The sequence below is a fragment of the Heterodontus francisci genome, chromosome 1, assembly GCF_036365525.1.
Source record: "Heterodontus francisci isolate sHetFra1 chromosome 1, sHetFra1.hap1, whole genome shotgun sequence".
Taxonomy (NCBI): domain Eukaryota; kingdom Metazoa; phylum Chordata; class Chondrichthyes; order Heterodontiformes; family Heterodontidae; genus Heterodontus; species Heterodontus francisci.
In genome coordinates this window covers 78,538,068-78,610,156 of record NC_090371.1, presented here as the reverse complement: position 1 = coordinate 78,610,156, position 72,089 = coordinate 78,538,068, and the positions used below count along the sequence as shown (strand labels likewise).

Below are 72,089 nucleotides of genomic sequence, written 5' to 3'. Positions count from 1 at the left end.
GCCTGGACAACGTATGTCAGCCAAGAGCGACGTCTCAATTCATTCCATCTGCGCTGCCTCCGGAGAATACTTGGCATCAGGTGGCAGGACCGTATCTCCAAAACAGAAGTCCTCGAGACGGCCAACATCCCCAGCTTATACACACTACTGAGTCAGCGGCGCTTGAGATGCCTTGGCCATGTGAGCCGCATGGAAGATGGCAGGATCCCCAAAGACACATTGTACAGCGAGCTCGCCACTGGTATCAGACCCACCGGCCGTCCATGTCTCCGCTTTAAAGACGTCTGCAAACGCGACATGAAGTCCTGTGACATTGATCACAAGTCGTGGGAGTCAGTTGCCAGCGTTCGCCAGAGCTGGCAGGCAGCCATAAAGGCGGGGCTAAAATGTGGCGAGTCGAAAAGACTTAGCAGTTGGCAGGAAAAAAGACAGAAGCGCAAGGGGAGAGCCAACTGTGTAACAGCCCCGACAAACAAATTTTTCTGCAGCACCTGTGGAAGAGCCTGTTACTCTAGAATTGGCCTTTATAGCCACTCCAGGTGCTGCTTCACACATCACTGACCACCTCCAGGCGCTTACCCATTGATAAGGAGGCCAAAGAAGAAGAAGAACTCCATCTGCCAAATTTTTGCCCACTCACTTAATCTATCTATATCCAATTGTAGACTTTTATTTCCTCTTGACAACTTACTTTCCTACCTGTCTTGGTGTCATTGGCAAATTTAATGACCACATTTATCCAAGTGAACCCTTCATCCATGTCATTGATATAAATTGTAAATATTGAGGCCCGAGCATTGATCCCTGTGGCACTCCACTAGTTACAGCTTGTCAACCTGAAAAAGACCAATTTATCCCTGCTCTCTGCTTCCTGTTAGCTAACCAGTCCTTTATCCATGCTAATATTTTACCTCCTACACCATGTCCTCTTATCTCGTGTCATAACCTTTGATGTGTCACCTTATCAAATGCCTTTTAGAAATCCAAGGACACCAAATCTACAGGTTCTCCTTATCCGCCTTGCTTGTTACTTCCTCTAAGAACTCTAATAAATTAGTTAACAAAATGTTCCTATGTTTGGTAGAGCCATGAGCCATTAAAGCAAAGGGTATGCATTGCCTCCCAGAAGCCATCCTGTCACTCCATTATCTTCCCTCATAAAGCTGGAAGGCTGGAGTTCTCCAGTATAAATGCATTGTAACAACTCAATTTACATTTGATATCAGCATACAGGATTCATTATAACTATACACAGTGTCACGACCAGGTGAGAAAAGTGCCTAGGGGTCTTTTGCTGTCTTCACCTGGACTTATTGTAACAGGGTTTAATTTTTAAACACACTGTGTTTTGAGTTCCCCCTTTGTGAACCCTTGTTCACAGCTTTCCAATTATAAGGCAAAAAAATGAGCATAAACAGTCTTCCTTAGGTTTAAAGAAAGCAAGTGAAATTTATTAAACCTTAAACTTAAACTCTAATACAGTTAACACCTACAGATATACGATGCGCCCGCGCTAGCATGCACAAGAAATACACACATGCAAATAGAGACAGAAAAGAGCAGAAGAAAAATAAAATGGAGAAGTTTGAGGCAGTCTCTAAAAGGGGGTTTCTTGTTACTGCTTCTGTGTTTCCAGCTCGCCGTAGAGTCCTTGATTGCAGACAGCTCTTACTTTTCATTGGGGCCCAGTATTCTTCTTAAACCTTGTTCACTGTCGGAGACTTTTCTCTCTTGGGGTTCATGTGTCTTCAATGGTTTCTGAAGCTGGTGAGAGTGAGATGAGAGCAGACAGGAGAGAGATGTTCTCAGTCCAGGAGAAAAGTGCTTTTTGATTTCTTTCCCTGTTGGAAGTTCAAATTCAAAAAAACTCCAACAGTCAAGTCATGTGACTAAAACTGGTCTGACCACTTCTTCTGTCTATTGGGGAAGCAATGACTGGGTCCCCTTGTTCCACCACTGTCTGTTACTTTGCAAATGTCTTTCCAGTCAGGGGCTTGCAATTTTTAGTTTTAATGATCATGTAACAAAATATGTGTGCCTCTGCCTTGCTGAGGGAGGCTTGCCTGACAACGGAAAATTTGAACCTTAATGAAGTGAAATCATCTTCTATTCAAGAAACTTAGGGACTCCATAGTAGGATCCCAAAGTGTAACGCAGGTGTCCCGAAGATGATATTAGTGACCAGGCATATGCGGGCTTGGACAACTCCTTGCATTAAAGAGCTTTATGGACAGAGTTATTCTATTACTTGCTTGGAGCTGCAGTTCATCATGCAGAATGCATCATAGCTCATCCAGGGCTTCTTTACCAAAGCAAAATTGCCAAAGGCAAAGCTCCTCACAATCCCTCATGAGATCTTTGGGGACGATATTCCTATGGTTCAGGGGTAATATTGGTATGGCCTCATGTTTCTGTGATGTTGTGTCACATTCTGCTCCCTTTTGTTTTCCTCCTCCTTAAACAGGGGATAGCAAAACGGTGAATTCCCATTGAAAATACATGCTGCACAATAGTTTCTGACCTTCTATCAGGTTAAAGTGCACTTCATCAGTTCTCCCCAAAAATTAAGTACCCTACATGTGCAGAAGAAATGGGCAGGAGTCCCAATGTCAAGCCCAAAAGCTGGGGGCGACCCCGCCTTGGTCATTTGCGGGACCTGGAGCCTCATTTTACAGGGCTCAGACAACTAATTGGTTGTCATTGGGGCTTCCGTCCCTATTAAGGACAGCCGCCCACCCCCAGGAGCTGCTGGCCAATCGCACGGTCAGTAGATCAGCGGTCTCACCAGCGCCATGGGGAGTGGTGGCTACTGCTGGGTCTGCACCTCGAAGAAAAGGATGCCATGGAAGGATGCCATCCTCCCAATCAGGTAAGTGGGGTCTGGCGGTTCCAGGGTCAGTAAGGCAGGTCCTGGCAGTGCGGTGGGGGGGGGGGGGTTGGTGAGGGAAGGGGGCGCCATTGCCGCAGGGGCAGCCATTGCCACCAGAGGGCCCTCCCATGGGCCACAGTGCCCAAATACGAGGGCCCCCACCAAGCCCAATGGGAGACCGCCAGGGTTTACCTTGCAGTATCCTCATGTGGCAGAGAGCTCCCACAAGTGCTGGTAAAATACCAGCGGAGGCGTCAGGAGGCCCTTAATTGTCCACTTAAGTAGCTGAATTGACCTCTGGGCAGTAGGGCCATCCACCATCCTCCCCACCACTGACAAGATGGCATGGTGGCAGGAAGATAACGGTACTCCAACCCAATCACCACCCCCCCCCCCCACGCCCCCCCTTTCCCTCACTATTTTACAGGTCCCCCAGCACTGGCTCTCAGCCCATCCCCAAAGGGCTGGTAAAATTCAGCCCATTCTGTGTAACAGGGGCTAGAACTAATGAGAATTCAGATAGCTATTCCCATACATTTGCATGTGTGCACTGGAGAAGGAGCAGGCAGAGAAATAGGCTGCCTCCACAACTAACATTCACGTCACACAAGTGCCAGGCAATGACCATCTCCAACAAGAAAGAATCTAACCATCTCACCTTGACATTCAACAGCATTACCATCGCTGAATCCCCCCCTATCAATATCCTAGGGGTTACCATTCACCAGAAACTGAACTGGAGTAGCCATATAAATACCGTGGCTACAAAAGCAGGTCAGAGGTTAGGAATCCTGAGGCGAGTAACTCAACTCCTGATTCCCCAAAGCCTGTCCACCATCTACAAGGCACAAGTCAGGAGTGTGATGGAATACTCTCCACTTGCCTGGATGGGTGCAGCTCCAACAACACTCAAGAAGCTCGACACCATCTCGGACAAAGCAGCCTGCTTGATTGGCACCCCATCTACAAACATTCACTCCCTCCACCACCGATGCACAGTGGCAGCTGTGTGTACCATCTACAAGATGCACTGCAGCAATGCACCAAGGCTCCTTAGACAGCACCTTCCAAACCCGCGACCTCTACCAACTAGAAGGACAAGGGCAGCAAATGCATGGGAATGCCACCACCTGCAAATTCCCCTCCAAGTCACACACCATCCTGACTTGGAACTATATTGCCGTTCCTTCACTGTCGCTGGGTCAAAATCCTGGAACTCCCTTCCTAACAGCACTGTGGGTATACCTACCCCACATGGACTGCAACACTTCAAGAAGGCAGCTCACCACCACCTTCTCAAGGGCAATTAGGGATGGGCAATAAATGGCCAGCGTCGCCCACATCCCATGAATGATTTTTTTAAAAACTAACGCAAGTTTCTGTAGAATTTTTAGAAATGGCATAATATCAGCAGAAAATGCTCCCACTCAAAAAGCCAACTCTCAAAATCTGGCTACACCAGCTTTATGCCAAGAACAGTGCAAATTTTCTGCCCCCATTTCATCTGTTGGTGCACCTATAGTTACCACTTAGCCAATTTTTGAAGTCATTTTGAGTGGGGTGGCTGAAAGTTTCAAAAATGGTAAGCAGGATGTCATGAAGACCCTACCTGCCAAGAATGTGGCATATTAATTTTGTCATATGAACATCAATTTTAAACCATTGCTGGAGTGCAGTGATGACTTGTTTAAAGAGATCATCAGTGGCTGGAAACACATTTACATACTAAGAGACAGTGCTTGGAGAGACAAAAGAATTGCTGACTGATTCAATTAACAGAGATTGGTCTGGGCAATGGTGATCCACACCTTGTCAGTGTAAGAGACAGCACTACACGCCACCCCACACTGAGAGCTTTGGACTCCACAAGCGCAGGAGTTGGTTTTTAAAAAAGCGAGTCACATGACTAACCTGCTGGCCCAGGTCTGGTTTTCAACTGCTCACAGGACAGCTTGGGTCAGACTGCAGGTTGCAACTGAACTTGGAACAAGAGCCTCTCTCCAATCTGGCTCTCTCTCTTTCACTAATCTCCGGATCCACTGAAGTCACTTAAACCTCAAGAGAGAAAAGACTCCTACATCGAAACAGATTTTAAAACGTGCACCAGGCCCTAACAAAATGGCAAGACTTACCAGCAACCAAAGACTCTACATCGAACTCTAAGGACCGTACATAGAAACCCAGATATTGCCAAAACCTTTTCCCCTTTATTCTTTCGACTTTTTCTGTCTCTATCTGTGCGTGGGTTTATCGCATATGCATGCTAGCGTGATCACGTCACGTATTCGTAGTCGTTAACCAAATTAGAGTTTAAGGTTAATAAACTTCCACCTTTCTTGTTTAAATCTAAGAAAACCTGTCTGATTGATTTCTTTGCCTTACAATTGGAAAGTAGTGAACAAGGATTCACTGAGGGGGAGCTAAAAACACGGTGTTTTTTAAAAAATTAAACCCTGTTACGATTAAACCTGGCAAAGGCTGAGAGGGAACCCCTGGACCCCTTTCTCACCTGGTCATAACAAAGGTGCCAAAAATCCAATTTTAAAAATAGAAGTCCTTTTACTTCTTCCAATTAATTCTTTGCCTTGTGGTCACATGGCTGAGATTATTAAGGTTGGAAGAGAAGAAGAAAAAAATAGATTTATATAACACCTTTCAGACATATCCTAAACACTGCACAAGAATTACTTTGAAGTGCAATCACTATTGTTATGTGGGCAAACATGGTAACCATTTTACCTGCAACAAAATCCTACAAAGGGCAATAAGATCAGGAACTAGTTAATCTCTATTTTCAGTGATGTTAGTTGAACAGGACATTCAGGGAACTCATAGCTTTTTTCAAAATAGCACAATGGGAACTTTACCCATCCACTTGAAAGGTTAGTTGTGGCTGTAATGGAAACAGGTTTTGCTCTTAACTAAATAAGATAAACAAATTAAAACCACATTTTAAAAAGCATGAGATTTGTGATTTTTTTTAAATGCTACTACGGTTGGAGATGAATTACAACCAGATAGCTTTGTTCTTGCTGAAGTTATTACTTTGGGGTGATGGGACAGACATAGACAAAATTGGAATTATAGGTTTATGGTATTGTAGCCCTATTTCCCGTCTAGCTAGGCTCCATTCCAGCAGTACTATCTTGCTGAATTTGCTGTATAATCTCATCTTTTGCTAGTTGTTAAGAGCCAAGAAATTCATTAAGTTTCCCATCATCTTTTACTTGGATTATGGAACAAAAATACTGATGCCAATAAAAATCCAAGTTTGGCTCATGTAGTCCCATAGATTCTGACTTCATATGGGATTTATGAAGCACCAGGTAGAATGTATTTTTAAAATAGATGAAAGCACTATGAATGCTTCCAAAGCTATTATGTTTTCTGATCTTATATAGGGCTAATCTGCTCCACACATTCTTCATGAGAGTAAAATTCCACTGTTGCTTTCTGGTTATTCTTGATTATGTTAGCAGGTATAATGGCCCTACTTTGACAAACAGTGGGAAACTTCCCAGTGCCCGACACTGCTATACTGAGCGATTTTAACTGTTGAAAACCCAACAGCATATCTGTGCACACTTGGGAGTCCTTAGCCCTTGGCTCTTGGCAATGATTGGCAAAGTTCTTTGGGTCAGATAATTGGATACGTCCCTTTACGAACAGTGGGTGAACTTCATAGCAGGCAAATTGAAGCTCCACCTGTGTAGATTTCTTAATGGTTTAGTTCAGAGAGTCGTTAAGCAAATTCATACATATCAGATGCATAGCTGACCAAAGAAAACAGTAAATACAAGATCGTAGAAGAACCAATTTAGTTTACTAACCATACTTGGCATTCTCCCTTATGTCATTCTGAAATTGTGACAAAGGAACCTTCACGCTGACAAACATGGTGTGCTGAGCAGGGGATAACGATGTTACCTCTGCAGAATGTAGGAAGAGTCCAACATTTTCACTAGCTTACATCATCCCTACAATAATAACCCACACTAAATACTGAAATGGAAAATATTGAGTTCTTCGAAAATGTTGTTCCTCTTCTTAATTAGCAGGAAATAATTGCAGTCTTCAATTACAAAATCGTGTAGTCTCACCAGAGTTATTTATGTAAATGTGGACCAGAATAAATGAACATTCTGATTCACGCACAGTGCTCAGGAGACATTCTCAATTACCTTTCACATCAAGGCAAAACAATAACAAGAAGTACATTGCTGGAGAATGTAATTATTTCGACTCATTTTCAATCAAAGAAATCTTCATTATTTTAAGATTTTTACACTTTCTATTATTTATAAAGAAAAATAAATGTTGAGGATGATGTGAGCCCTTAAAATGAATAAAATGTCTACAATTGTGCTTTACATCAGCAAGAAAAGAAATCAAAATCAGTTCAAAATCAAAATATTCGGCTGTTTCTGCATCTCTGGGTGAGATGCAAGGAATGAGTTCACCATGCGCTCTCATATTTTATTCAGAGGTAGCAAGCAGTTGTCTATAAAATCCAACACAGGAGTTGCAATCTTTCAACACCCTTTCCAAGAATTGAGGAAAAAATCGTCAATTTAGCAGAAGGCGAAATTCAGACATCAAGTCAATAAAATCCATTCTTAATTAGTGAGGACTGCACTATAGAAAATGTCAAAGCTGTTTTAAAAAAAACATAAATCAATATTAAATTTGGCACCTTTGAAGAGTGACTTGGAAACACAGAAACCATTCATATGCCAAGCCTGCCCCCAACAGGCTATTGATAGATACCTTTTAGGATCTGTAACTACTTTGACAAGATTTTGTGACTAATATTTTTCTATCCAGTTAAATGGGCTGAATCTCTGAAAGAATGCCTAACCAAATTGACCATTGTCTCATCATAAATCAGAGAAGCCCTTACACACTGCAGCACAGATTGCAAAATCCTATATAAAGGAGTCTATTTTCTCCCAGTGTACCTTTATTTTTATTTTTAATTTATTGTTACCAATTAGTTCTTTCAATCACACCATTGGTCATCATCTAAGGAAATGCAAATTGACTACTGGCTTTGAAGAAATGGCAAGCACAAGGTCTCAAAATGAGAAGAAAGGGTGTTTGTTCTAAGAAAATGATCTTGAATTCTTGACACTCCTAACTGCAGAATTCACTGCAAATATAACATTTTATTCCCCTGGAGTTACAGTCTCATTTAAGGATGGGCCTTGACCAAAATGCTCCAGATTTAAGTAAGAATATTTCTGGGGTTCAAAACCGTTTAGGGTGATGAGACTCTGTGTAGACATTTTGTTTAGTGTGATTTAGAAAGGTATTCCTGAACAGTAACTTGATTTAGCTGAACAGTTAAATGCTGCAAGAAAATATTAAAATACTTCAATTTAAAAAATGATAAATCATAGGTCGAAAATTGTACAAAGTAACTAAACAGACAATTAACTGAATAGAATCGGAGAGGAGAGAGGTGATTGGGTGAGTCAGAATTATGAAAAAAGAAAAAGAAAAATAGGTAAGGTGAAGGACAAATAGTGGAATAATAAGATAACATAGGAAAGGAAAGTCTGACTGGAGACAAAATTCTTTCTTTTGGGCCTCCTTATCTCGAGAGACAATGGATACGCGCCTGGAGGTGGTCAGTGGTTTGTGAAGCAGCGCCTGGAGTGGCTATAAAGGCCAATTCTGGAGTGACAGGCTCTTCCACAGGTGCTGCAGAGAAATTTGTTTGTTGGGGCTGTTGCACAGTTGGCTCTCCCCTTGCGCCTCTGTCTTTTTTCCTGCCAACTACTAAGTCTCTTCGACTCGCCACAATTTAGCCCTGTCTTTATGGCTGCCCGCCAGCTCTGGCGAATGCTGGCAACTGACTCCCACGACTTGTGATCAATGTCACACGATTTCATGTCGCGTTTGCAGACGTCTTTATAACGGAGACATGGACGGCCGGTGGTTCTGATACCAGTGGCGAGCTCGCTGTACAATGTGTCTTTGGGGATCCTGCCATCTTCCATGCGGCTCACATGGCCAAGCCATCTCAAGCGCCGCTGACTCAGTAGTGTGTATAAGCTGGGGATGTTGGCCGCTTCAAGGACTTCTGTGTTGGAGATATAGTCCTGCCACCTGATGCCAAAATAAACCTGAAGACAAAATAAAGAACATAAAAGGGTGATTAAAAATTGAGAATGGATTACAGGGGAAAATTGTTCTGAATTCCCACACAATTATAAATATAATGTTATAAGTCCTAAATAAGAGGAGTTACAAGAATTCAGCATCTGTCAGCCCTCCTTGTTCTAATGTTTTGAATGTTTGCACTGCCTGTCAAAGGCAGCCAAGAAGACAATGGGCTGGATTTTGAGTAGGAGGTGGGGCTCCCGGCACCGAGCCAAATAGAAAGGGGGGAACCCCACCTCTGCATTTTTACAGCCTCCCTGGAGCAATCCCCCAGAGTTTTTCAATTAAACATTCATGAGCCGAGATCCCCGTACCTTTAAAGATGGGGATCTTGCCTCCATGAGTTGCCGGCCAATCAGAGGGCCGGCAGCTCAGCAGTATCAGCAACGCCACCAGGAGCAGTTGCCACTGCCGGTACCGCAGAGGCTCAGGGCTGGAACCCCGGACAAGAGGTATTTGAGGCGGGATCACTGGGGCCATTCTGGAAGGCCCTAGCGAGGGAGGTGGTTGGGGGGTGGAGGGGAGGGTGTTGGTGGTGGTGCTCGTGAAGTCCAGGAAGAGGGGGTCCTGGGGGGGCACCAATTGTAAGGCAAAGAAGTCAGACAGGTTTCCTTAGATTTAAACAAGAAAGGTGGAAGTTTATTAATCTTAAACTCGAATCTGGTTAACGACTACGAACATGCGACACAACCATGCTAGTATGCATACGCAATAAACACACACGCAGACAGAGAGAGAAAAAGTAGAAGGAATAAAGGGGAAAAAGTTTGAGACAGTATCTGGTATTTACGGTCCTTTAAGTTCAATGTGGCATTTTTGGTTGCCGGTAAGTCCTGCTATTTGTTGGGGCCCAGTTCACGCTTCAACTTGTTTCGATGTCGGAGTCATAGAGAGATACAGCACTGAAACAAGTCCTTTGGCCCACTGAGTCTGTGCTGACCATCAACCACCCATTTATACTAATCCTACATTAATCCCATATTCCCTACCACATCCCCTCCGACATTACATTCCTGCAGAATGTGGGAGGTAAGGGTCGCCAAGAGTGTCCCTGCTGACTGCATCTGTGGGAAGTGCACCCAACTCCAGCTCCTCGAGAACCGCGTTAGGGAACTGGAGCTGGAGCTGGATGAACTTCGGATCATTCGGGAGGCGGAGGAGGTTATTGAGAGGAGTTATGGGGAGGTAGTCACACCTCAGGTAAAAGAAGTAGGTAGATGGGTTACCGTCAGGGGAAGGAGAGGGAACCAGCAGGCAGTGCAGGGATCCGCTGTGGCCGTTTCCCTCAACAACAGGTATACCGTTTTGGATACTGTTGCGGGGGACGACTTACCAGGGGTAAGCAATGGGGTACAGGTATTTGGCACAGAGTCTGTCCCTGTTGCTCAGAAGGGAAGGGTGAAGAGGAGCAGAACATTAGTCATTGGGGACTCCATAGTTAGGGGAACAGATAGGAGGTTCTGTGGGAACGAGAGAGACTCACGGTTGGTATGTTGCCTCCCAGGTGCCAGGGTTCGTGATGTCTCGGATCGTGTTTTTGGGATTCTTAAGGGGGAGGGGGAGCAGCCCCAAGTCGTGGTCCACATAGGCACCAACGACATAGGTAGGAAGAGAGATGGGGATTTAAGACAGAAATTCAGGGAGCTAGGGTGGAAGCTTAGAGCGAGAACAAACAGAGTTGTTATCTCTGGGTTGTTGCCCGTGCCACGTGATAGCGAAGCAAGGAATAGGGAGAGAGAGGAGTTGAACACGTGGCTGCAGGGATGGTGCAGGAGGGAGGGTTTTGGTTTCCTGGATAATTGGGGCTCTTTCTGGGGTAGGTGGGACCTCTACAAACAGGATGGTCTTCACCTGAACCAGAGGGGTACCAATATCCTGGGGGGGAGATTTGCTAGTGCTCTTCGGGGGGGGTTTAAACTAATTCAGCAGGGGAATGGGAACCTAAATTGTAGTGCCAGTGTACAGGATGTTGAGAGCAGTGAGGTCAGGGATATGGTTACAAGGACGCAAGAGGGCACTGGCAAGCAAGAACCTGGTTTAAAGTGTGTCTACTTCAACGCCAGGAGCATCCGGAATAAGGTGGGTGAGCTTGCAGCATGGGTTGGTACCTGGGATCGCGATGTAGTGGCCATTTCGGAGACATGGGTAGAGCAGGGGCAGGAATGGATGTTGCAGGTTCCGGGATTTAGATGTTTCAGTAAGAACAGAGAAGATGGTAAAAGAGGGGGGGGTGTGGCATTGTTAATCAAGGAGAGTATTACAGCGACAGAAAGGACGTTTGAGGACTCGTCTACTGAGGTAGTATGGGCCGAGGTTAGAAACAGGAGAGGTGAGGTTACCCTGTTGGGAGTCTTTTATAGACCTCCAAATAGTTCCAGAGATGTAGAGGAAAGGATAGCGAAGATGATTCTCGACAGGGGCGAGAGTAACAGGGTAGTTGTTATGGGGGACTTTAACTTTCCAAATATCGACTGGAAATACTATAGTTCGAGTACTTTAGATGGGTCAGTTTTTGTCCAGTGTGTGCAGGAGGGTTTTCTGACACAGTATGTAGACAGGCCAACCAGGGGCGATGCCACATTGGATTTGGTACTGGGAAATGAACCCGGCCAGGTGTTAGATTTAGATGTAGGTGAGCACTTTGGTGATAGTGATCACAATTCGGTTAGGTTTACCTTAGCGATGGGCAGGGACAGGTATATACCGCAGGGCAAAAATTATAGCTGGGGGAAAGGAAATTATGATGCGATTAGGCAAGATTTAGGATGCGTAGGATGGGGAAGGAAACTGCAGGGGATGGGAACAATCGAAATGTGGAGCTTATTCAAGGAGCAGCTACTGTGTGTCCTTGATAAGTATGTACCTGTGAGGCAGGGAGGAAGTTGTCGAGCGAGGGAGCCGTGGTTTACTAAAGAAGTTGAAGCGCTTGTCAAGAGGAAGAAGAAGGCTTATGTTAGGATGAGACGTGAAGGCTCAGTTAGGGCGCTTGAGAGCTACAAGCTAGCCAGGAAGGATCTAAAGGGAGAGCTAAGAAGAGCAAGGAGAGGACACGAGAAGTCATTGGCGGATAGGATCAGGGAAAACCCTAAGGCTTTCTATAGGTATATCAGGAATAAAAGAATGACTAGAGTTAGATTAGGGCCAATCAAGGATAGTAGTGGGAAGTTGTGTGTGGAATCAGAGGAGATAGGGGAAGTGTTAAATGAATATTTTGCGTCAGTATTTACAGTAGAGAAAGAAAATGTTGTCGAGGAGAATACTGAGATTCAGGCTACTAGGCTAGATGGGATTGAGGTTCACAAGGAGGAGGTGTTAGCAATTTTGCAAAGTGTCAAAATAGATAAGTCCCCTGGACCAGATGGGATTTATCCTAGGATTCTCTGGGAAGCTAGGGAGGAGATTGCAGAGCCTTTGTCCTTGATCTTTATGTCGTCATTGTCGACAGGAATAGTGCCGGAAGACTGGAGGATAGCAAATGTTGTCCCCTTGTTCAAGAAGGGGAGTAGAGACAGCCCTAGTAATTATAGACCTGTGAGCCTTACTTCGGTTGTGGGTAAAATGTTGGAAAAGGTTATAAGAGACAGGATTTATAATCATCTTGAAAAGAATAAGTTCATTAGAGATAGTCAGCACGGTTTTGTGAAGGGTAGGTCGTGCCTCACAAACCTTATTGAGTTTTTCGAGAAGGTGACCAAACAGGTGGATGAGGGTAAAGCCGTGGATGTGGTGTATATGGATTTCAGTAAGGCATTTGACAATGTTCCCCACGGTAGGCTATTGCAGAAAATACGGAAGTATGGGGTTGAAGGTGATTTAGAGCTTTGGATCAGAAATTGGCTAGCTGAAAGAAGACAGAGGGTGGTGGTTGATGGCAAATGTTCATCCTGGAGTTTAGTTACTAGTGGTGTACCGCAAGGATCTGTTTTGGGGCCACTGCTGTTTGTCATTTTTATAAATGACCTGGAAGAGGGTGTAGAAGGGTGGGTTAGTAAATTTGCAGATGACACTAAGGTCGGTGGAGTTGTGGATAGTGCCGAAGGATGTTGTAGGGTACAGAGGGACATAGATAGGCTGCAGAGCTGGGCTGAGAGATGGCAAATGGAGTTTAATGCGGAAAAGTGTGAGGTGATTCACTTTGGAAGGAGTAACAGGAATGCAGAGTACTGGGCTAATGGGAAGATTCTTGGTAGTGTAGATGAACAGAGAGATCTTGGTGTCCAGGTGCATAAATCCCTGAAGGTTGCTACCCAGGTTAATAGGGCTGTTAAGAAGGCATATGGTGTGTTAGCTTTTATTAGTAGGGGGATCGAGTTTCGGAGCCACGAGGTCATGCTGCAGCTGTACAAAACTCTGGTGAGACCGCACCTGGAGTATTGTGTGCAGTTCTGGTCACCGCATTATAGGAAGGATGTGGAAGCTATGGAAAGGGTGCAGAGGAGATTTACTAGGATGTTGCCTGGTATGGAGGGAAGGTCTTACGAGGAAAGGCTGAGGGACTTGAGGTTGTTTTCGTTGGAGGGAAGGAGGAGGAGAGGTGACTTAATAGAGACATATAAGATAATCAGAGGGTTAGATAGGGTGGATAGTGAGCGTCTTTTTCCTCGGATGCTGATGGCAAACACGAGGGGACATAGCTTCAAGTTGAGGGGTGATAGATATAGGACAGATGTGAGAGGTAGTTTCTTTACTCAGAGAGTAGTAGGGGCGTGGAACGCCCTGCCTGCAGCAGTAGTAGATTCGCCAACTTTAAGGGCATTTAAGTGGTCATTGGATAGACATATGGATGAAAATGGAATAGTGTAGGTCAGATGGTTTCACAGGTCGGCGCAACATCGAGGGCCGAAGGGCCTGTACTGCGCTGTAATGTTCTAATTCTAATTCTCATTAATTCCATATTCCCTACCACCTACCTACACTAGGGGCAATTTACAATGGCCAAATTACCTATCAACCTGCAAGTCTTTGGTGGTGGGAGGAAACCAGAGCACCCGGTGAAAACCCACGCGGTCACAGGGAGAACTTACGAACTCCACACAGGCAGTACCCAGAACTAAACCCGGGTCGCTGGAGCTGTGAGGCTGCGGTGCTAACCACTGCGCCACTGTGCCGCCCAAAGTCGTTTCTCTCTTGAGGTGTACGTGTCTTCCATGGGTCTGGTGGCTTGGGAGGAGGTGAGAGAGAGAGAGAGAGTGGCTTCCTTGTTCCAGCTTCAGTTGCAAACTGCCTTCTGTTGCTTTCTGTGTGGCACAGTTCAAAAAACCCCAGGTTGCCCAGCAGGTTAGTCATGTGACTAGTTCCTTATTTGGAATAGTCTCTCCTGCAAGGTTTGTGGATTGTATTACCTTCGCAGTCTCTGGAATGCGCTTCCTTACATCTTCAATGTCTGGTGATCAAAATCCATTTGGGTTAATTGAAGCAGGGAATAGTCCTTTGTCTCCACAAGCAGCATCTCTTAATAAGCAAATGTCCTTCCAGCCCAATGTCTGGTGATCTTCAAACAAGTCCTTCCTTCACTTCAGCAACAGTTTAAAATCAATGTTCATATCACAAAATGAATATGCCTCATTCTTGGCAGGTGGGGGGTCTGCATGACAGCAACCCTAAAGGTTTTAAAATCAAATTCCACTATAATTATTGTTGGACTAGCACCAGATAAAATGGCCATGAGAAACATTGTTGTGCAGGGCAGGGACCTGGCACTCGTACAGTCTGACCTCATGTGACTACAGTCTCACACTATGGGCTGAATTTTTGGGGCACCCCCCCCAAAGACAGGAATGGAGGCAGAGGGCCGCGAAAATACCAGTGGCGAGTGGCACCAATCCCGGCACTGGCAATAAGGAGCAATGCAAAGGGGGAGGGCAATACAGGAATCCCACTGACCCTCCAACTAAGGCAAATTAAACTTGTTAAAAAGCTTGTTTAGAGCTTGTTGAATCTGGAGGGCGGGATATTTAAAGGGGTGCATGAGATTTCAAAGCTGTCAGTTTCAGAGCGGCTGAGGGGAGGCGGGTACAGAGTGTGGAGTCAGTCATGTCTGCCCAGGACATCACTCAAGCCATATAAGAGGGTCAGCGGGGCAAAGGGGAACTGGGCACTTGGTAAGGGGGTGCTCATGGTGCTGTGCAGGTGGCAGGGAGAGTGGGCACTCAGCACCCAGGCTTTGAACGGTTGATTGTTAGGGCTGAATTTTCACCATGGAGGAGGGAAACCGGAGCCAGGTCTGTTTTTGGCTCAGAAACCTGCCTCTGGTGGGAAACTGATTAAGGTCCATATTTTCGCAAGGGGAAGCCCTTAATAGATATGAAGACAGGTTTCCTGCCCACTTAGAGCCAGTGGGGACGTGAATGGAGGTGGGTCAAATGAAGTGTGGCACTCATTTAGGCTCCCGACATCAGCATTCACTGAGGCTGCTGGATGTCCTGAGGGAGTTTGTGCCAAAGCCTTCCATTGCAGCAGAGTTATATTTATTTAGCGAATACAAATCCCCGGAGCCAAGCAATGCCTCCTCATTTGCTGAGTTTAAGGTGATTAGTTCACCACTTGGTCTGTAGAGGGGACACTCCTTGGTAATGTGCAGCATTGTTTGTGTCTCTCCACAAATGCATAAGGGGTTTGTATTGAGGCCCCAGCAGTGGAGGTTGGCTGCACAGGGGCCCTGGCTTGTCCTGAACCTGTTTAGTAAGGACCACTCTCACCGTGGTAGTTCAAAGCCTGCCATTCGACAGATGGGGTTTGTCACAAGGAACATGTTAGTGGCTTCCCATGTTTCCCATTCCTTGAGCCAAATGATGTCTGCTGGTAGATCTTGCTTTTCAAGGATGCTCCATATGGGGCACCGAGATGGAAGGCGGGCAGTAGGTTGTTGAATTTGTCTTTATGGAATGATAAGTGAGGTGCAGCACAGATGGTTTCAACCAGCTTGTGGGTTTTCGTCAGTCAGCGAATGTGTGGGGGAGTGACGTTTGCGAGGACAGGAAGCCAGGGGAGGGGTGTTGACCGGAGTGTTCCAGTTATGATGCACTTTGTTGCGTATCAACAAGATGTGAGTGTAATGGCCAATGCCAGACAGTTGCAGAGTACTCTGCTGGTGAGTATGATTGGGCAAGTGCTGAGGCCCGGAGTGTTGTGGCAGCAAAGCCCCATGTAGATCCAACAAGTTTGGTTAATAGATTCTTTCTGGTTTTTACCTTTGCTACTGTTTTCTTCAGACTCTCCTGGAAAGACAAAGTTCTATTCAGAGTCACTCCCAAGTATGTTGTGTTGGGATCATGCTTTAGTCTCTGACCATCCACGTAGATTTGCAATTCTTTTTTGGCACTGGCATCGTGGAGGTGGAATACACCGGATATGGTTTTAGAGGGATTCACTGTAAGACATCATGTGCTGCAGAAGTCCATCAACTTTGTAATGTCTTTGTTAAGGATCTGGTCCAGGGCGCAGAAGGATGGAGTTTGGGTGGCACAACAGATGTCATCAGCATAGCTGAACTTGCGAGAGGTGATTATTGGCAGGTCATTTGCATATATGTTGAACAGAGTTGGGGCTAGCACGGAGCCCTGTGGTAGTCCGTTGGCCAGTCTTCTGCATACACTTCTCCCTTGTCCAAGGTGCACTCTAAATCATCTGTTGCAAAAGTGTGTTTCAACAACTGTCCTGACCCAGGTTGAAAACACTCTGGACAGCTTTAAGAGCAGGCCAATGTGCCACACAGTATCATAGGCAGCTGTGAGGTCCAGTAGCGCTATGCCTGTCCTCAGGTTCTTTTGGAAGCCATTTTCAATGTAGGTGGTGAGTGTCAGAACTTGATCACATGTGCTGCACCCATTACGGAAACCAGCTTGGTCGACATATGGACGCGGTGGGCTGAAGGGCCTGTTTCTATGTTGTACGACTCTATGGCTCTATGACATTGAGGATGGTCTCTACCTCCGGAGATATGCATTGCAGGATAAGACGCTCAAAGATCTTACAGCACACAGAAAGCACCAGAGTGAAGCGAGACGTCGCAGGGGAGCAGGAGGCCTGGCACCCGAGACAGGGTAACCACTCATTTTGGCTGCAGATCCTTTGTTGAGGGTTTGACATCCATTGCCTTCCTGCCTTCTTTCCTCTCCCATGTCCTCCTGATAACTGGGGTTCTTCCCTTCCTGCAGAAGCTGTTGCCTCTCATCGCCACTGGGCCCAAAATCTGACAGTGGTGCCCCATTGTCAGCTGAAGCCTTCCTTCTGGGTTAGGTGGCTGCCCAATTGTCCTTGGCTGCGTTTCCCCTTGCTCATCTACCCCAGCGATGCCAGGGGTGTGCCGATCGCATTCAAAGCCTCGTGCTGAATGCCCAGGGTGATGCCCTGAGGCAGCCATGACAGGTTCCCCACTCTTTACCCGCGTCCCTTCAGCTGGTCAGTTTCTGAAGGTGTGGGTAACCTGTCCGCCCCTTTAAAAATTTAAATTTTTCTCCTTGATAAGCTCTTGCTGAGATTTTAAACTGTATTAATTGGCCTCATTTGGGAGGAGAGTGGGATTCCTGTCCTGCCCTCCCCCCGCCCTGGTGATTATTGCCATCACTGAGATCGGTGCCTTGAAATTGACTTACCATGTGGTGCTGGTATTTCGAAGGGCCACCACTGCACTCCCGCCACCCCCACCCCACCACCTTACCGGCCACCCCTGTTCCCAACTTCATGAGGCCCCAAAGATTCAGCCCTTAATATCCTCAATGCCACTAGGGATGGAAAATAAATAATGCCTTGCCAGTGTGGCTCACATTCCAGGAATTAAAAAAGAAGTTCCTTCACTGGGCGGTGAAAAAGAAAGAGAAAAATAAGGCACTGAATAGCAGCACTGGTAAATCCTACAGCATGGTCAGGTTTGAAGAGAGAAATAGGGCGAAAGTGTGAGAACAGAGAAAAAGTGTCGCGCGGGGATGGGGGTGGATTCATGCATGTACAGAGAGTTCTGCTTACCAGCCTCCCACTACCACTGATGAGATAAATCATTGAAATGCAAACAGTGAAATAACAAACCACCAGGGTTTGACTTTGACTTTAAAAGCTTTCCATTTTCAGTCTGGCTACACACCAGTAGTTTTCACAATGTTGGTTCTTCCTACTTCAGTAATAATGCACTGATGTGCACTTACCCACTCACTGCATTGGTCAGGTAGATTTTCAATAAGTGTAGTTTTCAGGCAAGGCAATCCGATTTCCTGCCCAATATCATCAGCAGGAGGCCCAAACCATTCTGATGGTCAAGTGTTACGATGAGGTGAGGAGAGGTCACAAGGCTCCCTTCTTGTCCTTCTCCTTGTTTGACCGCAACAGGGTTTGTTCCTTTTAAAACAGTGGGTATGCTTACCACTTCAGTGAGTGTTTAAACTTTTACCTTTGTTGTGATCATAAAAGAACAAATCAGACAGGTTTTCTTGAGTTTAAACAAGAAAGAGGTTAGTTTATTGTACTTACAAAATCTAAACCCGATCGAGATTAAATAATAGAACTATGCTGCACTTTCACTCACACACAGATGAGAATCACTCACATAAACAGGTTACAGAATGATAAGGGATAGTTTGGGTTGGATTAGAGTCCAGAACAAATAAAAATAATACAGTCTGTGGGGTCTGGTAATTCCATTGCCTTCTGGCTAAAGTTGTGATCTTGAAGTCTCTGGCTTGAAGTACACTTTGTGGCTGGCCCACGTAGTTCAGGTTTTTCTCAGGGACAGAGTTGTAGGTTGCTTTCTTCCCTGGGCCTCTGTCTGTAGCAATAGTAGACTTGGATGTTCCACATTTGCAGACAGGTTTCAAAACTTACAGTATATCTGAAGAAAAAGAGAGACAGACCTACTGGGGTCTTATCTGGTTAGCACTCGATGCTTTTCTTTTTGCAAAAGACTGCTAGCTTTTTCACAGATGGGGAGGCAGTCACATGATTGTCCAGTGTCCTTGTTTGCAAATTAATTAGATTCAAGTTTAGAAATTCTCAATCTCTCTCAGGTTTCATTGTTTCGATGTTTATCCCCTGGACGTACATCTCCACTGTTGATGTTCCAAGATGACTTTGAATCTCCTGCTACCAAGAGTGATACTGAACAATCTACTCAGTGATCCAAGTCATTGTCCCAGATGTGGGCCTTGTTAGATATGCATCTCCAGTTTGATGTCTTGCAATGTGAAATATTTCAATACAATTTGTGGTGGCCATCTTGACTGCCAACTTTTTAAAAGTTAAATGTGGGATCTCAGCTTTCCTTTTGAAAAGTTTAATGTAGCTTTCCAACCGATGAATTAAATATACTCATTTGGCATAGCACGTTTTCTTGACACAGGCCTCATTTACATTTCATTGGCATTCCCACACATTCCCAGCAGAGATGGTCAGCCCACCTAATTGGAAGATGGAATATCCACTGGACCCAGCGCTTTTTTAAAGACTGTATCCACCTCTTAAAGTGAGCTGTCTTTCAACTCTGAAAATGCATGCTGCTGCTGGATGGTTTCTGGAGTGCAATGTGTTGCAGACAGAGCACCTCAATCCATTAACACAGTGGTGGAGGTGTTTGTGAAGCACCTGAGGGAATGCAGGCATATCCTGCAGACAATGCAGTAAGTCCGGAGGGAGGTGGCAGACAATGACAATGCCATCACTGCCAGGCCATGGGTTTAGTGCTTCAAGCACTTTAACAATTTGACCCAGACAGCAAATGTGAGAAGGATGTCTTTCTATCTCTATTTCTCTGCATTAAACTTTGGCACAACACTTCCCAGCCCCACCGCACACGCACCCCAACCCACCCACCCTCCCCCAGCCCTCGGAACACTTCCATCCCCATTGTTTTTTACTGAGAAACCTAGGTGAAGAACCTTTGGAACAGAACAGCACCAAGGTTGAAAAGAGCACAGAATGAATCAAGAATTGCCAAGCTTGAGTTTGAAGTGACTATAGATTACAGCAGGAAGTCAAGTCCTGGGAAGAATGAGTTAGAATGAGAGTACAATGGGACAGTTATTTCATTAGAACACTAATGCAGGAAGAATACATAAGACACTTTGGGGCAGATATTACTGTTTCTGCGCCTGAACATATTGGATTGCTTGTGCAGCCTATAAAGGAAAATTGGACGGAGTGGAATGAATTAGGTAGCGCACCCAATTTTCCATCCATTAATTTATGTGAACAGAAAATTGGCAGGCTCCATTATAAAGATCCCCTCTGTTAAAATATTTTAAAATTACTTAAAGTATCTTTTTGGTAGCAGAGAACTTGAGTACTGCTGAAAACAGAGTCATTTTGTTGAAGTATCGAGTGCAAGACAAAAAGCTTCAACAAAATGTCTCTGTTTTCAGCAATACTCAAGTATCTTTTTCCTTAGCATTTTTAGTGTTAAAGGAAATGTGGAAGAAAGGGAGACTTGATTCTTGTCTCTTGCTATGAACAAAAGGCAATTTGGAAAGGTAAAGCCGAAAAGATAAACACCAAGGTCAAGATAAGGCTCACACCCTGATTAGAGATTAGTTGCTAAGACACCACATACCACAGTAAAAGATAAAGATTGGCCTATGCACTTACAGTATAATAAACAAAGCTTGTAGTTGGAGTTGGAGACCAGAAAGATTAGAAGTGAGGTAAACTGTTAAACTAGACCTCAGCAAACATCAAACTATGTATTAAGTCGTATGTTTCAGCACAGCCCAATGTTGTAATAATTTAAGATTAGAACCTATTCCTACATCCGCATCCCCATCAAGGGCACAGCATTCTTGAGGTGGTCAGGAGTTGCCCAGATAGTCTAGGGGATTGAAGCTAGTCTCAATTCGGGTAGTCTCTCCGGGCCTGGGAACCAGATTGTATTATTTGCGTGCCATCTTGTCATTTAGTATAATACTGTAGAACAGTTATATAAAACCTAATACTGATATTAGTTAATGTAAATAAAGCTTGATGTTATAAAAACTATTTGGGCTAAAATCATGGATAGAGTTACTGTTAGTGGACTAACAGTCCTTTGTTGCAACAGTAACCACGGGAATTCCACTAATACTCTCCATGTGATTTTGTTTTCTATGCATTCTGCCCAAGAAATGGTTTATATGCAAGTGCTAAAGAAAAAACTTTCTCGTTCAATGTTAACTACTATACTTATTCTCTTCCTTTTTAACCAGAAACTGATGTCTGCCTGAGGATGTTTTTCTATGTTCAAGGTGCGATATAAATGCAAGTTATTGTTGCTTTAAGAATGCTGGAACAGAATACTTTTGTTCAAGCCAAACTAAATTACTGGAAATGAATACGAATGGGTTTGCATGTCATTGAATTTAATCATGGGTTCTGGTTTGTATCATTAGTCACAGACAGCATGTTAAATAAAGCAAAACAATCGTAAGCAAAACATGCTGCTTGCTGCTCCTAATTTTATGTTCTCTGGCTTAGTTGACATACTTTGCATTTCATTGGCTAATGTAAAATAATAACAAAATTTGCTAGTTATGAAAAATATAAGAGGGCCAATTTTACAGCCATGAGCCTTGTCTGCCAATAATATACATAATCAGAAATCACATGCACTTTGCCCACAATTTTCCAAACATAGATGAAACTGCAAGGACATCATATCATTCATTTCCTCAATGTGTGCAGCTGACTGCGAATGCTCCATGGCAGTAGCATGTATTTAATGGCCCTAGGATAGAAAGTAGAAAAATATTATTTGCTATAAAATGCAAAGCTTTTTCAACAGATTATAATAATAAACTAGCAGACTACTGTGTATTGCTGTTGGTGTAGTTCAAGCATTGTTTACAGATGTCTCAGAGTCGATTTCGGCGGCAGGCAATAACAATGGTGCCCCAATCGCGCGGGCCGCATGCCAAAGTAACACCGCAATTCAAAATACAGCGGTTCATTTAAATAGCCGGGGTGGGCCACCTCCCCGATCATGTGGATGGGACGGGCTGTCTGTGCCCGGCAATAGTGTCAGTTGCCTGTGCGCGGGCGCTGACACCATTTTTAAAGGGCTGCTAGCCCTACTGACATATTTAAAAATTTAAAGATAGATTTAATCACATTAAAAAATGCATATCCTTTGCCCTCTCGCACCCACCCCCCAATAATAATTAAATTAATTATTTGCCCTTTCCCCCAAAAAACACTTACCTTTACCGTCTGACCTTCCCCCACCCCCCGCAAATTGCACAAACGTTAAACTACAATCTTTTCCACCATTCCCTACATCCGTGACGTTTATTTGACCCCTTCCCCATCACCCCCTCCCGCATTGATAAACTTACCTCCCCCCAGCCCCCCACTCCCCGACCAGTGTTGCGCCTCATTTCCCTGGACGGGATTCGAAGGCACGGGAGTACCAGCTGCCGGGCCATAGATCGCCATAGGACATCAAGATTAATGGTAAGTACATGAAAATCTATTAATTTACTTTATTTGCATACGGTGATTGTGGTCCTATCACCGAGCAGTGTGGTGGGGGGGGGGGGGGGTGCGCCACAGTGCCCTGCCACCTCCGGGAGGTTCAGGCCAGACCCTGCCGGCATCGAGGTCCATGGTGGTCCTCATCTGGAACCATCTTCAGGCACCCCCACCACGGATCCCGGTGTCGAGGGCTGCTTAAAATCCAGCCCTTGGTATGGCTAAATAGTAAACCGTTTATTTTATATCTCTCTCTTTGGCCTCCTTGTCTCGAGAGACAATGAGTAAGCGCCTAGAGGTGGTCAGCGGTTTGTGGAGCAGCGCCTGGAGTGGCTATAAAGGCCAATTCTAGAGTGACAGGCTCTTCCACAGGTGCTGCAGATAAAATTGGTTGTCGGGGCTGTTACAAAGTTGGCTCTCTCCTTGCACTTCTGTCTTTTTTCCTGCCAACTGCTAAGTCCCTTCGACTCGCCACACTTTAGCCCTGCCTTTATGGCTGTCCGCAAGCTCTGGCGATCGCTGGCAACTGACTCCCACAACTTGTAGTCAATGTCACAGGACTTCATGTCACATTTGGAGGCGTCTGTAAAGCTGAGACATGGACGGCCAGTGGGCCAGTGACAAGCTCGCTGTACAATGCGTCCTTGGGGATCCTGCCATCTTCCATGCAGCTCACATGGCCAAGCCATCTCAAGCACCGCTGGCTCAGTAGGGTGTATATGCTGGGGATGTTGGCCGCCTCGAGGACTTCTGCGTTGGAGATACAGTCCTGCCACCTGATGCCAAGGATTCTCCAGAGGCAGCGAAGATGGAATGAGTTGAGACGTCGCTCTTGGCTAACATACGTTGTACAGGCCTTGTTGCCATAGATCAAAGTACTGAGGACACAGGCTTGAAACACTCGGACTTTTGTGTTCCGTATCAGTGTGCCATTTTCCCACACCCTCTTGGCCAGTCTGGACACAGTAGCAGATGCCTTTCCCATGCACTTGTTGATTTCTGCATCGAGAGACATGTTACTGGTGATAGTTGAGCCTAGGTAGGTGAACTCCTGAACCACTTTCTGAGCATTGTCGCCGATATTGATGGATAGAGCATTTCTGACGTCCTGTCCCATGATGTTCGTTTTCTTGAGGCTGATGTTAAGGCCAAATTCATTGCAGGCAGCCGCAATCCTATCAATGAGTCTCTGCAGACACTCTTTTGTGTGGGATGTTAATGCAGAATCGTCAGCAAAGAGGTGTTCCCTGATGAGGACCTTCCATACTTTGGTCTTTGTTCTAAGATGGGCAAAATAGAACAACCTGCCATCTGATCTTGTGTGGAGGAAAATTCCTTCTTCTGAAGACTTGAACGCATGTGAGAGCAGCAGGGAGAAGACGATCCCAAACGGTGTAGGTGTGAGAACACAGCCCTGTTTCACGCCACTCAGAATAGGAAAGGGGGTCTGATGAGGCAAAGCTATGCTGAATTGTGCTTTTCATATTGTCATGGAATGAGGTGATGATACTTAGTAGCTTTGGTGGACATCCAATCTTCGCTAGAAGTCTGAAGAGACCACGTCTGCTGACGAGGTCAAAGGCTTTGGTGAGATCTATGAAAGCAACGTAGAGGGGCATCTGTTGTTCGCGGCATTTCTCCTGTAGCTGGCGAAGGGAGAACAGCATGTCAATGATGGATCTCTCTGCTCGAAAGCCACACTGTGCCTCAGGGTAGACATACTCAGCCAGCTTCTGGAGTCTGTTTCCCCACTAGGCTGAGCAGGGAGATTTCACGGTAGTTGTTGCAGTCACCGCGGACACCCTTGTTTTTATAGAGGGTTATGATATTGGCATCGCGCATGTCCTGTGGTACTGCTCTCTCATCCCAGCACAGGCAAAGCAGTTCATGGAGTGCTGACAGTGTAGCATGCTTGGCATTCTTGATTATTTCAGGGGTAATGCCGTCCTTTCCAGGGGCTTTTCCACTAGCTAGAGAATCAATACGAGAATCATACGTCTAGCCCCGGAAGTAGTTTTAAGGGTTGAATAGAATTTTAACTTCCTCCCCATCAACAGATCTGAAGGTGAAAGCATGACCCTGAGCTTCTGGTTGCTGGCCATTTCAACACACACCCCCTGCTCTCATGCCCACCTATCTGTCCTGGGATTGCTGCAGTGTTCCAGTGAACATCAACAAAATGCTGAAGGAACAGCATCTCATTTATTGATTAAGCACATGACAACCTGCTGGATTGAACATTGAATTCAATAATTTCAGAGCATGACGGGCCCCCCTTTTTATTTTTAGCTATTTTTCTTTTTCTTTTTTTATTTGTTTATTTTATTTCATTTTGTTTCATCATTCATTTTTTTACCATGTGCCTAACCATTGCTTTTTTTGTCATGTTTATGCTTAGGGGCCAGGTTGTTCTATTTTTTTGTTAATTAGCACCCTCTTTGCACAAAGACTTTGTCTTTCAGCACACCATTAACATACCATTTGCCTTTCCTCCATGACCATCTGGTCAGTTATTCTCTGTCACCCTGTCCTGCTCTTTGATTATCTCTTGCCCCACCCCTGCTTTATTTGCTTAAAACTTATTACATTTCTAGCCTCTGCCAGTTCTCATGAAGGGTCACTGACCTGAAACGTTATCTCTGCTTCTCTCTCCACAGATGCTGCCAGACCTGCTGAGTATTTCCAGCATTACTTGTCCCCTCCCTCTCAGAACCACAACAAGGTTCCCTTTGTCCTCACTTTCCACCCCACCAGCCTCCACATCCAAAGGATCATCCTCCGCCATTTCCGCCACGTCCAGCGTGATGCCACTACCAAATGCATCTTCCCCTCCCTTCCGCTGTCAGCATTCCGAAGGGATCATTCCCTCCGCAACACCTTGGTCCACTCCTCCAATACCCATAACACCTCATCCCCTTCCCATGCAATCGCAGGAGGTGTAATACCTGCCCATTCACCTCCTCACTATCCAAGGCCCCAAACACTCCTTTCAGGTGAAGCAGCGATTTACTTGTACTTCTTTCAATTTAGCATACTGTATTTGCTGCTCACAATGTGGTCTCCTCTACATTGGGGAGACCAAATGCAGATTGGGTGACCATTTTGCGGAACACCACCTCTCAGTCCGAAAGCATGACCCTGAGCTTCCAATTGCTGGCCATTTCAACACACCCCCCCTGCTCTCATGCCCACATACTTGTCCTGGGATTGCTGCCATGTTCCAGTGAAAATGAATGCAAGCTCGAGGAACAGCATTTCATTTACCAATTAGGCACGCTACAGCCTGCCAGACTGAACATTGAGTTCAATCATTTCAAAGCATAATGGGCCCCTTTTTTATTTTTAGCGTTTATTTTATTTTGTTTCATCATTCATTTTTTTACCATGTGCCTATCCACTGTTTTTTTGTCATGTTATGCTTTGGGCCAGATTGTTCTATTTTTCTGTCAATTAACACCCTCTTTGCACAAACGCTTTGTCTTTCAGCACACCATTAACATGCTGTTTGCCATTGCTCCATGACCTTCTGTCAGTTATTCTCTGTGCCCTTGTCCTTTCAACACCTTCTCTTTGGTTATCTTTATTTGCCCGCTTTATTTGCTTAAAACCTATTACATTTCTAGCCTCTGCCAGTTCTGATGAAGGGTCACTGACCTGAAACATCAGCTTTGCTTCTTTATTTAGATAGAGATACAGCACTGAAACAGGCCCTTCGGCCCACCGAGTCTGTGCCGACCAACAACCACCCACTTATACTAACCCTACAATAATCCCATATTCCCTCCCACCAACCTACACTAAGGGCAATTTACTACAGCCAATTTACCTACTACCTGCAAGTCTTTGGCTGTAGGAGGAAACCGGAGCACCCGGCGAAAACCCACGCAGTCACAGGGAGAACTTGCAAACTCCACACAGGCAGTACCCAGAATTGAACCCAGATCGCTGGAGCTGTGAGGCTGTCGTGCTAACCACTGCGCCGCCCTGAAACTTGCAAACTCCACACAGGCAGTACCCAGAACTGAACCCAGGTCGCTGGAGCTATGAGGCTGTCGTGCTAACCACTGCGTCGCCCTGAAACTTGCAACTCCACACAGGCAGTACCCAGAATTGAACCCAGGTCGCTGGAGCTGGGAGTCCTGAACATCAACTATGGACGCCATGAAGTCTCATGGCATCAGATCAAACATGGACAAGGAAACCTCCTGCTGATTACCAGCTACTGCCCTCCCTCAGCTGATGAGTCAGTACTCCTCCATGTTGAACAGCACTTGAAGGAAGCACTGAGGGTGGCAAGGGCACAGAATGTACTCTGGGTGGGGGACTTCAATGTCCATCACCAAGAGTGGCTCGGTAGCACCACTACTGACCGAGCTGGCCGAGTCCTAAAGGACATAGCTGCAAGACTGGGTATGCGGCAGGTGGTGAGGGAACCAACAAGAGGGAAAAATATATTTGACCTCGTCCTCACCAATCTGCCTGCTGCAGATGCAGCTGTCCATGACAATATTGGTAGGAGTAACCACCGCACAGTCCTTGTGCAAATGAAGTCCCACCTTCACATTGAGGATACCCTCCTTCACGTTGTGTGGCACTACCACCATGCTAAATACGATAGATTTCGAACAGATCTAGCAATGCAAAACTGGGCATCCATGAGGCGCTGTGGGCCATCAGCAGCAGCAGAATTGTACTCAACCACAATCTGTAACCTCATGGCCCAGCATATCCCCCACACTACCATTACCATCAAGCCAGGAGACCAACCCTGGTTCAATGAAGAGTGCAGGAGGGCATGCCAGGAGCAGCACCAGACATACCTCAAAATGAGGTGTCAACCTGGTGAAGCTACAAGACAGGACTATCTGCGTGCCAAACTGCATAAGCAGCATGCGATAGAGCTAAGCGATCCCATAACCAACGGATCAGATCGAAGCTCTGCAATCCTGCAACATCCAGCCGTGAATGGTGGTAGACAATTAAACAACTAACTGGAGGAGGTGGCTCCACAAATATCCCCATCCTCAATGATGGGGGAGCCCTGCACATCAGTGCGAAAGATAAGGCTGAATCATTTCCAACAATCTTCAGCCAGAAGTGCTGAGCTGATGATCCATCTCGGTCTCTTCCTGAAGTCCCCAGCATTATAGATGCCAGACTTCAGCCAATTCGATTCACTCCTCGTGTTATCAAGAAACGACTGAAGGCACTGGATACTGCAAAGGCAATGGGCCGTGACAATATTCCGGCAATAGTACTAAAGACCTGTGCTCCAGAACTTGCCGCGCCCCTAGCCAAACTGTTTCAGTACAGTTACAACACTGGCATATACCCTGCAATGTGGAAAATTACCCAGATATGTCCTGTACACAAAAAGCAGGACAAGTCCTACCCGGCCAATTACCGCCCCATCAGCCGACTCTCAATCATCAGTAAAGTGAGGGAAGGTGTCATCAACAGTGCCATCAAGCGGCACTTGCTTAGCAATAACCTGCTCAGTGATGCTCAGTTTGGGTTCCGCCAGGGTCACTCAGCTCCTGACCTCATTACAGCCTTGGTTCAAACATGGACAAAACAGCTGAACTCGAGGTGAGGTGAGAGTGACTGCCCTTGACATCAAGGCAGCATTTGACCGAATATGGCATCAAGGAGCCCTAGCAAAACTGGAGTCAATGGGAATCAGGGGGAAAGCTCTCTGCTGGTTGGAGTCATACCTAGCACAAAGGAAGATGGCTGTGGTTGTTGGAGGTCAATCATCTGAGCTCCAGGACATCACTGCAGGAGTTCCTCAGGGTAATGTCCTAGGCCCAACCATCTTCAGTTACTTCATCAATGACCTTCCTTCAATCATAAGGTCAGAAGTGGGGATGTTCACTGATGATTGCAGTGTTCAGCATCATTCGCGACTCCTCAGATACTGCAGCCGTCAGTGTAGAAATGCAGCAAGACTTGGACAATATCCAGGCTTAGGCTGATAAGTGGCAAGTAACATTTGCGCCACACAAGTGCCAGGCAATTACCATCTCAAACAAGAGAGAATCTAACCATCTCCCCTTGACATTCAATGGCATTACCATCACTGAATCCCCCACTATCAACATCCTAGGGGTTACCATTGACCAGAAACTGAACTGGAGTAGCCATATAAATACCGTGGCTACAAGAGCAAGTCAGAGGCTAGGAATTCTGCAGCGAGTAACTCACCTCCTGACTCCCCAAAGCCTGTCCACCATCAACAAGGCACAAGTCAGGAGTGTGATGGAATACTCTCTACTTGCCTAGATGGGTGCAACTCCAACAACACTCAAGAAGCTCGACACTATCCAGGATAAAGCAGCCCGCTTGATTGGCACCTCATCTACAAGCATTCACTCCCTCCACCACCGACACACAGTGGCAGCAGGGTGTACCATCTACAAGATGCACTACAGCAATGCACCAAGGCTCCTTAGACAGCTCCTTCCAAACCCGTGACCTCTACCAACTCGAAGGACAAGGGCAGCAAATGCTTGGGAAAGCCATCACCTGAAAGTTCCCCTCCAAGTCACATACCATCCTGACTTGGAACTATATCGCCGTTCCTTCACTGTTGCTGGGTCAAAATCCTGGAATTTTCTTCCTAACAGCACTGTGGGTGTACCTACCTCACATGGACTGCAGCAGTTCAAGAAGGCAGCTCACCACAACCTTCTCAAGGGCAATTGGGGATGGGCAATAAATGCTGGCCTGGCCTGCGACGCCCATATCCCATGAATGAATTTTTAAAAATTAGATATTGATCAGTATTGGCACACCCCCAAATATATGATGCTCCTGCTCTGCCACTGTAACGCCATCACGAGAAGTGGGTTGGAAAACCCATTTACGTGCATAAACGGAAAACATGAATCTGCAAAATTACTTCCATAGTGTACTTCTCTTCTACCTCAGGAATATAAATGAGTTTGCTTCACTCATAAAGGGGAGGCGGTAGCGTAGTGGTAATGTCACTGGACTGGTAGCCCAGAGGCCCAAGCTAATGCTCTGGGGACATGGGTTGGAATTCCACCACAGCAGATGGTGAAATTTGAATTCAATTAATAAAATCTGGAATTTAAAAAAAAGCTAGTCTAGTGTGACCATGAAGCCATTGACAATTGTTGTAAAAACCCATTTGGTTCACTAATGTCCTTTAGGGAAGGAAATCTGCTGTCCTTACCTGGTCTGGCCTACATGTGACTCCAGATCCACAGCAATGTGGTTGATTCTTAAAATGCCCTCTGAAATGGCCACTCTGTTCAAGGGCAATTAGGGATGGGCAGTAAATGCTGGCCTAGCCAGCGACGCCCACATCCCATGAACGAATAAAAAAAAAATCACATATTAGACTTACACAAAAAAATTAAATCACAGAATGTGGCATATCCCCCACTCTACCATTACCATCAAGCCGGGGGACCAACCTAAGAAGTGTGTAGGAGGACATGCCAGAAGCAACACCAGGCATACCTAAGTCAGCCTGGTGAAGCTACAACACAGGACTACTTGCATGCCAAGCAGCAGAAGCAACATGTGATAGACAAGCAAAGTGATCCCACAACCAACGGATCAGGTCTAAGCTCTGCAGTTCTGCCACATCCAGTTGTGAATGGTGGTGGACAATTAAACAACTAACTGGAGGAGGAGGCTCCACAAATATCCCCATCCTCAATGATGGGGGAACCATGGGATTTGGTGCTCGAGGCATTAGAGGTGCAGGAAGGCATGAGGAACAACACCACTCACTTGCACTCAGGACTCACACCGAACATCAGATACACCACCTCACCCTCACACAACTACCAATGCTGCCAGCCTCACACCCACCTCTCAATGCAGACACACACATGCAGCTATTCAGCAATGGCAGACACATCACCCAAACACAGTGCTGTACAACAACTGACATTCTGCCCTCTCTCTTGCAGGACAAGGTAACATACAATAGAAGGAAGAAGAGCAAAGCCTGCAGGGACAAGGATGCCTGCATCTCCTGGACCCTGCAGAGCAGATGGTTCTCTGCATCATGGTAGTAGCTGCAACAGGGCCTGCAGCATCCAACTTCAATGAGAACATTGAGGATGACAGCATGTTCCTGCCTTATGCCCCAGCACATCCTCATCCTGCTAGCTGGCATGATGAGTAGACTGCAGATGGTGTGACCATGGACCTCTTGTTTCCCACCCCACCACCCTTCCTCACCCCAAGCTTACTCTTCTGTGTTCATGTTTACAAAACTGCCACCTGCCCAGCCACAGGAACCCCATGAGAAGGAAAGAGAGCAACAACACAGTACTGATGCAGAGGCCCATCACTTGATCTGGCACTCACAGCTACCAGCTCGACACTGGCACTGCACTTATCTTGGAGCTAGTATAGTTGGGATCAGCCCATGGTAATTAACTGGGCACCAGTGGGCTGCAACCAGATCAGGGTGAAAGGATGATTCGTTTGCTAGCTTACTGAAGGGCAAGGTGGCAGACAACTGCTGCAGAGGGCTCAGGTGAGAACCTCGACAGGGCAGCATACAGGAGAACACTAATGGGCACGCACACCAAGTTGCTGGGTGTATTGACTGGCCTGTCACTGTGAAGGAGCATGGAGGGTTCAGGCCTCTGCTCCATCACCTTGTTGTGCTGCAGTCCCAGACGCACAGGCACTGCTGCCCCCATATCTGTTGTAACCTTTGTGTGCACAGGTCACCGACTTGTCTGCCATCCCTGTGTGGATGTGGCAGCACTCTCTGGAAAATGCAGGAACTCACCAAAACAGCTCCAAAACACTCAAGAGTATTTTCAGACTCATTGCAATAGCAAAAGTTGCAAAAATTTAATTTAACTGCAATCAAGATGCCTGGCCCTTTAAATAACATGACTGCAGGCTCTATCTTGGTGTTTCATGCTTCTCTTTTCATTATTGAACAACACGTTGTCCAAACTTGGGATCCTGGTTTCAGATCAGCCAGTTGGACTGTGTGACATCAGGATAGTGGCAATTCAACATGTTCAGGCGCACACAGGGGGTGCAGCCTGCCCCCAGGAAGGTCAGGTAAGCCTTCTTAGTGCTGCTAGAATCGGCACTATATTTATGAATTTCATGCCCTGTAATCCAAGTAAGCTAATTTGTACATCATAGCAAAGATTTTCCAATCTTGGATTTGCAATGTAAACTTAGTCTGGGAGGGCTCTGTAGCTACATTCCTAACCCTAGAGGGTCAGGCTAACACGAACAGTCTCTGCAGTCATCTGATAGGGTTACTAAAACACTAGGATTGTCTTGAAGGCTCCACTAATTAAAGAATAGCACACGGCTGTGAGCAATCCAGGAGAAAAGTCATTAAGAAAAAAATGCTTTTGTTTTTCATTTTCTTTGAATACTTTCATTTAATAGATCTAAAAGCACTGGAGATGGGGGAGAAAAGGTTATTTTTGGCTGACTGGGGAGTTTGAAGAATGAGAGGTTTTATGAGGAAACCTCAAGGAATACATCCAAGCAGAACTGCTAGCCTTATCGTCCTGTGAGAGACCTGTCTCCAACAGGGGCATTGTCTTGGATATCCGTTACAATCATGCTTGGCCAGTAACCTCCAGGGCTGGCCAAAAATAAATTTTTCTCTACAATTCCACCTCGACTGATGTAATCAGTCACCCTGTGTTTGACTGTACAATGTAAAGTGTCCTTCTCTATCCACACAGCATTCTTGTATGCCAGGAATACAACCACATTCCTAACACCCAAATTTCACATGGCACAAACCATAAGCAGTTAAAGGACACACCTGGTGTCAGCCTGTTTTTTTTCTCCTGAGCTCCAGGACCACTGAAGCCTGCTCTGTTTTGCCAGTTTTTTATCCTTCCCTCTCCACCTGACTATCCTGCCTCTTTAAGCCATTTACATTTTCCCCATGTCAGTTCGATATATTATTTCATGGATATCTCTCATTATGCTTCCTATTGTCTCGGACTAATATCACTCCTGATTTAATTATCGACAGTTTTTACTTAAGCTCTTTATAGATCATTCCCAGTCTTTGCCCAGGTTCCCAACAGGAAGAAAAGAAAGAATTTGCTTCTATGTAGTGCCTTTCACAATCTTAGGATATCCTAAATTCCTTATAGCCAATGAAATATTTTTGAAATGTAGTCACTTATATAGTAAATGGGGATGTCAATTTGCGCACATCAAGGTCTCACAAATGGCAATGTGAGAATGACCAGATTATAGATTTTAGTGATGTTGGTTGAGGAATAAGTATTGGCCAGGAGTCCTAAGGCGGTTGGTGAAGAGAAAGCCTTTGCCCCCTAGCAGACTCCCTGCCACCCAATGGTCTGGGTGGAACAGAGGGAGTGTTGCGGACTGGAGCAATATGACTGCTTCCAGGAAACTCTACAATTTAAACCCTTTGTGTTGAGAAACAGAACTGGTTCCTCATGGAGAACTACTTGCGTGCAATCAATGATGCCCTTCGAACGTCCAGCAATGCAGAATAATCCCAATGCTCTTTCTTTCTGCTTGTCAACCCTATAGAAGGTAATAAACTGCTGAACGTTCACAGCTGTGTGTCAGTGACCTGCCAGTTGACTGTGTGCACCAGAAGCAGTTTGGAAGGAACCAGAGGCACAAACATTTTAGAGCCATGGTGAGCTTCACTGCCACAGACAATGTGGTGCATTTCTTGGTGTTAGGCTCCAAATCTCAGTCTAATAGATGGCATTGATACATGACTGTCTCCCTGATGAAAAGCAGCCACCTTACTTATACACTGCAGCTCTCTGAGCTTCCAGCAGGGCATTCTGTTCCTGAAGACCCGCAAGTAGTAATGCCTCCTGCATTCTTGCCTTCTTCACTATCTTCTTGCAGGCTGCACAGATCTTTGCTGGCTTCCTTGCTGCTGCTGCTGCTGCTGCTGCTGCTGCTGCTCTCGCTTTGGGAGCCTCAATGGTAAGCTCAGCAGCATCGCCAAGTTCCACAACTCAGAACATGAATGATACAGTTTATATCCTCCACAAACTCACTCTGCAAAAGTATTCACCGAACACTTGCCAAAACAGCCAAAACTTTGATCCCAAAGCACCCTGGAAGCCTACAACCACTAATTTCCCTTTACGGGAGGTGAGAATCCCTTTAAATATCATTTTTGAAAGCATAATCAGGCACATACAGACACCAAATTAGCAATTAGTCCTTATTCGGATACAAAACTCTTATTGTCAGATTTAAATGATGGCTGAACGAGTGCCCAGACAAATATGGCCACCATCCAGCATCCTTCTGCTGTGGAATATTTTGCTGCTCAATTTGATTTCACGACATCTATTTTGGCTCCCAAAAACATGCGAGAGGGATTGCAATTTCTGCTTCTCCCTGTATCTAAAGTTGGAGGCAAGCAAAAGCATTTCTTATCTATTAATACCAATTTGCTGTGAAATGATGATTAAGGCCGGGGTTTTACAACCCCAAAAGAGTGGGATCATGGCGGGGAGGTGGGGGTGGCGTAAAATGGAGTGGGAAGCTGGGGGGCCCTTCCCGACCCTTTCCCGCCACTGCTGCCAATTTACACTGGGTGGCAGCAGCGAGAAACGGCCCACCCACCCCAGGCCAATCAAGGCCCTTAAGTGGCCAATTAGCAGACACTTAAGGACCTCTGCCCGCCGCTACAGGGATTTTACGATTAGCTGGCGGGCAGCTGAGGCCTCAGAAAAGCCGCCTGATAAAACTCGGCAACCTGCTGGCAGGCTGGCGGGGGGCCTTCCTGGTCAGGCACCCTGTGCCCCACGGAAGGACCACCCCCAAGGCCCCAACTGCCCCCAACGCCCAACACGCCCCCCCGCCTCCCTAACTCACCCCATGCCTCGGGGCCTGACTGATTGCCCCTGGATAGGCCCCAAATACTTATCTCTTTTCTGGGGCTGTCCATCATCTTCGTCCTGCAGCTGGGTGTAGTCCCAGCAGTGGCCACCACTCCCGGTGGCGCTGCTGGGACGAAAAGCTACCAGCCCGCCGTTTGGCCGGCAGCTACATTAGGTGGGACTTCCTGCCTCAATGTCCAATACCAATTAAGGGCCTGTGGACTGTAAAATCCAGTCTGGATCCCCAGGCCCGGCGGAGGCATGATCACCACTGACTTTTCGGCCGGTGGATGGGTCCTCCTGCCCACTGTAAAATCCAGTCCTAAGAAATTATTGCATTTCAAGGTTCAGAGTTGCATTTTCGCTCAGTTTAAATGCATACAAAAATGTTAATGGAATTACGATGGTACATCTGGCCAAATTTTTATATAGTTTTTTGGACACTGAGGTTGTTTAAGAAGACTGGAAAATAACAAATTCTATTCTTCAAGAGCAGATTGGCATAACCCTGGGACTTGCAGACCAGTTAACATCATGTCAACAGTGACAAAATAGAGTGCTTACCATAATGGAAACAATTTAAGATCATTTAGTGAGACTGAAGTAATAAACAAATGTTAGCACATGTTCCATAAAAGGGAAGCTGTGCTTAACATGTCTGTTGGGCCCCTTTGAAATGTAACAGTAAGCCATATCTGCATTGTCTTTCTGGAAGCATTGTACAAGTGAGAAAGGTGTCGAGGGATCCCTCTCAGCCTTCACCTGGTCTTACTGTAACAGGTTTAATTTTTAAAACACAGTATTTTTAGCTCCCCCTTGGTGAATCCTTGTTCATCTCTTTCCAAATATAAGGCAAAGAAACCAGCACAAACAGGTTTTCTTAGGTTTGAAGAAGAAAAGTTAAAATTTATTAAACTTGAACTAAAACTAATTCGGTTAACGCCTATGGATACACGACACGCCCACGCTAACATGCATACGTAATACACACATGCAAATAGAGACAGAAAAGAGCAGATGAAAAATAAGGTCGAAAAGTTTGAGGCAATGTCTGAAGAGTTTTTGTTATGATTCTTCGAGCTCACTGTAGAGTCATTGATTCTAGGTAGATCTTGCTATTCATTGGGGCCCAGTATTCTTCTGAAACCTTGTTCGCTGTAAGAGACTTTTCACTCTTGGGGTTCATGTGTCTTCAGTGGATTCAGATGTTTGTGAGAAAGAGATGGGAGCAAACAGGAGAGATCTTCTCAACCCAGCAGCAAACAGTCTTTCTGAGTTCAAATTCTCTGGGGCTAGTTCAAAAGAAAGCCCTGGAACAGCCAGTTAGTCATGTGACCAGTTGGTCTAACCAGTCCTGGCCCCTGTGGATTGCATCACCCCAGCAGGCCCTGGAATGCGCTTCCCCACCCCCTCACTGTCCGGTGATCAACATCCATTGTGGGTTGTGTGTGGCAGGGAATGGTCCTTTGTCCTTCCAAATACTGTCTGTTAATATGCAAATATCTTTTCCAGCCACAGCTGGTCTGTTTAACAAGTCATTTCCTCGCTCCAGCAACAGTTTAAAATCAATGTTCATGACAAAATTAATGCGCCTCATTCTTGGCAGGTGGGGCTCTAGCATGACAGCCATTCTTAAAAATTTCAAATGTGCGCTCGGTATTCTTTCAGGTTCAGCAACAACTCTCACAGCATAACTTTGACAAGAAGGAATGTATTTTATTTTTGCTCAAAATCTAGGAAAGCCAATGAATTTAAAAGTTATCTGCAGAAATAATGATCCCGATATTTACTGGGGCAGGATTTTCAAACGTGAGGATGAGTTCAGATCTGGGTTGCCCCGAGCACCATAAAGATTTAACTCCACAGCATGCATGGTTTTTTTTAGTAGGTTTCCCCGCCTGGAAAGAAGTCTGATTGACATGTTTGGCACCTCGTCAGGCAGGGAATGCTGCAACTGAGACCATAACCCAGGATCAGGTAGGTTTCCTACTGCTGGGAGATCACACGGCAGGGTTGTTGTGGGTACAGAATGGCTTTGAGGATCAGGGGCTGATTCAGCGACAGATCGAGGGCAGAGATGGGGTCGGGGGATTCAGTGATCATGAGGAGGGACAGTGGTCACAGTGAGAGGGTGATTAATCATGGGGGAATGTCAGTGTTATTGATTCTGTGGAGGGGTCCAATTGCAGGGGGCAGGGTATGGCTGGATGGATAATCCAATTGTGGAGATAAAGCTTGGACAAAGCACTCCTGCTCCTCCTGGCCCACAAGTAGTGCTGGAAAGGCACTTATCTCTTCTACGTCTTTTAGCTTCCGGTTTTCATGAGGCCTGGTTAACCCAGCCCGCGAGGTGGGGCGGCCTTCTGGGGACCTCATTTGCCTGCACGCTGCTGATAAAATACCAGCGGAGGTGGGAGGATACCCTTAAGTGGCAGTTAATTGGCCACTTAAAGGCCTTGATTGGCCTGAGGTGGGCGGGCCATTTCTCACCGCCACTACCCCTCGTAAAATTGCAGCGGGAGCGGGAAGGCATTGGGAACGGCACCCACTGCCTCCCGCTCAATTTTATGCCCACTCCTCCATCAGCCCACTCACAAGGGGGGACGTAAATTCCGGACCATATTTGGTTTGGCTGTCACCAAAAAAGATAGCACAATTTGCAGCATTCTAGCATGTGCTTCAATGTGTAAGCCTCTATCTTTATTCTGTCTCTGTCTGCGTGGATGTGACCCTAGCCACTAGAGGGAGCCAATATACATAGACTCACATCAAGTCACACTCAGGGTCCTAAAGGTACAGCACAGCAAACAAGTCATACTCGATTCACATACCATTACACTCAAGATCCACACCTCTCTGGAGGACCATGTTATGGAGAGCGCAGCATACCACCACAATGACAGAGACCTTGCAAGAAGGTATTGAAGGGAACCAGCCTAATGGCTTTCTCAATGGTTGGTCTGCTGAGCAGGTAGCACTGGTTCTATCACCTCTGCACCAATGTCTACGGGGTTTCCGTAGAGGGGTCAATAGCTATGTCTTCAAGGGATTTCCCTTATCCCCTTGGATCCATTCACTCACTTTGGGGTTGGAATGAAGATCCAAGGCAGCCTGGACTGGCGGAGGGTGAAGCAGTCATAGCGGCTGCCAGGAAAATGAGCACACACATGGAGGAAGCTCTTGTTGTGGCCGCAGACCAGATGGGCGTTGAGGAAGTGGAAACCTTTCCTGTTGATGGATCTCACTGGTCGGTCACTGGGTGCCTTGATGGCCACATTGATGATGCCCCGCACCTGGGGGAATCCTACACAGTCTCATCTATGTCAAAGTGAATGTCATCCCCCACCCTTCAGAATATGGCATCCGTGACCTGCCTGATGGCGTGATAAGCTGCCGACTGGAAGATGCCACCTAGGTCCACAGAAGATCCTTGGAATGACCCAGTTGCATATAAATTCAGGGTGACAGCGACCTTGATGCTGCAGATAAGGGACTGCCATTGGGGACACAAGGAATCTGGTCATTGTGGATCAGAGCACAAAGAGAATATCTGCCCGGATAGGCGCAGCCTCTTATGGTAATGATGCTGTGTCATCTGCAGGAAGCTGACTCTTGGGCGGCAGACCCGATGTCTTGAGTAACACCTTCTTCTCTTTGCAGCCCTTCCCCCGCCACCCCCAAAGCAAAAGCAATGCCAGCGGGCTCACATCCCTCTCTGGGTCCCGCCAACCCACCACTAAGAAAAGCAAGTCTAACAGTGGCCACTCTGTGGCACCTTTGGAGCAACTGAGCTTAATTTTGTGCCTCTACAGTATTTTAATCACCCCTTCCCATAGTCCTCATTGTCGCCCACAGTGTTCGCGTCTTGTACACTCTGCTATGTACCCCACATGATGTTTTCCCTGTTCCCTAACAATCCTAAATTGCTGCTAGCAAGCCTGTTAATGAGTTCCATAATAAGTTCAACAGGCACTTAATTGGAGGCATGCAGGTTTGCCTTTCCCTGCCTCCCAGCATCCCTTTAAAAATGGCTTTGCGTTCCGAAGGCGGAAGGTCCCAGTGCCAACCTCCGAGAATGCAATCTTTACTCAGCCGGCTTTAAAAACCCATCCCAAAATGTGAGGTACACAACCTTATTAAAATAGTTAAATGACCAACTCACCTCCTGGGAATGGGTTGGTTGCACACTGCCACTCCCATCTCCTCTGTCATTAAAACTGGAAGTAACTGGTTGCTGTATGCTTCAGCCCCCATAGCCCCAATTTCCTCCATAAACTAAATTCAGGACATAAACATTAATCTTCTCTAATCTTTCATAATAGCTCATCCCCTTTACGCTGGGGATCATTCTAATTGCTCTTCTCTGCACTCTCTCTGATGCAAGCATCTCCATTTTGAAGACTTTTTTGATTAAAGTTCTCCAAAGTGTCAGGTACATAATTAATTTTAAGGGACTGAAAATTTGAAGGGCCACTGACCTCAACACTCAAATTCCTGATACATGCAAATAAATCAAATCTACTCTTTAATGCCATAGGATAGTGTTAGAAACCCACAATTTAATTTCACCTTACCCCGCTCCCCACAATTGGGTGGCACATACCTCCACTTACTGGCCAGGATATTCCCAATACTACTCAGCAATCTATTGCTTAACAGCCACTGTTTTTCCAGTTTTTAGAAAGCTTTTCTAAAGAAAATTTCCATGCACAAACATGCAACTAGACATACTTTGCTGCAACGATATAAGTAGAGGAACTACACACACACAATCCACCCACATACATTAAATGCTAAATCACTAAATTTAATAATAAACAGGGAAGCCTTTCAGCCTGAGTGAATGATCTTTAGATTTGAGTAATAAATTGAATAAATCTGAATCCTAGATTGTACCAATTCCATTTGATTATGTACAGATTGTCCAAGTCACTTATTCAGAAAATAGTTTTGTTTTATTTAAAAAAGTGCCTGCTTTTATTCAAGTTTTCAGCTTTCAGTTTGGGTAATTTCAGCATTTGCAGCAGTGATTCTTCAATGCATTTGTAGTATAAGGTTGTAAAAGGTTAATACCGGAGACAGTGAGAGACCCCTCCCACTGTACGAGCGATGATGTAACAGTCACATGAAATAGTCTTGAAAAGAAGAAGGTAAAGCAGCACAAAGGATGCTAGCTTAGGTGGCTTGCAGAGGGTGTTGTCATGCTAGACACCCACCTGCCAAGAATGAGGCATATTAATTTTGTCATATGAACATTGATTTTAAACTGCTGCTGGAGTGAGGAAATTACTTGTTAAACAGATCAGCCATAGCTGGAAAAAAACATTTGCATACTAACAGACAGTGCTTGGAGGGACAAAGGGGCTATTCCCTGCTCCAATTTAACTCACAATGGACTTTGAGCACCAGATATTGTGTGTAAGAAGAGACAGTCCAGGGTCAGTTAAGATAAGAGAATCCACAAATAGATGTGGTCAGACCAGCTAGTCACCTACTTGGCAGCCTGGGTTTTTTTCTGAATTGTACAGAGTTTGAACTCAAAAAGACTGTTTGCTCCTGGAGTGAGAAGACGTCTCCTGTCTGCTTCCATCTCTTTCTCACAAGCCTCTGGACCCACTGAGTACACATGAACATTAAGAAAGAAAAGTCTCCTACGTCGAAGAAGAATACTGGGCCCCAACGAAAAGCATGACCTACTTACAATCAAGGACTTTACAGCGAGCTCGAAGAACAGTAACCAAAACAACGCTTCAGATTTTGCCTCAAGCTTTTCCACTTTATTTCTTCTGCTCTTTTCTGTCTCTATCTGCATGTGTGCATCGCGTATGCATGCTATATTGGGCACATCACGAATCCGTAGGCGTTAACCGAATTAGAGTTTAATTTTAATAAAGTTCAACCTTTTCTCTTTAAACCTAAGAAAACCTGTTTGGCTGGTTTCTTTGCCTTATAATTGGATGTTAGTGAACAAGGATTCACTAAGGGGGAGCTAAAAAAAATGGTGTGTTTAAAATTAAACCCTGTTACAGTAAGACCAGGTGAAGGCTGAGAGGGACCCCTAGACCCCTTTCTCACACGTAACAGTGTATGTAGTAACTGTAAATAATAAAGAGTTGCTAGTTAAGCTTTATCGGAGACAAACACTTTCTCTAGAATGCCCTACAACACCACTCATACAAACCCAATAAATCCAGCAGGATTCAATCTTTTTTTCTGAGTCCACAAACTTCTACAGTCCTCTGATGCAGGGATGAAGCTGGCTGCGGGAATGCTTATACTGATAGGACTTCCCTTACACAAATAAGATGAAGCTGACTGTTATAGTGAAGTGTGCTGCAAGAGTTACCTCAGAATTTGAACATCCCTCATTCACAGATGTTTCCTGAGTGTTTTTTGGCAGTGGTTTGGTAAGATAAAAATACAATTTTCCCATAGGCAACTTCAGAAGTGGATGAAAAAAATCCTAAAAAGAAAAAAACGAAAAAAAGCAAACATTGCAACAACAAAAAAAAGGGAAATACCTTGCAAAATGAGACAAATATTAGCCTATAAGAACAAAGGGAAACGCAGCACCAGCAAAGACACTAGAGTCCATATGACGAGTCCCAAAAACTAATAATCCATGAAAATAAAACTCTGGCTTGGTTCCTTAGAAGTTACTTGCACAATATTGTTGATGCCAAGCTTAATAAAATACAGCCAGAAATCAAAAAACAACTCCTGCTATTTCTCTTTCTATTGGTATTTGCTGTGCTAATGCTTCTTTGATGGCTGTTCCTGTTGCCGATATTAGGATGGCTGTCTCTCCTGGGACACCATTCCTGCTCCTGCTATCTCATGTAGGGCTCTTTTGTTATTGGTGCTAAAATGGTTTCTCCTGCTGCCTGTAACAACGACTATAGTCTTGATTCTATATAGTTGCTCTAACACAATAAAATGTCCCATGGTGCTTCACAGGAGAGCTTTCAGACAAAATTTAACACCAAGCTGCATAAGGAGGTATTAGGACAACTAGCCAAAAAATGATTATAGATTTTACAGTCTGAAAATTTTGAAGACCAACAGTAAAGCAAATAAAGTTGTCAGTAAATAATGTGTTGGGATGGGCAGGTGTATCAGGCAACCTATCTGTGCAAAGACTGAAAAGAATGGAGCATATTTGCCAATCAGCAGACTGGAGCAGGCTCATATTGCAGAAGGTTGGAAAACCCTCGGTATTGTGTGTCAAAACTTACGATATATGTTCTCAGGGTAGAGAGACTCCCAGATGTGATCAGCAACTCAACAAGATATTCCCATAGTGCTTACATTGCCATTTTACTAATTCTTTCACCATAAATATGAATGTCCTTTCGGGGAGAAATCTACCGTCCTCACCTGGTCTGGCTACAGGTGAATCCAGACCAACAGCAACGTGGTTGACTCTAAACTACCCATTGAAATGGCCTAGCAAGCCACTCCATACAAGGGGAATTGGGGATGGGCAACAAATGCTGGCCTTGCCCACATCCCACAAAAGAATAAAAAAAGATATGAAAAATCTTTCAATGCATTGAATTAATTCTATACTCACAGTTGAATTATGTTCCCCCCATTCTATCTGAGATGTTCATGACTGGTCTGTAACATGGTCTTAACAAGCAGAAAGTTGGAGTTTTATGAATCACTCATTTTCTTAGATTCTTTTTCAGATATCAATGATCAGAACGGCAAAAAACAAAGGTAATAAAGTGTTTTCTACAAATATTGTAACCCTGTTTATGTGTAGCTGCTTTTCTGCTAAAATTATTGAACAGAGAAAAATATGGCCTCTTGTGCCACTTCATTTGCTGCCTCTAGGAGCTGCTTTAGAATTAAAATTAGAACATTACAGCGCAGTACAGGCCCTTCGGCCCTCGATGTTGCGCCGACCTGTGAAACCATCTGACCTACACTATTCCATTTTCATCCATATGTCTATCCAATGACCACTTAAATGCCCTTAAAGTTGGCGAGTCTACTACTGTTGCAGGCAGGGCGTTCCACGCCCCGACTACTCTCTGAGTAAAGAAACTACCTCTGACATCTGTCCTATATCTATCACCCCTCAACTTAAAGCTATGTCCCCTCGTGTTTGCCATCACCATCCGAGGAAAAAGACTCTCACTATCCACCCTATCTAATGCTCTGATTATCTTATATGTCTCTATTAAGTCACCTCTCCTCCTCCTTCTCTCTAACGAAAACAACCTCAAGTCCCTCAGCCTTTCCTCGTAAGACCTTCCCTCCATACCAGGCAACATCCTGGTAAATCTCCTCTGCACCCTTTCCATAGCTTCCACATCCTTCCTATAATGCGGTGACCAGAACTGCACACAATACTCCAGGTGCGGTCTCACCAGAATTTTGTACAGCTGCAGCATGACCTGGTGGCTCCGAAACTCGATCCCCCTACTAATAAAAGCTAACACACCATATGCCTTCTTAACAGCCCTATTAACCTGGGTAGCAACCTTCAGGGATTTATGCACCTGGACACCAAGATCTCTCTGCTCATCTACACTACCAAGAATCTTCCCATTAGCCCAGTACTCTGCATTCCTGTTACTCCTTCCAAAGTGAATCACCTCGCACTTTTCCGCATTAAACTCCATTTGCCATCTCTCAGCCCAGCTCTGCAGCCTATCTATGTCCCTCTGTACCCTACAACATCCTTCGGCACTATCCACAACTCCACCGACCTTAGTGTCATCCGCAAATTTACTAACCCACCCTTCGAAACCCTCATCCAGGTCTTTTATAAAAATGACAAACAGCAGTGGCCCCAAAACAGATCCTTGCGGTACACCACTAGTAACTAAACTCCAGGATGAACATTTGCCATCAACCACCACCCTCTGTCTTCTTTCAGCTAGCCAATTTCTGATCCAAAGCTCTAAATCACCTTCAACCCCATACTTCCGTATTTTCTGCAATAGCCTACCATGGGGAACCTTATCAAATGCCTTACTGAAATCCATATACACCACATCCACTGCTTTACCCTCATCCATCTGTTTGGTCACCTTCTCGAAAAACTCAATAAGGTTTGTGAGGCACGACCTACCCTTCACAAAACCGTGCTGACTATCGCTAATGAACTTATTCTTTTCAAGATGATTATAAATCCTGTCTCTTATAACCTTTTCCAACATTTTACCCACAACCGAAGTAAGGCTCACAGGTCTATAATTACCAGGGCTGTCTCTACTCCCCTTCTTGAACAAGGGGACAACATTTGCTATCCTCCAGTCTTCCGGCACTATTCCTGTCGACAATGACGACATAAAGATCAAGGACAAAGGCTCTGCAATCTCCTCCCTAGCTTCCCAGAGAATCCTAGGATAAATCCCATCTGGCCCAGGGGACTTATCTATTTTCACACTTTCCAAAATTGATAACACCTCCTCCTTGTGAACCTCAATCCCATCTAGCCTAGTAGTCTGTATCTCAGTATTCTCCTCGACAACATTTTCTTTCTCTACTGTAAATACTGACGCAAAATATTCATTTAACACTTCCCCTACCTCCTCTGATTCCGCACACAACTTCCCACTACTATCCTTGATTGGCCCTAATCTAACTCTAGTCATTCTTTTATTCCTGATATACCTATAGAAAGCCTTAGGGTTTTCCCTGATCCTATCCGCCAATGACTTCTCGTGTCCTCTCCTTGCTCGTCTTAGCTCTCCCTTTAGATCCTTCCTGGCTAGCTTGTAACTCTCAAGCGCCCTAACTGAGCCTTCACGTCTCATCCTAACATAAGCCTTCTTCTTCCTCTTGACAAGCGCTTCAACTTCTTTAGTAAACCACGGCTCCCTCGCTCGACAACTTCCTCCCTGCCTCACAGGTACATACTTATCAAGGACACGCAGTAGCTGCTCCTTGAATAAGCTCCACATTTCGATTGTTCCCATCCCCTGCAGTTTCCTTCCCCATCCTACGCATCCTAAATCTTGCCTAATCGCATCATAATTTCCTTTCCCCCAGCTATAATTCTTGCCCTGCGGTATATACCTGTCCCTGCCCATCGCTAAGGTAAACCTAACCGAATTGTGATCACTATCACCAAAGTGCTCACCTACATCTAAATCTAACACCTGGCCGGGTTCATTTCCCAGTACCAAATCCAATGTGGCATCGCCCCTGGTTGGCCTGTCTACATACTGTGTCAGAAAACCCTCCTGCACACACTGGACAAAAACTGACCCATCTAAGGTACTCAAACTATAGTATTTCCAGTCGATATTTGGAAAGTTAAAGTCCCCCATAACAACTACCCTGTTACTCTCGCCCCTGTCGAGAATCATCTTCGCTATCCTTTCCTCTACATCTCTGGAACTATTTGGAGGTCTATAAAAGACTCCCAACAGGGTGACCTCACCTCTCCTGTTTCTAACCTCGGCCCATACTACCTCCGTAGACGTGTCCTCAAACGTCCTTTCTGTCGCTGTAATACTCTCCGTGATTAACAATGCCACACCACCCCCCCCCTCTTTTACCATCTTCTCTGTTCTTACTGAAACATCTAAATCCCGGAACCTGCAACATCCATTCCTGCCCCTGCTCTACCCATGTCTCCGAAATGGCCACTACATCAAGATCCCAGGTACCAACCCATGCTGCAAGCTCACCCACCTTATTCCGGATGCTCCTGGCGTTGAAGTAGACACACTTTAAACCAGGTTCTTGCTTGCCAGTGCCCTCTTGCGTCCTTGTAACCTTATCCCTGACCTCACTACTCTCAACATCCTGTACACTGGAACTACATTTTAGGTTCCCATTCCCCTGCTGAATTAGTTTAAACCCCCCCCCGAAGAGCACTAGCAAATCTCCCCCCCAGGATATTGGTACCCCTCTGGTTCAGGTGAAGACCATCCTGTTTGTAGAGGTCCCACCTACCCCAGAAAGAGCCCCAATTATCCAGGAAACCAAAACCCTCCCTCCTGCACCATCCCTGCAGCCACGTGTTCAACTCCTCTCTCTCCCTATTCCTCGCTTCGCTATCACGTGGCACGGGCAACAACCCAGAGATAACAACTCTGTTTGTTCTCACTCTAAGCTTCCACCCTAGCTCCCTGAATTTTTGTCTTAAATCCCCATCTCTCTTCCTACCTATGTCGTTGGTGCCTATGTGGACCACGACTTGGGGCTGCTCCCCCTCCCCCTTAAGGATCCCAAAAACACGATCCGAGACATCACGAACCCTGGCACCTGGGAGGCAACATACCAACCGTGAGTCTCTCTCGTTCCCACAGAACCTCCTATCTGTTCCCCTAACTATGGAGTCCCCAATGACTAATGCTCTGCTCCTCTTCCCCCTTCCCTTCTGAGCAACAGGGACAGACTCTGTGCCAGAGACCTGTACCCCATTGCTTACCCCTGGTAAGTCGTCCCCCGCAACAGTATCTAAAACGGTATACCTGTTGCTGAGGGATACGGCCAGAGGGGATCCCTGCACTGCCTGCTGGTTCCCTCTCCTTCCCCTGACGGTAACCCATCTACCTACTTCTTTTACCTGAGGTGTGACTACCTCCCCATAACTCCTCTCAATAACCCCCTCCGCCTCCCGAATGATCCGAAGTTCATCCAGCTCCAGCTCCAGTTCCCTAAGGCGGTTCTCGAGGAGCTGGAGTTGGGTGCAGTTCCCGCAGATGCAGTCAGCAGGGACACTCTTGGCGACCCTTACCTCCCACATTCTGCAGGAGGAACATACAACTGCCTTAACTTCCATTCCCTCTATTCTAAATTCCCAACAGATCTACTGAAAAACCAAAAAAAAATGTCAAAACGTGTAAGGTTCGCAATCCAACGGACAGAACTTCTTAAATAAAAAGCTTACCTTATCAACACAACAAAGTCCCTTTTTTTTTGGTTAGAGGAGGAGGGTGGGTGGGAGACACTGCACGTGTAGTGTCTCGGGTACAGCCACCACCCAAATATATAGTTTTTCCTTACCCAGCAGTCCCTGGTCCCAGCAGTCCCTCGTCCTCCGAAAACAAAAGGGAATTAACTTTTAAACTTCCACTGAAATTGACTTCCCAGCTGTTAGCTCGCTCTCGCACCTTCGCTACTGTCAAAGCTGCAGTCACCAAAACTAGCTGTTGAGACTTGATTCTTTATTTTCAGCAGTCACCTCAGAAGAAAACTGTTCAACGTTTTGCTCCAGAAACTGCTCTTTCTCCTGCCATAATCTGTCCATTTACTAAGAACATTTGGCAGGGGAAAGAACACCTGGATGAAGCATTAGAGAGGAGAGATAAGTGCACAGAGGACTGGGAGAGATTTTTTTTTATTCATTCATGGGATGTGGGCGTCACTGGCTGTGCCAGCATTTATTGCCCATCCCTAACTGCCCTTGGGAAGGTGGTGGTAAGCTGCCTTCTTGAACCGCTGCAGTCCATGTGAGGTAGGTACACCCACAGTGCTGTTAGGAAGGGAGTTCCAGGATTTTGACCCAGCGACGGTGAAGAAACAGCGATATAGTTCCAAGTCAGGATGGTGTGTGACTTGGACGGGAACTTGCAGGTGGTGGTGTTCCCATGCATGTTGCTGCAGTGCTTCTTGTAGATGGTACACACTGCTGCCACTGTGTGTCGGTGGTGGAGGGAGTGAATGTTTGTTGATGGGGTGCCAATCAAGTGGGCTGCTTTGTTCTGGATGGTGTCCAGCTTCTTGAGTGTTGTTGGAGGTGCACCCATCCAGGCAAGAGGAGAGTATTCCATCACATTCCTGACTTGTGCCTTATAGATGGTAGACAGGCTTTGGGGAGTTAGGAGGTGAGTTACTCGCTGCAGGATTGATGTCCCACAGCGCCTCTTGGATGCCCAGTTTTGCATTGCTAGATCTGTTCTAAATCTATCCCATTTAGCACGGTGATAGTGCCACACAACATGAAGGAGGGTATCCTCAATGTGAAGGCGGGACTTCGTTTGCACGACTGTGCGGTGGTCACTCCTACCAATACAGTCATGGACAGAAGCATCTGCAGCAGGCAGATTGGTGAGGACAAGGTCAAGTATGTTTTTCCCTCGTGTTGGTGCCCCCACCACCTGCAGACCCAGTCTTGCAGCTTTAGTACTTGACCAGCTCGGTCAGTAGTGGTGCTACCGAGCCACTCTTGGTGATGGACATTGAAGTCCCCCACACAGAGTACATTTTGTCCCCTTGCCACACTCAGTGCTTCCTTCAAATGGTGTTCAACATGGAGGAGTACTGACTCATCAGCTGAGGGAGGGCAATAGGTGGTAACCAACAGGAGGTTACCTTGCCCATGTTTGACCTGATGCCATGAGACTTCATGGGGTCCAGAGTCGATGTTGAGGACTCCCAGGGCAACTCCCTCCCTCCTGTATACCACTGTCCCGCCGCCTCTGCTGGGTCTGTCCTGCCGGTGGGACAGGACATAGCCAGGGATAGTGATTGCAGTGTCTGGGACATTGTCTGAAAGGTATGATTCCGTGAGTATGACTTTGTCAGGCTGTTGCTTGACTAGTCTGTGGGACAGCTCTCCCAACTTTGGCACAAGCCCCCAGATGTTAGTAAGGAGGACTTTGCAGGGTCGACAGGACTGGATCTGCCGTTGTCGTTTCCGGTGCCTAGGTCGATGCTGGGTGGTCCGTCCGGTTTCGTTCCTTTTTATTGACTTCGTAGCGGTTAGGTACAGCTGAGTGGCATGCTAGGCCATTTCAGAGGGCATGTAAGAGTTAATCACATTGCTGTCACATGTAGGCACCAGTTGGGTTTTTACAACAATCGACAATGGTTTCATGGACATCATTAGACTCGCTTTTAATTCCAGATTTATTAATTAAAATCAAATTCCACCTTCTGCTGTGGTGGGATTCGAACCCATGTCTCCAGATCAATACCCTGGGTCTCTGGGTTGCTAGTCCAGTGATAATACCACTTCATCACCGCCTCCCCCTAAATTGGCTTTATTTTCCGGGAGCGGAGCAGAGCGGACCTGTGGGGAGAACGCCGAGAGCGGAGCCTATAAATCGAACCTGAGGATCGAGGCCCAGTCACTTACCTTCCGCGAGAGCAGTTCAGGCGTGCCAGAGTTTGAAAAGTCAACAGTGACATCACAGAAAAGCTGCAAGGTGATTGGTTGGTGAGTAACTGCTGTTAGGGAATAGCTCTAAAGAGCTGGTTTAGTAACTGAGGTAAGAAAGGTCCACAGTTTATTTTCATATATAGTAAGTAGTGTTTTTTAGGGAGTTCTGTAGTAACGAGGACCAGGGAAGAAAGTCCCGAGTGTAATTGATATTATTTGATATCAAGCATCTTCCAAAAGGTTTAATTTAAAGGGTTGAGTCATGGCAGAAGAGCTCAAAGCCGTGGTGTGCTCCTCATGCTCTATGTGGGAAGCCGGGAACAATTCCAGTGCCCGGGACCAGCATGTGTGCAGGAAGTGTCTGCAGCTGCAGCTCCTGGAAGTCTGGTTTTCAGAGCTGGAGTGGCAACTGGGAACACTGTGGAGCATCCGCGAGGTGGAGAGTATCGTGGATAGCACGTATAGAGAGGTGGTCACACTGCAGGCTCAGACTCCACAGGCAGGAAGGGAATGGGTGACCACCAGCAAGAGCAAGAGGACTAGGCAGGCAGTGCAGGAATCTCCTGTGGCTATTCTCCTGCAAAACAGATATACTGCTTTGGATACTGTTGGGGGAAATAGCCTCTCAGGGGAAAGCAGCAACAGCCCATGGTTGGCTCTGCTGCACAGGGGAGAAGTAAAAAGCGTGGGAATGCAACAGTTATAGGGGATTCAATGAACCCGGCCAGGTGTTCGATTTAGATGTAGGTGAGCACTTTGGCGATAGTGATCACAATTCGGTTAGGTTTACCTTAGCGATGGGCAGGGACAGGTATATACCGCAGGGCAAGAATTATAGCTGGGGGAAAGGAAATTATGACGCGATTAGGCAAGATTTAGGATGTGTAGGATGGGGAAGGAAACTGCAGGGGATGGGCACAAACGAAATGTGGAGCTTATTCAAGGAGCAGCTAATGCGTGTCCTTGATAAGTATGTACCTGTCAGGCAGGGAGGAAGTTGTCGAGCGAGGGAGCCGTGGTTTACTCAAGAAGTTGAAGCGCTTGTCAAGAGGAAGAGGGCGGCTTATGTTAGGATGAGACGTGAAGGCTCAGTTAGGGCGCTTGAGAGTTACAAGCTAGCCAGGAAGGATCTAAAGGGAGGGCTAAGAAGAGCAAGGAGAGGACACGAGAAGTCAGTGGCGGATAGGATCAAAGAAAACCCTAAGGCTTTCTATAGGTATATCAGGAATAAACGAATGATAAGAGTTAGAACAGGGCAAATCAAGGATAGTAGTGGGAAGTTGTGTGCGGAATCAAAGGAGATAGGGGAAGCGTTAAATGAATATTTTTCGTCAGTATTTACAGTAGAAAAAGAAAATGTTGCCGAGGAGATTACTGAGATACAGCCTACTAGGCTAGATGGGATTGAGATTCACAAGGAGGAGGTGTTAGCAATTTTGGAAAGAGTGAAAATAGATAAGTCCCCTGGGCCAGATGGGATTTATCCTAGGATTCTCTGGGAAGCCAGGGAGGAGATTGCAGAGCCGTTGTTGTTGATCTTTATGTCGGCATTGTCGACAGGAGTAGTGCCGGAAGACTGGAGGATAGCAAATGTTGTCCCCTTGTTCAAGAAGGGGAGTAGAGACAGCCCTGGTAATTATAGACCTGTGAGCCTTACTTCGGTTGTGGGTAAAATGTTGGAAAAGGTTATAAGAGACAGGATTTATAATCATCTTGAAAAGAATAAGTTCATTTGCGATAGTCAGCACGGTTTTGTGAAAGGTAGGTCGTGCCTCACAAACCTTATTGAGTTTTTCGAGAAGGTGACCAAACAGGTGGATGAGGGTAAAGCCGTGGATGTGGTGTATATGGATTTCAGTAAGGCGTTTGATAAGGTTCCCCACGGTAGGCTATTGCAGAAAATACGGAAGTATGGGGTTGAAGGTGATTTCGAGCTTTGGATCAGAAATTGGCTAGCTGAAAGAAGACAGAGGGTGGTGGTTGATGGCAAATGTTCATCCTGGAGTTTAGTTACTAGTGGTGTACCGCAAGGATCTGTTTTGGGGCCACTGCTGTTTGTCATTTTTATAAACGACCTGGATGAGGGTGTAGAAGGGTGGGTTAGTAAATTTGCGGATGACACGAAGGTCGGTGGAGTTGTGGATAGTGTCGAAGGGTGTTGTAGGGTACAGAGGGACATAGATAGGCTGCAGAGCTGGGCTGAGAGATGGCAAATGGAGTTTAATGCGGAGAAGTGTGAGGTGATTCACTTTGGAAGGAGTAACAGGAATGCAGAGTACTGGGCTAATGGGAAGATTCTTGGTAGTGTAGATGAGCAGAGAGATCTTGGTATCCAGGTACATAAATCCCTGAAAGTTGCTACCCAGGTTAATAGGGCTGTTAAGAAGGCATATGGTGTGTTAGCCTTTATTAGTAGGGGGATCGAGTTTCGGAGCCACGAGGTCATGATGCAGCTGTACAAAACTCTGGTGAGGCCGCACCTTGAGTATTGCGTGCAGTTCTGGTCACCGCATTATAGGAAGGATGTGGAAGCTTTGGAAAGGGTGCAGAGGAGATTTACTAGGATGTTGCCTGGTATGGAAGGAGGGTCTTACGAGGAAAGGCTGAGGGACTTGGGGTTGTTTTCGTTAGAGAGAAGGAGGAGGAGAGGTGACTTAATAGAGACATACAAGATAATCAGAGGGTTAGATAGGGTGGATAGTGAGAGTCTTTTTCCTCGGATGAGGATGGCAAACACGAGGGGACATAGCTTTAAGTTGAGGGGTGATAGATATAGGACAGATGTCAGAGGTAGTTTCTTTATGCAGAGAGTAGTAGGGGCGTGGAACGCCCTGCCTGCAACAGTAGTAGACTCGCCAACTTTATGGGCATTTAAGTGGTCATTGGATAGACATATGGATGTAAATGGAATAGTGTAGGTCAGATGATCGGCGCAACATCGAGGGCCGAAGGGCCTGTACTGCGCTGTAATATTCTAATTCTAATTCTAATTCTAATTGTAAGGGGAACAGATCGGCATTTCTGTGGTGCAAACGAGACTCCAGGATGGTATGTTGCCTCCTTGGTGCGAGGGTCAAGGATGTCTCAGAGCGGTTACAGGACATTCTGAAGGGGGAGGGTGAACAGCCAGTGGTCGTGGTACACATTGGTACAAACGATGTAGGTTAACAAAAAGGATGAGGTCCTAAAAGCAGAATGTAGGGTGCGAGAAAGTAAGTTGAGAAGTAGGACCTCAAAGATAGTGATCTCAGGATTACTACCAGTGCCACATGCTAGTCAGAGTAGAAATAACAGGATATATCAGATGAATACGTGGCTGAGGAAATGGTGTGAAGGGGAGGGTTTTAGATTCCTGGGACATTGGGACCGGTTCTGGTGGAGGTGGGACCAGTACAAAATGGACGGGATACAGCTGGGCAGGACCGGACTGATGTCCTAGGGGGAGTATTTGCTAGAGTGGTTGGGGAGGGTTTAAACTAAAATGGCAGGGGGATGGGAACCTTTGCAAGGAGTCAGAGGAGGGGGAATCAAAGGCAAGAACAAAAGACAGTAAGGGGAATAAGAAAAGTGATAGGCAGAGAAATCAAGGGCCAGAATCAAACAGGGCCACAATGAAAAATAGTGGGAAGGGGACAAGTAATGTTAAAAAGACCAGCCTTAAGGCTTTGTGCCTTAATGCGCAGAGAATTCACAATAAAGTGGATGAATTAATCGCGCAAATTGATGTAAATGGGTATGATATAGTCGGGCTTACGGAGACATGGCTGCAGGGTGACCAGGGATGGGAAATGAACATCCAGGGGTATTCAGTATTTAGGATGGACAGACAACAAGTAAAAGGTGGTGGAGTTGCATTTCTGGTTAAAGAGGAAATTAACGCAATAGTGAGGAAGGATATTTGCTCTGACGATGTGGAATCTGTATGGGTAGAGCTGAGAAACACTAAGGAGCAAAAAACGTTAGCGAGGGTTGTATATAGACCCCAAAACTGTAGTGGTGATGTTGAGAATGGCATTAAACAGGAAATTTGAGACACATGCAATAAAGGAACATCTGTAATTATGGGTGCCTTTAATCTGCATATAGATTGGACAAATCAAATTAGTCACAATACCATAGAGGAGGAATTCATGGAGTGTATACAGGATGGTTTTCTGGACCAATACGTTGAGGAACCAACTAGAGAACAGGCCATCCTCGATTGGGTATAGTGTAATGAGAGAGGAATAATTGACAATATAGTTGTGCAAGACCCCCTTGGGGATGAGTGACCATAATATGATAGAATTCTTCATCGAGATGGAGAGTGATGTAGTTGATTCTGAGACTAGGGTCCTGAATCTTAATAAAGGAAACTACGAAGGTATGAGGCACGAGTTGGCTATGATAGATTGGGAAACGTTACTTAAAGGGATGACGGTGGATAGGCAATGGCAAACATTCAAAGAGCGCATGGATGAACTGCAACAATTGTTTATTCCTGTCTGGTGCAAAAGTAAAATGGGAAAGGTAGCCAAACCATGGCTTACAAGAGAAATTAGAGATAGCATTAGATCCGACGAAGAGGTATACAAATTTGCCAGGAAAAACAGCAGACCTGAGGATTGGGAGCAGTTTAGAATTCAGCAAAGGAGGACCAAGGGATTGATTAAGAAAGGGAAATAGAGTACGAAAGTAAGTTTGCAGGGAACATAAAAACTGAATGTAAAGGTTTCTATTGGTATGTGAAGAGAGAAAGATTGGTGAAGACAAATGTAGGTCCCTTGCAGTCAAAAACAGGGGAATTTATTATGGGGAACAAAGAAATAGCTGACCAACTAAATGCATACTTTGGTTCTGTCTTTACAAAGGAGGACACAAATATCATATCAGAAGTGTTGGGGAACACAGGGCTTAGTGAGAGGGAGGAACTGAAGGAAATCAGTATGAGTAGAGAAATGGTGTTGGGTAAATTGATGGGAATGAAGGCTGATAAATTCCCAGGACCTGATAATCTACATCCCAGAGTACTTAAGGAAGTGGCCCTAGAAATAGTGGATGCATTGGTGGACATCTTCCAAGATTCTATAGACTCTGGAACAGTTCCGACAGATTGGAGGGTAGCTAATGTAACCCGACTTTTTTAAAAGGGTAGTAGAGAGAAAACAGGAAATTATAGACCAGTCAGCCGGACATCAGTTGTGGGAAAATTCTAGAGTCCATTATCAAAGATTTTATAGCAGAGCACATGGAGAACAGTGGTAGAATCGGACAGAGTCAGCATGGATTTATGAAAGGGAAATCGTGCTTGACAAACCTACTAGAATTCTTTGAGGATGTAACTAGTGGAGTTGATAGGGGGGAGCTGGTGGATGTGGTCTATTTGGACTTTCAGAAGGCTTTCGACAAAGTCCCACATAAGAGATTATCGTGTAAAATTAAAGCGCATGGGATTGGGGGTAGTGTATTGCGATGGATAGAAAATTGGTTGGCAGACAGGAAACACAGAGTAGGAATAAACGGGTCTTTTTCCGAATGGCAGGCAGCAACTAGTGGGGTATCGCAGGGATCGATGCTGGGACCCCTGCTATTCACAATATATATTAACGATTTAGATGAGGGGACTAAATGTAATATTTCCAAATTTGCAGATGACACAAAACTGGGTTGGAGAGTGAGTTGTGAGGAGGATGCAGAGAGGCTTCAGGGTGATTTGGACAACTTGAGTGAGTGGGCAAATGCATGGCAGAGGCAGTATAAATGTGAGGTTATCCACGATCGTAGCAAAAACAGGAAGGCACGTTATTATCTGAACGGCTATAAACTGAGAGAGGGGAATATGCAACGACACCTGGGTGTTCTCGTACACCAGTCACTTCAAGTAAGCATGCAGGTGCAACAGGCGGTAAAAAAGGCAAATGGTATGTTGGCCTTCATAGCGAGAGGATTTGAGCACGGGAGTAGAGATGTATTGCTGCAATTATACAGGGCCCTGGTGAGGCCACACCTGGAATATTGTATGCAGTTTTGGTCTCCTTATCTGAGGAAGGATGTTCTTGCTATAGAGGGAGTGCAGCGAAGGTTTACCAGACTGATTCCTGGGATGGCGTGACTGACATATGAAGAGAGATTGAGTCGGTTAGGATTATATTTGCTGGAGTTCAGAGTGAGGGGGGATCTCATAGAAACCTATAAAATTCTAACAGGACTTGACAGGGTAGATGCAGGAAGAATGTTCCCGATGGTGGGGGAGTGCAGAACCAGGGGTCATAGTCTAAGGATACGGGGTAAACCTTTCAGGACTGAGATGAGGAGAAATTTCTTCACCCAGAGAGTGGTGAGCCTGTGGAATTCGCTCCCACAGAAAGCAGTTGAGGTCAAACATTCAGGAAGGAGTTAGATCTTGCTCTTGGGGCAAAAGGGATCAAAGGATATAGGGGCAAAGCGGGAACAGGTTACTGAGTTGGATGATCAGCCATGATCATAATGAATGGCGGAACAGTCTCGAAGGGCCAAATGGCCTACTCCTGCTCCTATTTTCTATGTTTCTATGTTTCTGTGAATAAAGAGTATTTCAAAAATAGAATGTATCAGACAGGGGTGGGAATGCGAAGCAGATTAATGATGGTTTAGAGTGTATGTGCAGGACATGATAAATAAGGTCGATGAGCTGTAGGCACAAATCGTTAAATCGGATTATGATATAGTAGCAATAGTGGAGATGTGGCTCAAACAAGAAAAGAATTTGGACATAATATTCCTTGCCAGAAAATATGCAAGAAAGATGGAGAAGGGGGGAACAAAACGGGGTGGCATAATGGCAGTATTGGTCGAAGATACTGTTAAAGCACTGGAATATGATGATGTACTTAAGGGTTCAAAGACCGACTTTATTTGGTTAGAGGTAAGTAAATAGAGGAGCTATTACACTGCTGGGTGTAATTATTGACCACCAAATAGTGGTAAGGAGAGGTAGGAGTAAATTTTTGGGCAAGTTACAGAAAGATGCAAGAACTATCGAGTAATGATAATGGAGGACTTCAATTATCCCAATGAAGACTGGAAAAATAACAGGGTAAAAGGCAAAGAGGGAGAGGAATTCCTGAAATGTGTAACTTTCTTGATCATTATGTTTCCAGCACAACGAGGAAGGAAGCGGTGCCGGATCTGGTTCTAGGGAATGAATTAAGGCCAGTTGGTCATGTTACAGTGGAGCATTTTAGAAACAGTGATCACAATATCATTAGGTTTAGAGTAGTTATGGAAAAGGACAAGGAGAAATTAAACATGAAAACACACCACAGGAGGAGGGCTAAATTCAGTGAGTTGAAAGGGTATCTGGCCCAGGTGGATTAAAATCAAAGATTGACAGGCGAAACAGTAAATGAGCAACGGGTTGCCTTAAAAGAGGAGATAGTTCAGGTACAGACTATATGCATTTCCATGAAGAGGAAAGGAAGGGCATTCAAAGCTAAGAGCACCCCGGATGACTAAAGGTATAGAGATTAAAATGATATAGAAACGAAATAAAAACAGAAAGTGCTGGAAATATACAGCAGGTCTGGCAGCATCTGTGTGAGAGAAACAAAGTTAACGTTTCAGGTCTGTGACCTTTCATCAGAAAAAGAAAACTTTTGATAAATGTCAGGTTCATGACACTGTAAAGAACCAAGCTCAATAGGGAAAGTACAGAGGAGAACAGAAAAACGAAGCAAGGGGGAAATTAATGAGTAACATGAAATGGAATCCAAAAGTCTTTTATGAACATATAAATAATAATACAAGTTCTGAAAGGAGGGGAGGAACCGATTAGGAACCAAAAGGGAGATCTTGCAGAGACAGAGCATTGTATGATTGCCTTTAAGAGTAATTTTTTTTTCTTAGAGATACAGCACTGAAACAGGCCCTTCAGCCCACCGAGTCTGTGCCAACCAACAGCCACCCATTTATACTAGCCCTACAGTAATCCCATATTCCCTACCACCTACCTACACTAGGGGCAATTTACAATGGCCAATTCACCTATCACCTGCAGGTTTTTGTCAGTGGGAGGAAACCAGAGCACCCGGCGAAAACCCACGCGGTCACAGGGAGAACTTGCAAACTCCGCACAGGCAGTACCCAGAATGGAACCCGGGTCCCTGGAGCTGGGAGGCTGTGGTGCTAACCACTGCGCCAATGTCCCTTTAAAGATCTTAGCATGCTACTGAGCTAAGTACCATCATTAATCTGCTTCGCATTCCCACCCTGGTCTTACACATTCTATTTTTGAAATACTCTTTATTCATAGAAACATAGAAAATAGGAGCAGGAGTAGGCCATTTGGCCCTGAGACTCAGAGCCAATGTCACTCTGCAACTGTAACACCCTGGAGGCAAGTTCTGTAAATAGTTAGCTCTGTACTGTGTATAATTGTTTAGCTGTAATAAACCTGTTTGAGAACTTCAACAACCTGCACTCTACACATCTCATTTATGTTTCATCAGACAAAATAACATAACAGACAAACATAAAAGAACTCATTACATGGTGGCAGCTCATTACATAGTGGTAGCTGTGGTGGGAAGACAGAATCTAAGATTTAAGACCACAGGGAAAGCAGCTTTAAAAACTACCATCCTACAGCTAAAAGAAAGGAAGTTAAAAAAAACTACTGGCCCAAACAGGGAAAGGAGAAAACACTTACCTCAAGCTGTAGAAGACAGATCACTGATCGACAGGCTGCAAATCAATCACTACGATCAGGTAAGTCATTAGTCCAGGAATCCCCATTGAAAATAAAGCTTTGAGGTGCATGCAAAGTTGATTTTTTTCAAGGCTCAGTAAAAGAAAAAAACAGGAAAAATCCAATCCTTATCTTAGGCTGATAATTGTTTTTAAAGGCTCCCCCAGGCTGATTGAAATTCGCGCTATGACAGGTGACGCCCGACAACAAAAAGCATGGGAATCCTCTATTCACGCAGCTCACAGCTAAAGCTATAAAAAGAAACCATTAAATCACTCAAGCATAAAGAGCTTTCATTCACTCAACCAGAGTTTTAAAAAAACTCATAAAACCACACAAGTGTGAAGAGTTGCCTATTGACCGCTGCATAAACAAACTCTAGCAGAGATAAAAAGCACTTTAAAAGGCTATTGTAAAGCTGGGTGGCACAGTGGTGCAGTGGTTAGCACCACAGCCTTGGTGCTTTAGTGACCCAGGTTCAGTTCTGGGTCTTGCCTGTGTGGAGTTTGTAAGTTCTCCCTGTGACCGTGTGGGTTTCCATTGGGTGCTTTGGTTTCCTCCCACAGCCAAAGACTTGCTGGTTGATAGGTATAAATTGCCCCCAGTGTCGGTAGGTGGTAGGAGAATGGTGGGGATGTGGTAGGGAATATTGGTGTAAATGGGTGGTTGATGGTCAGCACAGACTTGGTGGGTCAAAGGGGCTCTCTCTCTCTCTATAGCTATGCAAATAGACAGTCTAGAGTGCTGGAAGCTAGATAAACAGACAAGTACTGCTAAGCACCTGCTCCTGTCAATCAAAGCAGCCAGGAGAGTTTTTTTTTAGAGGAAAGACAGTACAGAGTCACAGAACCAAGTTTTAAAGCAAAAGAGCAGCAGAAAAATGGACATAAAATTTCCCAGCTTGAACTGGAAAGCCTTGGATATCCTACCTGAGTTCAAACTGTTCCAAAAAAGAATGCAGTTATGCTTTACAAACCAAGTAATTGCAGAACCAGATAAACAAGCTGTAAAAATAATGATAGGTATTGGAAATGACGGATACACAGAATCAATACGTCAAGCTTATCTGAAGAGGACCCGAAAGATCCCGCAAAGATTTGGAAAGTGCTGGAAGATCAGCTCCAATTAAGAGTGAATTTTTGAATTCACCACCTGGAATTGATGTTCTACAGGCAACAGCCACAGGAATCAATAGACCAGTTCGTATGTAGATGCCATTGTAAGGGCAACGAATGCGACTTCTCAGGAACTGAGCTGTCAGACCGAATAATGGAGCTGGTAATTATATCAACACCCATTGAAGCATTTCAGAAAGACCCCTTGGTGTAATGAGCTTTTATTTATGTTGTCTGATGCAACATAAATAAAATGCGTGGAGTCCAGGTTTTTGAAGATCTCAAACAGGTTTATTACAACTAAACAATTATACACAGTATGGAGCTAACTATTTACAGAACTTGCTTCTAGGGTATTATAGTTGCAGAGTGATGCTGGCTGTGAGTCACATGACTGCATCCTGGTACTTAGCTCATTAGCATACAAAGAAAATAATGGGACATTAGTCTTAAAGGCAATCACATGACATCCCCCTTCTTTCCAAAGATAAGTCTCGTATGCTAAAAGTACAAAACACACAAAATTAGATAACATGAAATTATTTACAAATGGATAAAGATTGTGAAATTTACAAATAAAGAGGCTCAAAAGTCCATATAGCATCTTGGTGGTTTGCTAACTCTTGCTCGGGGAATTTGTGTCTTATCTGCTATTCCTTCTGAAGTTTCTCCCTCTCTGCATTCAGTTTCTGTTCCTCTGCCTTCATCCTGCCAACATACTCTGTTATAAAAGCAAAATACTGCGGATGCTGGAAATCTGAAATAAAAACAAGAAATGCTGGAAATACTCAGCAGGTGTGGCAGCATCTGTGGAGAGAGAAGCAGAGTTAATGTTTCAGGTCAGTAACCCTTCCTCAGAACTAGCAAATATTAGAAATGTAAAAGGTTATAAGCAAGTAAAGCAGGAGTGGGGCAAGAGATAACAAAGGAGAAGGTGTAAATAGGACAATGTCACAGAACAGATGACCAGAGGGTCGTGCAGCAAAGGCAAATAATATGTTAAAGGTGTGTGAAAGACAAAGCATTAGTACAGATAGAGTGTTAACAGACTGAAAATTGAATAGCCGCAAGTACAAACATGAAACAAAAACAGTGGGTAAGCAAACTGAACAAACTAAGATGAAATAAAATAAACACAAAAAAAATTTTAAAAAGGAAAAAGAAAAAAATAACTGAAAATAAAAGTAAAATGGAGCCCGTCATGCTCTGAAATTATTGAACTCAATGTTCAGTCCGGCAGGCTGTAGCGTGCCTAATCGGTAAATGAGATGCTGTTCCGCAAGCTTGCGTTGATGTTCACTGGAACACTGCAGCAATCCCAGGACAGAGACGTGGGGCGTGAGAGCAGGGGGGAGTGTTGATTTGGCAAGCAACCGGAAGCTCGGGGTCCTGCTTGCGGACTGAGCGGAGGTGTTCCGCAAAGCGGTCATCCAGTCTGCGTTTGGTCTCCCCAGTGTACAGGAGGCCACATTGTGAGCAGCGAATACAGTATACTACATTGAAAGAAGTGCAAGCAAATTGCTGCTTCACCTGAAAGGAGTGTTTGGGGCCTGGGATAGTGAGGAGAGAGGAGGTAAATGGGCAGGTATTACACCTCCTGTGATTGCAGAGGAAGGTGCCATGGGAAGGGGACGAGGTGGTGGGGGTAATGGTGGAGTGGACCAGGGTGTCACGGAGAGAACAATCCCTTCAGAATGCTGACAGGGGAAGGGAGGGGAAGATGCGTTTGGTAGTGGCATCACGCTGGAGGTGGCGGAAATGGCGGAGGATGATCCTTTGGATATGGAGGCTGATGGGGTGGAAAGTGAGGACAAGGGGAACATACTCTGTTGCTTTTCTCAAGAAAACCACATTTGGGGTCTTGTCATTCTTGGAAAGTTCCAGCACCTCATCTCAAAGAGCCAATAGACAATGCTTCAACTCATTCCTCATCTGCCTCTTCAGGACATTACGTGCCCATCACCTTTCCTCATCCTCCACGTCTAAAGGCTTGGGGCTGAAGGTCGAGGACTTGTTGGGGGAAGAATACGTGGTCTCATGGAGATACCTGTCCGTTCTGGCTCGTTGTAGTGCTGACGGTTCTCTAGAGAGCAAAAGCGAAGGCACGGCATAATTGTGCTGTTGCTGCATTTCCAGACCGCACTGTCTGACTCTGCTAGCATGTTCTGGTCCTTGGAGCTATCCCCTTGGCAATGCTCCCGTGGATGGTTATGATGTTGAGGTCCTTGCACGCTGGTAGTCCTGCCACTGGTCCGCTCGTGTCTACTGGGTAGAATGTTTGTGGTTTGCATGCCAACTTGCCATAGCTGCATTGAATTATTATTATGCCACTGCAAGGGATGGGTGAACCGTTGTATGCAGATAACTTGGCAGTTTTCGGTTGTGTCATTGACTCCCAACGACTCCAGTACATATCTTTGAGGATTCGGACTAGTAGGATATTTACACCAGCACCAGTGTAAATCTTGACCTTGAGTGTATGTTTGCCAGTTTTCATCGGGCATGTGATGTTAATAGTGGCGAAAGCTTCCAATTGTTTGATTTCATCGACATGATGTGTCAGGTTCACAATGTGGAATGCCTGTTCATCTTTTGACTGAGAATTGCTTCCCTCTGAGTTTTGTCTTAGCTCTGTTTCGCTGTGGACTTTGTGTAGCAGCTTGCATTTATGCAGGTCACTGGCACTCTCCTTGCTGCTGTTGCCCTGTTTCTGCTCCTGTCGTCTGTCTGCACCCAACTGTGACTTCTGGGCTCAAAACACTGTAGAGAACCAAGTTCAACAGGGAAAGTACAGAGGAGAACAGAAAAACAAAGCAAGAGGGGCAATTAATGAGTAACATGAAAGGGAACTCAAAAGTCTTTTATGAATATATAAATAATAGGTTGTAAAAGGAAGGGAGGAGCCGATTAGGAACCAAAAGGGAGAACTTGCAAAGACAGAGGGTATGGCTGAGCTACTACATTAATACTTTGCTTGATACAGCTTCTTCTTTTGGGCCTCCTTATCTCGAGAGACAATGGATACGCGCCTGGAGGTGGTCAGTGGTTTGTGAAGCAGCGCCTGGAGTGGCTATAAAGGCCAATTCTGGAGTGACAGGCTCTTCCACAGGTGCTGCAGAGAAATTTGTTTGTTGGGGCTGTTGCACAGTTGGCTCTCCCCTTGCGCCTCTGTCTTTTTTCCTGCCAACTACTAAGTCTCTTCGACTCGCCACAATTTAGCCCTGTCTTTATGGCTGCCCGCCAGCTCTGGCGAATGCTGGCAACTGACTCCCACGACTTGTGATCAATGTCACACGATTTCATGTCGCGTTTGCAGACGTCTTTATAACGGAGACATGGACGGCCGGTGGGTCTGATACCAGTGGCGAGCTCGCTGTACAATGTGTCTTTGGGGATCCTGCCATCTTCCATGCGGCTCACATGGCCAAGCCATCTCAAGCGCCGCTGACTCAGTAGTGTGTATAAGCTGGGGGTGTTGGCCGCTTCAAGGACTTCTGTGTTGGAGATATAGTCCTGCCACCTGATGCCAAGTATTCTCCGAAGGCAGCGAAGATGGAATGAATTGAGACGTCGCTCTTGGCTGGCATACGTTGTCCAGGCCTCGCTGCCGTAGAGCAAGGTACTGAGGACACAGGCCTGGTACACTCGGACTTTTGTGTTCCGTGTCAGTGCGCCATTTTCCCACACTCTCTTGGCCAGTCTGGACATAGCAGTGGAAGCCTTACCCATGCGCTTGTTGATTTCTGCTTGATACAGCTAATGTCACAGTAAAACAAGAGGTAATGGAGAAATTGGAGAGTATAAAAATTGAAGAAAAGGAGGTATTTAAAATGTTGCCAGTGTTCAAGGTAGAAAAGTCAGCTGGTCCAGATGGGAGGTATCCTAGGTTACCTATGGAAATAAGGATGGAAATAGCAGAGACTCCTTAGGTATGGGAACAGTTAGAGGACTGGAGGATGGCAAATGTTACACCACTGGTTAAAAAAAGGGCAGAAGGATAAACCTGATAACTACAGGACAATCGGCGTTAAAGTTGGGGAAACATTTAGAGACAATAAATCAAGGCAAAATTAATTGTCACTTGGAAAAATATGAGTTAATAAATCACAGCTTTAAATGGTGTTTATCACATTGATGTTTGTGGGAGTTTGCTGTGCACAAATTGAGCTGCTGCATTTCATGTGTTACAACAGTGAATACACGTCAAAAGTGCTTCATTGTGACCTTTGGGATGTCCTGAGGTTCATGAAGGCATTCTATAAATGCAAGTCTTCCCGCTTTATTTACTATCAGGAGCATTCAAATTATCAACATATTAGCTTAAAAACATTTAAAAAATGAGAAAAGTAATTCAGTTCACAGAGCCTGCTTCATCTAGACTCTTTATGTGATTATGCTATAACAAAAGCAAAAAACGACAAATTTTAGAAATCTTAAATAAAAACTGAAAATTCTGTTCTTTGAGCAGGAACGTTAACTCTGTTTCTCTCTCCTCAGGTGCTGCCTGGGCTGCTGAATGTTTCCCAACATTTGCTATTTTTATTTGCGATTTTGCTATCATGGACTTCCCTCAATCTTGCTTCTCACCAGATATTGATCCAGTTTTTATTTTGAAACGTTCATAATTTAGTCACCTAAGGCCTGAAATAATCCTGGTCACTCTTGGCCAAACCTTTTCAAATGTATTTTTTTAATTCATTCATGAGATATGGGTGTCGCTGGCAGAGCCAGCATTTATTGCCCATCCCTAATTGCCCTTGAGAAGGTGGTGGTAACCTGCCTTCTTGAACCGTTGCAGTCATGGGGTGCAGGTACACCCACAGTACTGTTAGGAAGGGAGTTCCAGGATTTTGACCCAGCGACAATGAAGGAACAGCAATGTAGTTCCAAGTCAGGATGGTGTGTGGCTTGGACAGGAACTTGCAGGTGGTGATGTTCCCATGCGTCTGCTGTCCTTGTCCTTCTAGATGATACGGGTCACGGGTTTGGAAGGTGCTATCAAAGGAGCCTTGGTACGTTGCTGCAGTGCATCTTGTAGATGGTACACACTGCTGCCACTGTGCGTCAGTGGTGAAGGGAGTGATTGTTGAAGGTGTTGGATGGGGTATTGATCAAGCAGGCTGCTTTGTTCTGGATGGTGTTGAGCTTCTTGAGTGTTGTTGGAGCTGCACCCATCCAGGCAAGTGGACAGTATTCCATCGCACTCCTGACTTGTGCCTTGCAGATGGTGCACAGGCTTTGGGGAGACAGGAGGTGAGTTACTCGCCACAGAATTCCCAGCCTTTGACCTGCTGTTGTGGCTGCTCCAGTTCAGTTTCTGGCCAATGGTAGCCCCTAGGATGTTGATAGTGGAGTATTCAGTGATGGTAATGCCATTGAACATCAAGGGGAGATAGTTAGATTCCCTCTTGCTGGAGATGGTCGTTGCCTGGCACTTGTGTGGTGTGAATGTTATTTGCCACTTATCAGCCCAAGCCTGGATGGTGTCCAGCTCTTGCTGCATCTGGGCATGGGCTGCTTCAGTATCTGAGGAGTCGCGAATGGTGCTGAATATTGTGCAATCATCAGCGAACATCCCCACTTCTGACCTTATGATAGAGGGAAGGTCATTGATGAAGCAGCTGAAGATGGTTGGGCCTAGGACATATCCTGAGAAACTCCTGCAGTGATGTCCTGGAGCTGAGATAATTGACCTCCAACAACCACAACCATCTTAATTTGCGCTAGGTATGATTTCAACCAGCAGAGTATTTTCCCCCTGATTCCCATTGACTTCAGTTTTGCTAGGATTCCTTGATGCCATGCTCGATCAAATGCTGCCTTTATGTCATGGACAGTCACTCTCACCTCATCTCTGGCGTTCAGCTGTTTTGTCCATATTTGGACAAAGGCTGTAATGAGGTCAGGTGCTGAGTGGCCCTGGCAGAACCAAAACTGAGCGTCAGTGAGACGGTTATTGCAGAGCTGCTTGATAGCACAGTGACGACCCCTTCCATCACTTTACTGATGATTGAGAGTAGCATGATAGGATGGTATTTGGCTGGGTTGGATTTGTCCTGCTTTTTGTGGACAGGACATATATGGGCAATTTTCCACATTGCCAAATAGATGCCAGTGTTGTAGCTGTAGTGGAATAGCTTGGCTAGGAGCGCAGCTGGTTTCTGGAGCACAAGTCTACAGTACTATTGCTGGAATGTTGTCAGGGCCCATAGCATTTGCCATATCCAGTGCCATCAGCCGTTCCTTGATATCATATGGAATGTATCGGATTGGCTGAAGACTGGCATCTGTGATGCTGGGGTACTCAGGAGGAAGCCGAGATGGATCATTCACTCAGCACTTCTGGCTGAAGATAGATGCAAGTGCTTCAGTCTTGTCTTTTGTACTGATGTGCTGGGCTCCTCCAGCATCGAGAATGCAAATATTTGTGGAGCCTCCTCCTCCTGTTAGTTGTTTAATTGTCCACCACCAATCACGAACAGATATAACCGGATTGCAGAGCTTAGACCTGATCCATTGGTTGTGGGATCGCTCAGCCCTATCAATTGCTGCTTCCACTGTTTGTCATGCATGTAGTCCTGTGTTGTAACTTCATCAGGCTGACACCTCATTTTAGGTATGCCTGGTGCTGCTCTTGGCATGCCCTCCTGCACTCTTTATTGAACCCGGGTTGGTCCCCTGGCTTGATGATAATGGTAGAGTGGGGGATATGCAGGGCCATGAGGTTACAGATTGCATGCCATTTTTGAAGTAGAAAGAGATAATTTGCATTTATGTAATGCTTTTCACTTTCTTGGGATGTTGAAAAGTATAATCTCAGTCATTGACATATTTTTGAAATACGTTCATTTCTGTTTTGTATTGAAACACAATAGACAATTTTGGGCACAGCAAGGTTCCACAAACCAACAAATGACTAGTTAATCTGTTTTGGTTGTGTTAGTTGAGGAATAAATGTTGTCTACGACAAACCCCTGTTCTTCAAATAGTGCCATGGGTTCATTTACACTTACATAAACACAACCCTGGTTTTGAACATGATCCAAATGCAATACCTCTGACAATGCAACACTCTAGCAGTACTGCTCTGAAATGTCAATCTAAATTTCCTGCTCAGGGCCTGGATTGGAACTTAGAACGTGCATTCTGCTGAGTCAGAGATGCCAGTGTTATCAGATGAGTCAAGCTAATGCTTCGGATGACACCTGTGTATCATACTTAGGAATTGGCTTCAATATTGATCCATACAATGTCAGCATAACTTGTTCTGACTTGTCGTTCAGTACCCTCTCGGTGCCTGATTTGCCTTATTAATAACTATCTCAAACATACTTTGCCAAAGGACCAATCTTTATGTTATGCAGATGTTTACTATTACCAATTCCTATATGTGTTATCCTACATTAATGCACATTAAAATCCATCTGCCATATTTTAGCCCACTTCCATAATTTTTGTTATTTGTCTTGGCATGTGCATGTTGTTAGTGAGGCTGCATGTATTGCCCACCTCTAGTTTCCCTGATAAGATGCTTTTTTTTTAGATGCTGGTGAGCCTTCCCTTTGAACCACTGCAGACCTTGTGGCGATGGTGTTCCTGTGGCTTGGGAGAGAAACACCAGGAGTGCCAATAAAGTATGAAAATCAGATGACCATGCATTTTCCAGTGAGTCCAGTCCATTTACAGTTGCACATAGTCCACTAGAATAGTGCTTGATGCACTGCATATCCCAGAATGTCTGAGAAAGAAATAAACAGAACACCTGAGGTGGATTAGTTAAGGGGGAGGAATCCTGGAGCTAATGGCATTACTCAAGTTTGGAGGCAGATATCTGAATCAAAGCTTTGAATCTAAACATGTCATTTAAACAGAATCATTTTAAATACTGTTGCAGAGATAGCAGTGAAGGAGGAATGACGCAAATTAGTTTATTCTTTTCTTACATTTTATTGTCCTCACTATGAAACTCACATTCTATCCCTGCTTATTTAATATGTAGCCGGTGTTATTAGCCTCTGATCTATTAACCCACTTTTGTGGCTGAAAAATACAATTATCTGAACCACACGTGGCTAAGTCTGACACCTAATTGTGTGTGTGAGAGAGGAATAATGCAGCTGCAGCAACAATATGCAGAATATCAGCATGGAAATGACCAGTTTCATAATGGAAAGCAGAAGTGACCTGGTGTTTCCATTTATTTTCTGATCTCTATCAAGGTGGCGAGCTTCAAGAAGTGGACTAAATTGTAAAATTGAAACTGTTGAATAATGTCCTGAAAGTGTGGAGACTCGGTGACCTTTGCCCCAGTGGATAACTATATTTCACCTCACACTCTTTCAACTGACAAAATATATTTGTAAGAGAGAAAAGACACTCTTCATCTAAGAGTTTATTATTGATATCATTAGTTTAGTAGCATTTGAAATGCTTACTGGACTATACAGTTTATGGCATCAGCAACTATAATTGGTGACTCAGAAAATATTATTGGCTTAGTAAATTGTCCTTTTGGCACATAATAATGATAATACATGTAATTATGCTGTAATAATTTGTTGATGAAATGCTTTCTGTCAGTTTTGAATTGCAGCATGGTAACAGTGGCATGCTAGCTGTTTCTTAACAATAGACTACCACAATGGTTAACCGGCAGCAGCAGCAGCTAACAGAGCGAAATAAGTCAATACACAGCATAACCTCATTTATATTTTTGAGTCTTGCTTCAGCTTGTTATTCAATGACCTAAGAAAGGGGCAGAAAAATCTTGATCCATCCAATTTTGTGAACAATGGATTTCAGAGTTTTCAAAAATAAACATTTCGGAATGCCCAAATTTGATATTTAACCAGAGCTGGTTTTATTTAATAACAGTATTGTATTTCATTGTCAAATTCATTCACAGATAAAACATATATGGAGGGAAGTGAAAAAAACATTTCAGTTATAAGATATTGCATTGATACTGGATTAACAGAACCTGGGATTGTGCTCCTTACAGCAAAGATTAAATGAGATAGAGGTGTTCAAACACATGGGGGTTTTGGTAGAGCAATTGTTTCCACTGACAATGGCCAGAGGACACAGATTTAAGGCAATTGGCAAAAGATCCAGAGCAGAGATAAGGAATTTTTTTTCATTGCAGTGAGTTGTTATGATCTGGAATGCGCTGTCTTAAAGAGTGGTAGAAGCAGCTTCAATAGTAACTTTCAAAAGGCAATCAAATTACTTAGAATTACATAGAATTTACAGCATGGCCATTCAGACTAACAGGTCTATGCCTGTGTTTATGCTCACGCTAGCCTCCTTCAACCTAACTTCATCTCATCCAATCACAATATCTTTCTATTCACTTCTCCCTCACGTACTTATCAAGCTTCCTCTCAACTGCAACACTTAGAATATTACGTGCAATTCTGGTCGCCACACTACCAGAAGGACGTGGAGGCTTTGGAGAGGACACAGAAGAGGTTTACCAGGATGTTGCCTGGTCTGGAGGGCATTAGCTATGAGGAGAGGTTGGATAAACTCGGATTGTTTTCACTGGAACAACGGAGGTGGAGGGGCGACATGATAGAGGTTTACAAAGTTATGAGTGGCATGGAGCGAGTGGATAGTCAGAAACTTTTTCCAGGGTGGAAGAGTCAGTTACTAGGAGACATAGGCTTAAGGTGCGAGGGGCAAAGTTTAGAGGGGATGTGCGAGGCAAGTTCTTTACACAGAGGGTGGTGAGTGCCTGGAACTTGCTGCCAGGGGAGGTGGTGGATGCAGGTACGATAGCGACATTTAAGAGGTCTCTTGACAAATACATGAATAGGATGGGAATAGAGAGATACGGTCCCCGGATGTGCAGAAGGTTTTAGTTTAGGCAGGCATCAAGGTCGGCGCAGGCTTGGAGGGCCGAATGGCCTGTTCCTGTGCTGTACTATTCTTTGTTCTTTGTTCACAGCTGCATGGTTGTTTTAAAGGCTTTGTTTACAGTACTTGTGCTGAGAGGTTACTTTGACAACTTTGGAGGTTTCTACATCTGATCTGCACTTTAGTGCTTTGATCTATCAGATCAGCATGGGAGCAGCTCATGCATTTTTTTATTTGTTCGAGAGCATCTCTGGCAAGGTCAGCATTTGCTGTCCATCCCTAATTGCTCCTGAGAAGGTAGTGGTGAACTGTAGCAATCCGTGTGGTCGTGTGGTGAAGGTACATCCACAGTAGCTATTGCAGAGGGCAGCTAAGAGTCAACCACATTGCTAAGGGTCTGGAGTCACATGTAGGACAGACCAGGTAAGGACAGCAGATTTGCTTCCTTAAAGCATATTAGTGAACCTGATGGGTTTTTACGACTATCTGGTAGTTTCGGGGTCACCGTTACTGAGACTAGCTTTATATTCCAGATTTATTAATTAATTGAATATAAATTCCACCAGCTGCCATGGTGGGATTTGAACTCTCGTCTCGGGAGCACTAGTCCAGTAACTACTACTATGCCACCATTCTCTTACTTTGGACCTCAAATGAGGACCAAGATGACCAGCACCAGCAGAAGAAGGAGCAGCACCAGCAGCAGCAGGAACATCAACAGCCTGTTCCTCCACAGCAGAGAGGTGCGGCTCACAGGAGGCCATGCCCAGGCACACAGGGTCTACGGGCAGAGGATAAGCTTCCTCAACAGTCGGAACACCAGTATCTTAGGAAGCTCAGGGTCTCACATCAAGTGGTGACAGGCATTTTCAGTCTGCTGGAACAAGCCCTGCTGCTAGGTGGACCTGGGTGGCTGCACTTTAACACTGGCTATCAAAGTCACTACTGCCCTTAAACTCTTTGCCTCTGGATCCTTCCAGGATTTTGCTGGAGATATTTCAGGATCTTGCAGGCGGCGACCCACAAATGCATAAGACAGATGATTAATGGCTTGCTGGTCAGAGCAACCAATTATGTCAACTTTTCCTGTGATGACACCAGTCAGAATAAGTGGGCGCTCGGGTTTGCGGCTCTGGCCAGTTTTCCACTGGTGCAGGGCATCATCAACTGCACGCATATGGGAATTAAGGCACTCCAGATCACCCAGGCTATTCAGCAACAGCGAGAGCTTCCAATCATAGGAACATGGGAATAGGAGGAGGTAATTTAGCCCCTCGATCATGTTCTGCCATTCAATGAGATCATGGCTGCTCTGTGACCTAACTCCATATATCCATCTTTGCTGCATATCCTTCAATGCCTTTGGCTAACAAAAATCTATCAATTTTGGTTTTAAAGTTAACAATTGATCTAGCATCAGTTGCCATTTGGGGAAGAGAGTTCTAAATTTCTACCACCCTTTGAGTAAAAAAGTGTTTCCTAATTTCATTCCTGAAAGATATGGCTTAATTTTTAGACTATGTCCTCTAGAACTAGACTCTCCAACTAGTGGAAATAGTTTCTCCCAATCTACCCTATCTGGTCCCCTTAATATCTTGAAAACTTCGATTAAATCACCCCTCAACCTTTCAAATTCCAGGAAATACAACCCTAATTTGTTTAATCTCGCCTCATAGCTTAACCCTTGGAGTCCACATATTCTAGTAAATATATGCTGTACTCCCTCCTTCCTAAGATGTGGTGCCCAGAACTGCTCACAGTACTCCAGGTGTGGTCTAACCAGGGCTTAGTATAGCTGAAGCATGGCTTCTACTCCCTTGTATTCTATTCCTTTAGATATAAAGAGCAGCATTCCATTAGCCTTTCTGATTATTTTCTGTACCTATTCATGACCTTTTAATGATCTGTGCACCTGGGCCTCCAAGTCTCTTTGAGCATCCACTGTTGCTAGCTTTTCACCATTTAGAAAGTGCCCTGTTCTATCCCTTTTAGGTCCAAAACAGGTGAGCTCACATTTGCCTACATTGAAATCCATTTGCCACAGCTTTGCACTTTTGTAATTTCTTTGTAATTTTATGCTTCCATCTACACTGTTTACAATGATGCCTATCAGTGTATCATTGACAAATCTGGATATGTGGTTTTCTATCTCACCATCTAAGTTGTTAATCAATATAGTGAATAGTTGAGACCCCAACACAGATCCTTGTAGACACCACTAATCACATCCTACCAATTAGAATACTAGTCCATTATCCCTATTCTCTGTCTCCTTCCACTCAGCCAATATTCTAATCGGTCCATCAATATGCAGCCAGTGTGCAACCACAAATAGATCTTAATGCAGATGTGTGCAACTTTGCAAGGCACCCGCTAGGATGCTTTTGTCCTGCAGCAGTCCACCTTCCTTGATCTTTTCACTCTCAAAGAAGACTTTCTGACTGGCTGTTCAGAGACAAGGGATACTCACTAATGACACCCATGAGGAATCCAACCTTGAGGCCCAGGAGTGATAGACTGAAAGCCATATGACAACCATATGTGTAATTGAGCATGTCCTTGGCACGCTGAAAATGTGGTTCAGGCACCTTGACAGGTCTGGAGATGCCCTTCAGGACGCACCACCAGGGTCTCCAGAATGGCCGTGATGAGCAACATTGCAGAGCAGTGCGGTTTGGGCCTGCAGGGGTAACATGATGCAGAGCACAGAGCCTGTGCAGGAGATTTAGAGTGGATGTGAGGAAAAAAAATTTCACCTAGAGGGTGGTTGGAATCTGGAACGCATTGCCTGAAGAGTTGGTAGAGGCAGGACGCATCACAACATTTAAGAAGTATTTAGATGAGCACTTGAAATGCCACAACATACAAGGCTACGGGCCAAGTGCTGGAAAATGGGATTAGAATAGTTAGGTGCTTGATGGCCGGCACAGACACGATGGGCCGAAGGGCCTGTTTCTGTGCTGTATAACTCTATGACTCTTCAGACCATTCCAAGGAGGAGGAGGAGGCAGAAAATAACGCAGCCGTGGAACCAAAAGCAGCGTACGTGGATGCCTGGGATGCCCTCATTATTGCAAGGTTCACTTAGGTTCCTCCAGTCAACCCACCTGACAACCACATGCAAAAGCCTCTTCCCCCACCCCTTCCCACCCCGCCCCTGTCCATTCCTACAAAGCAGCCCTGAAAATAACCAAGCATCCTTTTCACAGGCCCCATTGCTCTGTGAATTCATGTCTTACCATTCACCTCGACTGAAAAGGCTACTTGTCAACCAGCAAACAAAAATAGACAAGATAGAAAAGCGGTGAAAACAAATAACATTTACAAAGCTAAAAAAAAACAGAAACTTACTGATCAAACATTGTGTAACACATACATGTGCATACCTTTGTGCAACTATAAATCTTTACTCTTTCTCTTCCTAGCACTTCTAGTGCAAGCTCTGTACCTTCAGCAGAGGTTGAGGCAGGCTGCTCAGATCCCTGCTCTGACTGCTGAGAGGTTCTTGGCCATGTCCTCTGGGCTTTAGAGCCCTTTACAGTCCCCCATTGGGACGTGAGGCAGCATGTGGGGTACTGACTGAGGACGGGGGGACAATAGGTGAAAGTGGAAGCGCTTTGAACAGAATCCCCACTGTCATGTCCCCTTTCAACATTATCCATCTCATGCCCACTCGCACTTCCCTGTTAGCAATGAACAGGAGAGCATTTTGCTAGAGATCAAAGGGGTGCTGAATGGCCAAGGCTAGGATATCATGCATCCCGCTTAAGGTGATATTCACAGTATGCAAGCTTTTGGTGTAGGCCTGCATGCACTGGTTTGATTCTCACACAGGCCTACAACATCATGCCACTCATGATTCAGACTCCTCAAGTCTCCCTGCAAGCACGGACAGTGTGACAGGAACACATTCTTCGCTGCTGCAAGAGAAGTATCCTGTTCATCGACAGCCCCCAAGCTTCCAGCTGAGCAAAGCTTGGAGCATCCTGCGGACTCTCTGCTGTCCCTCTCTCCA

The 72,089-nt window shown here is 45.3% G+C and overlaps 1 long non-coding RNA gene across 1 annotated transcript; it reads right to left on the bottom strand.

Annotated features, from left to right (window-relative positions):
- Positions 1 to 21,455: 21,455 nt before the first annotated feature.
- Positions 21,456 to 57,289, bottom strand: LOC137380780 (uncharacterized). Its single transcript, XR_010977081.1, has 3 exons — positions 57,063 to 57,289; positions 40,670 to 40,786; positions 21,456 to 21,713 (listed from the first exon to the last, which is right to left on the bottom strand). It is a non-coding gene; the product is annotated as an uncharacterized lncRNA (long non-coding RNA).
- Positions 57,290 to 72,089: the final 14,800 nt, after the last annotated feature.